At 36.3% G+C, this 54,676-nt stretch overlaps 1 protein-coding gene across 3 annotated transcripts; it reads left to right on the forward strand.

The window, feature by feature from the left end:
- The first annotated feature begins 14,153 nt into the window (after positions 1-14,153).
- On the forward strand, positions 14,154-44,554 carry LOC136232381 (nuclear pore complex protein GP210). Of its 3 annotated transcripts, none has more exons than XM_066021504.1 (36): positions 14,154-14,567; positions 17,574-17,839; positions 18,426-18,592; positions 18,687-18,903; positions 19,683-20,029; positions 20,931-21,110; positions 21,203-21,344; positions 21,442-21,590; positions 23,501-23,612; positions 23,738-24,333; positions 24,496-24,619; positions 24,720-24,997; positions 25,251-25,358; positions 25,491-25,553; positions 26,562-26,762; positions 27,654-27,713; positions 27,788-27,856; positions 28,122-28,268; positions 28,381-28,500; positions 28,807-28,926; positions 29,889-30,044; positions 30,118-30,180; positions 30,258-30,358; positions 30,635-31,043; positions 33,595-33,697; positions 33,793-33,902; positions 34,679-34,750; positions 35,418-35,493; positions 35,665-35,772; positions 35,876-36,017; positions 37,312-37,392; positions 37,489-37,705; positions 38,520-38,586; positions 43,446-43,537; positions 43,823-43,883; positions 43,987-44,554. In XM_066021504.1, the coding sequence occupies exons 1-36, from the start codon at positions 14,401-14,403 to the stop codon at positions 44,346-44,348; spliced, it is 5,853 nt and encodes a 1,950-aa protein (XP_065877576.1). In that variant the 5' UTR covers positions 14,154-14,400; the 3' UTR covers positions 44,349-44,554. The 3 variants fall into 3 exon arrangements, with proteins under 3 accessions (XP_065877576.1, XP_065877577.1, XP_065877578.1); XM_066021505.1 differs by having other exon boundaries at positions 14,155-14,567; positions 26,571-26,762; XM_066021506.1 differs by lacking the exon at positions 14,154-14,567 and adding an exon at positions 17,101-17,419.
- The last annotated feature ends 10,122 nt before the right edge of the window (positions 44,555-54,676 follow it).

Consider the following 54,676-nt stretch of genomic DNA (forward strand, 5'->3'; position numbering starts at 1 on the left):
AATCGCCTGCGAGTCCGTCATTTTTTATGGTTGTCTGTGGGACTCTAAATGTCACTTGCTCTCCATGTTCAGCGCACCAAATAATGGAAAAGTAGGTAACAGATGATTTGTGGGGCTTTTTTCATCCCTGCACCGGGAACGGTCCCTAGGGACACTCTAACGATCAAGTTAGTAATCAGATAAGGAGAGAGAAAGTAGAGTGATAAAGTAGAGAGAGAATGTAGCAGACCTTCCAATTGGGTGTTGTGGGTGCTCTTATAGATCTGTGAGATATTACTATTGGCTAATGGGCCTCAGCCCTCTAAGCCTTGGCTAGGTCCTTGGTGGGCTTGTGTATAAGGGCCATAATCCTTATGAACAACTAATATAGATAAAAAGTGATTTATTAGAACTCTAAACCCAGGTCCAATAGATTCTTGTCAATAAGAAGTTAAATGAAACTTGGAATGCAAGCAATAAGAAAAAATCATTTAATATATAAAACAAACAAAATAAAGAACTACCTACCAGAACCCAAGATCTCGTTAATGACAAAATCGGTTAAAGGCACGAACAGAAGTCACACCGTTTAAAATAAGAAAAATTTCCAATTCCATAAAAAAGAACAACCCATGGAGAACAGTAGAGTTGTCGCAATTAAAAAAGATGAAAAACCAAAAAGAAACAAATTAGAAAAAGATCGTTAACATAAAAGAGGCAGATAAGAAAAAACTCATACGAAATCAACACCGAAGAGACAAGAAAAAAGTCATAATATAGACTTTGCAATCGAAATTGAAGAAGCAACAAGATATATAGATTCGTCTAGATCTAGTGATACCATGAAGATGAAGGACCAAACATGTTTAAAATTGGAACACGAGAGCATGAGGAACACACTAAATAGGGAAAATCCCTCTTTTGCTGACGTGAAAACGTGATCGCAACCATGGAAGCTAGGATTAGGTCGAGGGAGGAAAAGAAATAGAAAAGGAAACTGGAGAAATAGAGGCTTTGCGAATAATGAGAAAAGGAAATATTGCATCTCCCTCCTCTCGCAAATACGACGACGTTTTCATTGATCGTTGAAGGAAAAGAAAATGACGATGCTGCCCTAGCAAATACGATGACGTTTTGTGAGTTACTAAGGGAAAGCAAATGACAGTGTTGCCCTCCCATTAGGAATGAAATGGAAAAAATGGAGGTCAAATGTGTAAAAGGGTGGATTGTAATTCAATTGCAAAGTGAAGAGTGAAATCCTCCATGACTTTTATATATATTAAATGATATAATAAGGGTATATTTGGAAAACATGTATTGTAAGTGTATATTTTGATAGCATTTGTTGAAATAGGTCCAAAAATGTAAATGGACCTCCCCATTGGGTTAGTTTTATAAATTTCTCTAATTATAATCATAAAAATTGGTTAGTAATAACCATATTTTCTAGTTATAAACCAGGAAATCTTGTTATATTAATCAATAATTCTAATGGCTTTACATCGATAAATTACCGATTTTAAATTTTAAGCTAATATTTTTTTGGGATGGGGTTTCCCGCTATCTGTAGAGACCCGTAAATGGTGAGGACAGGAGTAAAAAAATCTTTGAAATCTTTACATTTTTGTTTGGATGAGATGTCATTAAAGTATGATGAGGTAAAGTAAGTTGCGTGAACTATGGTAATGTTTTATGAAATACGTAGTAAGATAATGTTATATATTAATTACTATTTTTTGAAGTTATATATAAAGAAGTTACTTTATATCCTTGCAATAAAGTATTTACATTAAATATAGAGTGATGGAAATAAAATAAAAAGTTGATTGTAATATAAACAATGTAAAGTTACTAACCACGACTCCCCTCCAAAATAAGATGAAAGTAAAATCACCAAAACATTACCATCACTACACCTCTCCTTACTTACACCTTAAAACGAAAAAAGATATATCCATACACTTACTTTACTTTGAAAAAAACCTCAAAACAAACAAATGATTAATGAAGATTTTCCAAATCTGTCCCCGCAAGTGTTTAGAGCAGAATGAAGAATGCATACCCATTCCATTTCCACCACAATAATGTTCACTTGAATCCTGAATGACCAAATGAATTTGACCATTTACCGTTAGATTTATGTTTATTAATTTAGTAAGCCTAAATTTAACAGAGTTTTGTAAACACTACTGATTACGTCACCATATCTCTTACCATTGTATTCGAAATTCACAAAGTTAAAAGTTAGAAGTTTCAATATTTGAATTGTTTTGTTGTCAACTAACCAAAAGATTAAGACTGCTACTGCTTCTTATTCACATAAAATTGAAACTCAAACAGATTTTTCAAATGACATTAATCAAATTCTATATTATGAACTAAATAATTTTAAAATATTTTTGTAACCGTTTAATTTAACAAATATGTATTTTTTTAAGCAACAAATATGTATTTAATATCTGTTTTTAGTAATACGATTAAAAAATTAGTTTATTGATAAAAACACATAAATATAAACATGTTAATGAAAAATTAAATTTACACATGATCTTTTACATAATTTTCTAAAAAAAAGAAAAAAGGAGAATTATTGAATTAAATCATTAATATATTTTAATTCATTATAGAGTTGATGAGCATGTGAGCCATGTAAAGGGGTTCATTATGTTCATAAAAGTTTCAAAACTTTATTTCCCCATGATATGGATATACATATAGTTTTTTTTAGTTCTAATAATGAACATCCAAAATATTATTATTAATTTCTATAAAGAAAAAAGGACCAATTACAAATCTAGACCTAATTAGAGTGCTTATTAACATATTTGAGACACTTAGCTTTCGTCTTATCAAATTAGACACTTTCATCAATTCTGGTATTCACGCTTCTTTTTATTCTTCGTTTCATCTTCATCTCTACGTTTCAACTACATCTCTTCGGTTCATCTTCTTCCGTTTTACTATGTTTCATCTTCATTATACGTTTCATCTTCATCTCTTTACACACACACACACACATATATATATATATATATTCATCTCTTATGTTCTTCATTCTGTGGGTGCATTTTCGTCTCTGTCGTTCGTTCATCTACATTTTCACCTTCTTTCATTTCGACATGGCCGTAAAAAGAAAGGCAGCCAGAAAGGAAGGGGAAGAACGAACCGAACATAAGGTAAGTAGTCGCACCTTCATATTCTTTGTTAAATTTCGATATAGGAAGCATAATGCGCTTGAATACGACATTAATGGAAACTGTGAAATTCACAGTTGGTATTGTCGCGTTTACGTGCCAATATCCTTGTCGCATCCTAGTTTGAATGCGCTTGGATGTGACAAGGTATAATGTAAGTTTGTGAATTGTGTCACACTGGTGTTGAATGCGCTCGGATACGACAAGATTTAAGTACAAACCTTGTCGCATTTGGGGTTAAAATACGCTCGGATGTGACAAGGTTTATGTATAAATCTTGTCGCATTTGGGTTGAATGCGCTCAAACACGACAAAGTTTATGTATAAACCTTGTCGCATTTGGGGTTGAATGCGCTCGGTTGCGCAAGTTTGCTTAGTTAAATTTAATATTTGTGTATATGTGTTGATTGTGTTACCTTGCAGAATGATAATAGGGAAGCAAAAAAAGAGCAAAATGACTTCCAATTATAAATATACTGAGACGATTAATTCAGAAGCACAAATAACTGTCCTGATTTAATTTGGATTCTGAGACGGTGATAAAAAAAACACCTGAGTGATAACCAGATAGCAATGTACAGGAAAACATGTTTTGGACAGTACTTGGATATGGTGATTGCTAGTTTTTCTTCTGCTATAACTCATCATGTCCTAACGAGAGAGATTGAGCATAAAAGAAGTAAACACCACTATGCCAAAACCCCCTTCAAATGACGGTTAAAAACCATCATCCCGCACGATATAAATCTGTCACAGGGCTCGCTGCCATCTGTTGCACCTTCAGACGACGGTTAGATTCTGTCATGTGAAGATACGATGCATGACATAAACCTAGTTTCGTACTGTCATATTAATCTTGTTACGATGCAACTTTTTTTATTATTAACATCACCTTTAATGTCATCACATGACATACTAATAATTAAAAATGTCAAGTAGATATATGGGAAATTGGCATATTGGTATTCGCGATGACAATTTTTATAATAATTTATGTCGTTGTAGCTTGTTTCAGATGACATAGGTCTTGATCAATCATGTCAATGGATTTATTTTCAGATGGCAGATTCGTTTATTTTAATGTCTTTGTATTGTTGTTTAGATGATATTTTTTAACGTAAATGTCACTCTTTGCCTTCTTCTTCGAATGAATCTGGTTATTAAAACATAATCAAATGAACAAGAATTTATATATATCAATGATTTTAAATTTTCCAATCTGTTTACATTTGAACCAGACTAATGCTCATAATCTGTTTACATTTGAATTAGACAAATTTCTGAATGTATGTAAAGGTAAAAACAACAGGCAATTAATACATCTCCAAATCTGTCAATCTTTCAAAGGCGTGGTGTTGGAAGCAAAATCTAACTTGATCTGCATATATCTATAAGTCATTATTAGGCCTAGAATCCCCAAGTCTTGATATCTGCAAAACCAACTGATGCTCATTAATTACGTACCGTATACAGAGAGACCTAATAACTCTTATTTACCCTTTCCCCTTCCTAGACCTTTCACTTACCCACAGTATAAATATGAAGCTTTTACCAATTCTCAAGAGTCCACAACCCAACACTATACTTACTCTAGTTATATCGATCATGGATAGACGTATAAGGGACCTCCATACTCGTGTTGAGGCACAGATTTCCCTACTCCGGCATGAGGCACCCAGGTGGCTTCTCAATAGTTATGCAGGTCCTGACCATCAACAATGGACTTTCGTGATGAAGGGCCCTCCAAACACCCCTTATGAAGGAGGTGTATTCATAGTCCATATGGACTTCTCTGTAGATTTTCCCCTCCCGTACACCTCCATTTGTAAGAACATGAACTTACTAACACATAGTAAGCAGTTCATATATATGCATATGCACTCATGACATTACTATTATTCGCAGCTCATGTTCATGACCAAAATTTATCATCCTAATATCGGTCCTTTGGGGCATGTATCTATGCCCCAACTACTTGATCGCCCTTCCCATAGTATTGCCACGGTAAGATGATACTATAAATCTATGCATTTGCCTATGTTTGGGTTCTAATTTATCTATTCATATGTTTGGGGTCTAATTTGTAAATGCATTTTCTAGCTGTTATGGCATATTTATGGAATGCCGATAGAGCCCTTCATTGAGGATCCATTTCCTGGTCGAGAGCGAATTGCTGAGTGATACCTCAGTAACAGGGTAGGTTATGAAGCAACTGCCAGGAGATGGACTGAAGAGCATGCAGGGGATATATGATGTGCGAATAGCAAGCAAGAGGGGCATGATGATGTGACGTGCGAATAGCGTACAAGGGGGGGGGGGGGGTGATGTGTGAATAGCAATGAAATTTGGATGCTAAACAAACACTAATCTGGATGGTGTGGACTACTGGATGGGCATAGAGCCAATCTTGAAGAACATAATGATTACTGATTACAAATCTACTTGGTAATCAATCTGATCTTCAATGTTGGCTCTATGCCCCTCCAGTATTCCACGCCATCCAACTCTAGTGTTTGTTTAGCATCCAAATCTCCTTTGTTGCTATTCGCACATCACGCCCCCCTTGTACGCTGCTCGTACGTCCCATAATCATGCCCCACTTGCACGATATCCTTTTTTTTGCAATACAAAGTAGACAACTTATTCAAGTAGACATGTATATTCAAGTGACACAGAACATGCTATATAACAAGTAGACAACTTATTCGTGTATACATGTCTATTCCTAAAGTGATATAAAACTTGTGCTGATAGCATCATAAATCCATCACTATACTTCACTAACACATAACATGTTATATGTATATTCAAGTGACACAAATAGCAATAGGTTCATACACATACTTCATAGCAATACACATACACAACCATTGTTTATCACATACTCATGTTTGACTATTGTATATATAAACGAATTTAGTACATGGCAATTCCTATCACATACTCATGTTTGACTATTGTATATACAAATGAACATTATTTCACTTAATGAACATTCATATTATAAGAGTATGGCCAATCACAATATATACAAAGGACACAGAACTTGCTATATGATACTTGAAAGCTCCTTACTATGTACCCGCCACTTGGATTGTACAGCTCATGATGAAGTGAGCACGGTGATGAAGTGTATGATACTATCACCACAAGCGTAGTCATAAACTTGTGTTGTTAGAATCATACAACTTCATCACCATGTTAAAGTACTTTTCCATAAGCATACCAAGCCAAGTGACACGATACATAGTGATGGAGATTTAGTTGACCATATGACTATGCTTCACTTGGTGACTATGCTTCATACATGCAAGATTCATAGCAATACACATACACAACCATAATTTATCACATACTCATGTCTGACTAAGTTATATACAAGTAGCACTAAGCATGTTCACACACATAAACAACACCATGTTGAATGTTTTTCCATAGTTTATCACATACTCAGAGTAAGTTCTAAGCATGTTACATACAACTAGCACTAGGCATGTTCATACACATACTCAGAGTCAGTTCTATAGCTCCCTAAACAGAACATCAACCATAAGCTTCATAGCAATACACATAAACAACACCATGTTGAATGTTTTTCCATAAGCATACCAAGTTAATTGACAAGATACATAGTATGGAGATTTAGTTGACCATATGACTATGCCAAGCACAATACTCAGTTGACACAAAACATGTTGTATATACATATTCAAATGACACAGAAAGCAACAATTGACTATATCACCATACTTCACTGATTAAGTTATATACAACTAGCACTAAGCATGTCCATACACATACTCATAGTCAGTTCTAGCTTCCTAAACAGAACGTCAACCATAAGCTTCATAGCAATACACATACACAACCATAGTTTATCATATACTCAGAGTCAGTTCTAAGCATGTTACATACAACTAGCACTAAGCATATTCATAAACATACTCAGAGTCAGTTCTATAGCTCCCTAAACAGTACATCAACTATAAGCTTCATCGTAATACACATAAACAACACCATGTTGAATGCTTTTCCATAAGCATACCAAGCCAAGTGACACGATACACATTCACTATACTTAAGTCATATACAAAGTAGCACTAAGCATGTTCATAAACATACTCATAGTCAGTTCTAGTTCTCTAAACAGAACGTCAACCATAAGCTTCATAGCAATACACATACACAACCATAGTTTATCACATACTCATGTCTGACTATTGTATATACAAATGAATTCAGTACATGACAATTCCTATACACAACCCTTTATCACATACTCATGTCTGACTAAGGCATACAACCACATCATACATGCAACCAACATAATAATATATGTACTCAACAATTTAAAGAAATCGTGCCATATGTTGTAGGTATGAAACCATCTCTTCCATCAGCCGTCTCATATACTTCAGCACTCTTGCATACTATCCCTGCAAATAAAAAGAGCAATATTTACCTATGTCAGCATCACGAACTATATATTGCCCTAGGTTAAAAAAGATAAAGACCAGAGATCTAACATTTTCAACGATATAATAGATATCGTTTCCAGCTGCTGAAATCAACATACACATGAGTAAATCGGATGAGGAAAATGAATTGTAAGGACCAATGAAACTCTAATACATCCAGGAACGAATTAATTATGGCTTACCATTACCTTGTTTCGACCTAGTGAGAAAGTAATCGGCCGGAGATAGCCAATGAGAGGGGTGGGAGAGATGAAGATGAGCTGCGCGAAACCTAGTTAGGGATTTGGAATGAGAGAGGGGTTTATATATGAGCTGAAATTTCAGTCAAACAGATTGAGCGCGATAAGTTTTCGTTGGCCGCGTAAGTGAAAATTTCATTGCCGCTTTTTTTTATTTTCTGCAAACAATGACAATTATTTATAACGACTGTCATCTAATGATTAAGTAAATTTTCACTTAAACGTGCGCTTTTTATAGATGACAGATTTGTGTCATCGGAAGGCCACAACGAAATTGAGTTGATTTAAACTTACACTTTAAGATGACAGAATTTTAATATACTGTCACGAAAAATAATCAGACGACACAAAAACAAATCTCTGTCATATATATTGTGTCATGTGAAAGGGAAAATGGCATAGTGCATATAGAGATGTGGTTCAAGGTGAGAGGAGTGGAGTTGAGATTTGGAGATTGGGAGTTTGGACTTGTTAGCGGGTTAAGGTTTGGAGTAAACACAAGAGAGTTTATGGGAAAGATGAACGACCTAAATATGCCGCAAAGATTGAGAAAGAAATATTTCAAGGATTATATGACAATAATGACCGCTGATATACAACAAGTTTTCAAAAAGATAAATTGGAAGGATAAGAAAGCGAACGACTAAGATGTTGTTATGATGGCCATGATGTACTTTGTGTATGGAAATATACTAGATAACATAAGCGACAGACATGCCAAGGATTGGATAATTAACTTTGCAAATTTTTCAACATTGTTCAATGAGTTCCCATGGGGTGTGTTGGCTTGAGAGGAGACCTATAGGTCATTGGAGAGGGCTATTGTGACAAGAAATAAGCCTTTGGTTCAAAATGCAAAGGGAACTAGGAAATGAGTTCCATATCAACTTATAGGATTTGGACACGTATTCCAGGTATGATTTGATATATGTTGTTGATATTTGTGTTGATTTGATATATGTTGTTGTTTTGATATATGTTGTTGATATATATGTTGATTTTGATATATGTGTTGTTGATATATGTGTTGAGTTTGATATATGTTATTTGTAACCCCTCACTAGGATCACATGATATCTCACACAATATCAGTTATAGACATGCTTTCAATTCTCAATCATAAAAACTTCAATCTCATATAAACTTTACATATAGAAGGTTTGCTGAAGATAATGGTCGAAATGTGTAAGTTAATCAATTTAGGACATATGAATTCATTCATTCATTCATTTAAGTCCTAACTTAATTAACCAATCGTTACATCTTAACGATACACTAATCGTCTACTAATCGCCTACTAATCGCATTATGCATATGAAACTTCTACTGACAATGAGATGAATCTAAAATGTATGTATTCAATTATGAAAACATATATGAATGTGGGAAGACTCATATGTTAGGGTTTTAGGGATGTTACATTATTGTTTTGGTATATGTTGTTTTGATTTGATATATGTTGTTGATTTTATACATAAAAACTTTGTCGCATTTTCTGATGTTGTTATCTATAATATATGTTTTATAGGTGGTTGTCACACAAGATAAAGGGACGAAAGGTGGAAGAGTTGGATTTAAGTTTATTCAACAAACATAAGGTATCACATACTCAAATGGATTTAAGTTTATTCAACAAACATAAGGTATTACATACTCAAATGAATTCAAGGTTATTATGTAAACAAATGCATGATCATAAACATTCACAAATGCTTTGAGGTAGTAGTATTAGAACAACTTACAGAACTTGAGATTACACTAGAAAGCCATGTGGTATTTGGTAGCATGTTGGGACAATTCAAGCGATTATGACCGGTGTTCCTGCATCTGCTACACATTGTGTGAATTACATCTTCACCTACTGATGGCCTTCTTTTTTTTACCTTTCGGTCGACAAGCAGACCGCCCGTCCTTGTTAGGGGGTAGCACTTTAATAGCAGTCTCACATACCTTCCATTCCGACTGGTGACCAAGTGGATATATCGACTCAGCCCATGCCAACTTAAGTGCTTCATTGGTGTAGTAACGGTGTACCCACCAATATGCATTGTCCATGCGAGCTTTAGAAGCAACTTTGCATATGTGTTTACATGGAAACTATGCTAGTTGCCATTTTTTGCACGTACATGTTCCTGTATTTAAATCAACAATCCCCCCCTTAGCCCGACCGCCAATTTGGAATGTGTGATTATCGACAGGAAAATACGAACAAAGTATTGCTTTATGTACATGCCTTTTGATCTTCTCTTTGGCCCACACGGTCAAATGCCATTCACATTCTTCTGCAATAAAAAAACATATTAGTTATGAATATATAACGTACAAACCAATAGAATTTTATTATGAATAAACACAAGTTTATAACCTGCTAGGGTACGTCTATCGTAAAACCATTTTTGGAGATTGGCTCGTATGAACTTGACCAACATTGTGATTGGTGCCTAGCCTCCACCATTAACGGGTTGAATGATTCAGCTATATTTGTGATGATAGTGTTATACTGACGACCACAAAAGTATGCACGTGACCATTTCTCTTTTCCAGCTTGCTCTAAATAGTCTGCAACACCAGAATGTAGTGCACGAAGTCTCGCAAACCTTTCCTCAAAATCAGAAGGCCGATAGGATTTCTCACATCACCAAAACACCTCATCTATCTTCCGATTTTTTCGAAATTTCACTTTCACATTATTTTGCAGATGATGAGCGCAAGTCCCATGTACGACATTTGGAAATACCAAATTAACTGCATGTATAATGCTCTGATTTCAGCCTGATATAATGGCTAGATCTTCAACATCATAGATACACTCTTTCAATTTAGTCATAAGCCAAAGCCATGATTCATTACTTTCCTTTGGTGCAATTCCAAACGCAACGGGATAAATCTAATTATTACCATCAAGGCAACTGCAATGTACAATATGCTAGGATATTTACCTTTTAGGAAAGTTCCATCGACGACTAAAATAGGTCAAATATGTTGTTTAAAACCTCTCAATGAAGCACCAATAGCCATAAAGAAGAATTTAAAGTGATTATGTGTCACCGTTCTCGGGTTGGTACTCTTCAATGTTTCAGTAGTCCAGTAACAACATAAACGACTCCTCAGGTGAACCGCTCTGAGCTTCCAATGCCCAACTTCTTACTCTCCAAGCTTGCATGTAAGAGAGATTAATTAAGAAATCTCGTTTAAAATCGAAAATGATGTCCTTTGGTCGATACACTCGATTTTCCAAATCAAACCTATTTCGAAGTAGTATCCCTACAACTCGTTTTCCCGTTTGCTTATGGCGCAGACATATTTGATCTCTCCCACAAGTGTGTAGGTCCATACTATCCATTCTTGCAAACCTGAACATATCGGAATCCGGAATGACAATACCTTTAGCCCGCCAGTTACATTTCACTTCAAACAAAGACTTGTTTGATTTGTAAACCTTCCATTGGAACGAATTTTCTATTGCATTTTTCGCAAGTGAATCTTGCAATTCTACTTTGTTTGAGAATATATCATTCACCCTCAAAGTAGACTCTCCATTTGATTGCTTTGGTGCAATTAGAATCATCAGCGCGGAACATACCTTTGGAAGCCATCGAAATGGACCAGTCATCCTTTTCCTTTTAGCTTCATCATCACTCTTATATACACTACCTTAGGCCCGATGAGATTGTTTGGATGTTTCATGAACACCTTTAACGGGAGTTTGATTCCGAGGGACATCTATCTCATTTTCCATATTATCACCATTCTCGTAACAATAATTATTATCATAATGCTCATTATAATGATCGTGATTATCATAATTATGATAATCATCATTATCGTAATTATGATAATCATCATCATTTCCACCATCATTATCATAATTAACGTGCCTACAAGTCTCAATTTCGATAGTGGGATCATAACTTACTTTCGGTGGTTTGCTCGGACCGACATGCTCGTCCTCATGGCAATACTTCTGCATCTATTGTTCGCAGACTTAGAGTAACATACAGTGGAATCAAATCAGTCGGATTCATTCGGCAATACTCTATGAATCACATAACATCTTCATCGTCATCAATAGGTACTACTATTTCACGCACTTTATTTGGACCATATGTTGCTTGCATTAACAGTTGGAGATTGTATGAGGTTGAATCAACACGCATGGCAGTATAAACTTTTTCTTTTAACTTTTGCAAATCAATTTCTGTAGACGAAAACTAACAACTTCGATTTACCACCGACGTATGTCATCATATCTCTCAATGTGTTCCATTGGTCGTTCCAAGACAAAAAAAAACACGTACACTTCTTTTTTCAAAAAACACGTGTACTTCTTTTTGGTTGACATACTTCTGTATTTATCAAATGAACACATAATCAAAGCAATATTGTCGCAAGGATAAATCAAATGCGACAAGAAGTGTGACAAGTATAAATCAAATGCGACAAGAATAAAATAAATGTGACAAGAAATGCGCTCAGATGCGACATCTAAATAAACTGGTATTTGTTGCCGCAGATGTGACATAAGCAATGTTGTCGCAGATGCGACGACCCATGTCGCATTTACAACAACTAAATGTGACATATCGAGCATAATGAGGAAATCAGATAATGATGGGTTCAATGCAACAACATTCAACTAACCAACTGCGTATTCGAGTAATGTGTATGAAAAATGAAGAAATAATACTTACATAAATTTGAATGATGTATGAATATGCTTAGATTTTGGGTTGGGTTGATAAATTTTGTTGTAAGAATTTGAAATAAATGAAAAGGAAAAAGAGGTTGTTGGAAGTTAGGTTATATAGAACTAAAAATATTTTTGTTCAAAATGGATGAAAGTATCTAATTTGATAAAATGGAAGTAAAGTGTATCAAATATGCTGATGGACCCCATCAACGGGTCTAGATCTGTAATTTGGCCAAGAAAAAAGGGGTTAAATGCACCATTGGTCACTGAACTTACATGGTTGTCTCAAAATGGCAACTCAACTTCAATTTGTCTCAATAAAATCACTCAACTTTGAGTTTTGTCTCAATTAGGTCACTCCGTCGATTTTAAGTGGCTAAAATGCATCGAAAGAATGACATGGATGACACGTCAACATGAGTTAACTCAAATCTTTGACCGGAACGAAATGTGACAGCCGCATGTCGGGTATTTTTATGAAAAAAACTAAATTTTAGTTTTTTTCCATAAAAATAATCGACACGTGATAGCCATGTGACGCATATGTGGATGTCATGTGTCATTTCGGTTAGAAATATGAGTTGTCTTATATTGACGTATCACTTATGTCATCATTCCGATGATTTTTAATCATTAAAATCGTTATAGTGACTTAATTGAGACAAAACTCAAAGTTGAATGATTTTATTGAGACAAATTGAAGTTGAATGACCATTTTGAGATAACCATGTAAGTTCAGTGACCAATGGTGCATTTAACCCAGAAAAAAAACATTCACTAATTACGATTTACGAACGATATTAGGCGTTTGGTTCACAAGGGGTAAGGGAAAAGGAAATATAGAAAGGAAACTAGAGGAAAGGAAAGGCAAAAAGCATATTTAAGCCCCTGAACTTTATCTGTTTTAAGGATCAAGCCCCTGATCAATTATTTTTTCACATTGAGCCCCTGAACATTGATATTGTTATGGTTTAGGCCCTTATTTAACTTTTTTGTCGAGTTTAGGAGATGAGAAGATCGATTTGGCAATTCTAATGTTGAAAATCACAAAATAGGAGAGAAGAAAATCAAGTTTGGAAGAATATACTGAAAATTAATTTCTATAATTTCGTTTTAATTTTTAATTTTTATCTCTCCTAGTCAAAGAAATCTTTTTTTTATTTGTCCATGTCAACAAGCCGAATCGCCCTAACGATGTATGCAGTCCAAACTCGACAGAAATGTTAAATAAGGGCCAAATCCATAACAAAATCAATGATCAGGGGTTCAATGTGGAAAAATAATTGATCAGGGGCTTGATCCTTAAAACAGGTAAAGTTCAGGGACTTAAATATGCTTTTTGCCGAAAGGAAATGAATAAACATTAATTCCCGTATGTGTTTGGATATGTTTAGGAAAGGGAATGAGGTACAGGGAATCCAATTACCTGCAAGATCTGGGTAATGAGCTTAACCTAAAGTGGGAATGAGTTTTATTTTTAAATAAACAAGAATAACTCTCCAATTCCCATTCTTAAAGACCCCGAACCAAACCGAATGTGTAAACTTAATTTAGTATCAATCTTTTTGACGGCTCTCAGCATAAGTGAAAGATATAATCGGATGCAGGAAACAATTTCTTTCCCTCCATGATCGCACTCTCGAAAAATTGCTTAAACCCTGATTTTAGGGTTTTCTATAATCAGTTCAAACTTCACAGCTCGAATCTTTTCCCTCCATTTTCTTTTCGTTCAGTTTAGTAATTGCTGTGCTGATATCAATGCAACCATTTTAGTGTTCATCCATTGAGCGACATCTAAGGCTGGATTAACGTTCCTGAATATGCTGGGTGGTGTACTTTTGAGCGTTTTCCTTTTGCTGATGGCGGAGGAAACGGCGTCTTATTCGGCTTCTGGGCCGCACATTGCCGATGTTAACATATTATTGCCTCCTAAAATGACGCATCCTGTGGAACACAGGCTTCAAGGAAGTGATGGTTGCTTCAAATGGTAGGTTCAGCATACTATATGTGTAGAAGCATGGTTTTATCTTATCAATTAGGGTTAACAATATCCGGAACTTGTTAAAGTAAAATTTAAAATATAACAGGAGATTGGGATAGTTCATCAGTCTCAACATTTTGATTTTTAGTTCCTAGAAGTTAATTTATGCATGTTAATTTTAGTAGCAAACTAATGCAAAATGGTCAAATATTAGATTCACAAGTGTGTGATCTTCACTTGACGTGAATAAGAATAGGGTTACCAATTTATAATGAAGAATTAGATCCATTAGATTTGAGTATTGTGCCTTTTGTTTGGTGAAATTTGATATCAGGATGATAAAGAAGAGGATTAGATATATGAAAAGAGAAAATTAAGGTGGTTCAGCTATACGAGCCTATGTCTTCCATCCACAAAATTTCAGCTGGTTATATCTCATTGATTTTTCCTGGATTGATTGCAAAGATTAGGCGACATTGATATTTTCTGATATCTGTTTAGTATGGAAAGTGGATATTAGCTGCCCCCAATCTCCCTCAAGCTGTGCTTGGAATTATGGCAACTTGCAAGGATTGTATATTACACGCATAAATTGATTTAAGTTGCTAAGATCACTAGATAGCACTGCTTTGGATTAAATAAAATATCGTCTATGATCTTGGGTGAAAAATAGAATATGATATAAAATATAATAAATTGAGATGAAGTTGGTGCAACTTCTGAAGTAATTTTGTGGACGATATTGTGAGAAGGAAATAATTTTCGGAAGATAATTGATCAAATCCATTATGATACCACGTTGAAACTTAATATATGATGAAGGAAGAGGAAGAGATATAAATGTCGGAAACCTATCTCCACAGCACACAAAACCTAAAAGGATTACATCTTTCTTATTGCTCTGGTTAAAGAATTACAAACAAGTCCATACCTATGATGGCTTCTCGCATTAAATAGGAAATAATCTAACATACAAGCTCATTGATTTGAGCAAATTATGTGTCCTTCAGAAAGTCGTGTGCCCTTTCTTTTACTGTCCTATGTATATGAAGTAGAGAAGAACATATAATAGGGGGATCTGGATGAATATGTACAGTATGGAAGATTAGTTGAGAAAAGGGTCTCTTTTATGCTTTGGATTTATTGAATCTAATATAAAGAATGGACAAATCATTGAACATAATTTTTTCCATATCTTAAAGTTTGTTTTATCATTTTCATTCTGTGCAAAACAGGACTAAAAAAAAAAAAAAAAGGGCAGCCCGGTCGCATTACACGTCCCCGCTGAGCGAGGGTCCGGGGAGGGGTCCCACCACAAGGGTGTACTGGGGGCAAGCCTTCCCCTGCCAATTTATTTGGCAAGAGGCCGCTCCTAAGACTCGAACCCGTGACCTCTTGGTCACACGACAACAACGTTTACCGTTGTGCAAAACAGGACTAAGTGGAGAAAATAGGCAAGGGAAAACTAGACCGTTTATATTTTTCCAGAGAATGCTATTTTGTAATTGTCACTATGGAACTTCGAATCACTGTTGGATTTGGATCTCCAGTGTCCTCTTGAGTTTTGTGCTATAAATCTATACATACTGATCATGATTCCTGTCTTGATCATTATCATTCTCCACTGAATAGGACAAATTGAAAAATATTGCTAGGAAAGCTAGACCATTAGCATTTTCTAGTTCAAGAGAATGGCAGAGTGCTATTCTGCTACTGTAGGTTTGAACTTGGCATCACTATCAGATGAGGGCCCTGTTTGGTGGAGAGGTTTTGGTGTAAAATTAGAGGTTTGAACCACTTTTAGAGGTTTGACTAGTCAAAACCGCTTAATTAGTAGGTATTCAAAACATTTTGAAGACAATATAATTTATAAAGTATTTATTATATCTATTTCTTAATAAATTTAAATTTCTGGTCAATTTGATTCTCATCACGTATTTAGTGATATGAGTTTATTGGGGATTAAGGAAAATATGACAGTGGATAGGACGGAGTGGAGGGAGAGAATTTATGTCGCTGACACGACTTGATTTCACGGTTTCGTATGACGGTTCATGTTAGCCGACCCCGAATCATTTGGGACTAAGGCTTTGTTGTTGTTGTTGTACTAGAATTTTATTTTGCAAAATTTGTTTGTAATCCTAATGATAAACATAAATATTTATCCATTTGTATAAAGTTATATTTGTCAATTAGCAACTCACCATTTAAATATGAATTATTAAGGAAGAAAATAATAGCATAAAAGACAAATGTCCTTATTTCTCATTTTAAACAATCAAGTAGTTATCAACTATCAACAATAACTAAGTTTTACCAAACAAGTTTACCCCAAACAGCTAGACAAATCACCTAGTCAAATTTGCTAAACAAAAAGGTAATCACCTAACAACTAATGTAACCAGCTAACTAAAACTCAAAACTCTATTTGCCAAACAGGCCCTAGATCTTTGTGGGTTTGATATGAAAATTCTATGCATGTTGGTTTTTATTGGTATCTTGATCATTATCACTTCACAAAAGAGGACTAAATGAAAAATAGGCTAGAAAAAACTAGACCATTAGTATTTTCCCGTCAGAGAACTGTATTTTGCTGCTATAGGTTTGAACCTGGGGATCACTATAGATCTACATCCCTGTGTGGTTGTTACAAAAATCTATGCATATTTGTGTGATTGCTACCTTGAAGTTGACTAGGATTGCACAAACAGACATGTATGCATGTGGGTTCAAGATTTATTTTCCACCTTATGCCATTATACCAAGGATTCTGCATATGCATTATGCCTTTTCAAAACTATGGTTGCTGTCCTAAATGTTTGTGTAAGATTAAGTTTTCACTCCTCTTATGGACCCAGGTAAGGTTTCTTGTAACAATTTAAGGGCTAGTAAGCTTAATATGACATAGGCTAGGGTGGGTATTCACATGTTGTTTTATTGTTTTTTTTTTAACGCTGACACTGTAATTTCTTTTCATTTTCTTTGTTTGTCTTTTCAAATAAATTCTTGCAGGTCATGGGATCATCATGATGTTTTATCTGTTATACCTGAATATAATTTAAGTAGCCACTGCTCCACAAGTGCACGGTTGAGATCAATTGCTCCTTTTAGTGGACGAAAAGAGACTGCGGTTTATGCTACTGATGTACACTCAGGGATTGTTATTCGCTGCAAAGTGTTTATTGACAATATTTCCAGAATCCAGATATTCCATAATTCTATAAAATTGGATTTGGATGGACTTGCTACCCTTCGAGTTCGTGCCTTCGACAATGAAGGTGTCTGATTTGCTAATACTTGCACATGAACTGTTGGATTTTTGTTAAAATGATGGTACATATGTTTAGTGCTAAGTTTAACATCTGATTAAACCATGGTTGTATGTAGATAGTACATTTTTATCAAGTAATTATGAACTTTGTGATATGGGTTTGTCTTCTGTCTCTCACAATTGCTTGTTGTTGTTACTGATGATTGCATATATTCAAAGGAAATCTAAATTTCAATTTCTTTGAAGTTTTATGAAGATCAGTTTCAGTTCAAATGTAATAATTGACATTACGTGGTTTTCTTCCTTCTAATTTTTTTTTTATTTTTTTTTTGAGATTTACATCATACTTAACATAAGATCTTAATGATGATTGTTGAATTTTTTTTTTATATATTCAAAATTGTATGTTTCAAATTTGTGTATGAATTGCTTACTACTAGCTGTAAAGGAATGCTTTCCAATTTGTCGGATGACTACCTATTCTTCTATTTTGGTTAGCAACTTTTTGAGTTGACAGTTTACTCTAAGATTCTTTGGTTCCTTATTGATTTTCATCTTCAATTTTTTTTATTCATTTGTGAATATGTATGCAGATAATGTGTTCTCATCGTTAGTAGGCCTGCAATTCATGTGGGAGCTGCTACCAGAAACTGGTCGATTGCCTCATCACCTCATTCATGTTCCTCTGAAGGATTCTCCTCTGAGTGACTGTGGTGGATTATGTGGTGACCTAAACATCCAAATAAAACTTGAAGATAGTGTAAGATAGCAACTAGTGGATATAACGTCATAAGTTCCAATGAGTTAGTCTATTCTGATATTGGTATGTCACAAATTTTGATTGATTGGTGCAGGGTGTATTCTCAGATTTGTTTCTGGTGAAAGGGGTTGGAATCGGATATGAAAATGTTTCTGTGCATTTACTTGAGCCAAAATTTAAGCACATGGCTGATAAGATTGTGCTTATGGTAGCAGAAGCAATGTCACTTGAGCCCCCGTCTCCTGTTTTTGTCCTCATTGGTGCCAGTCTTTGTTATAATCTTAAAGTTATCCGCGGAAATATCCCTCAAGGTTTAAACTCTTTGATCTTTTTCTTTACAATGTTTGATGAATCTGCTCCAATAATTTTTGCTATCTAATATGAAAATTTCACTCTGCTCCTGGTATAGTTACATTTGAATTCTATTAATCATATTATATCTAGAAAATATTGGATTAACAGTGGGGTTTAGATGAGATCAGGTGATATGCTTAGTGGGTCAAATCACTTCACTACTTCAGGAAGTACTGCTTTTCAATCCTTCAATTAAGGTTTTTGTCAATGCTTAAATTGTAAACTATTAAAGAACTGCATCTTTCATTATGTTTGAAGTGATGATCAAGTTAGTTTGACACTTTGAATATGAATCCCCTATATAAATTTTTCATATATAAACTTCAATTTAGGTGTTGTTTAATCCTACCATTTTTTTTCCAGTGATCTTCAGCTGTAAACTAGCTAAAGGTCTTGTAGTTTCTATTTCCTTTTAATACCAATCTTCATGTCACAGTTTAAAATTCAATTCTGCAAATTTTGTGAGAGTGTTTTGGATATATTATCTTAGGGTTTGCATGCAGTTAAATATTTGTTAGGTGTACTGTGGCTTTTATTTGCTTGGACTGTCAATATGTAGATTTCATTCTGTCAGCATCATCTGCTGAAAAAAGCAACCAACAATTTATGTTTCCTTTACCCTCCTTCAAATCTTAGTTTTCTTTTGTTTGGGTCGTTCTAGAGTTGCATGAGCAAATTTCATCATATTTTAACATTAGTATTATTCTATTCACCTTATTACTCTTGACATCTGCAGTGGTAACTCTACCATCTCCACATCATAGATGGTCTATTTTGAACTCTTCTGTTGCTGAGGTGGACTCTGTGATGGGTTTTGCTCATGCACTGAACTTAGGAGTAACAACTGTCATTCTTGAAGATATTAGAGTGGCTGGCCACAAACAAATGTCTTCACTTTATGTGGTTATACCAGATAGTTTACGCCTCTACCTGATACCATTATCCATTTCTGGTGAACCTGTGGAAGGAATGACAGCCATTTCATCTATGGAACCTTGGTATGTTGTCTCTGGCCATCAATATCTTGTCCAAATGAAGGTTTTCTCACAGGGACCTGATGCACATGAAGTTTACATTACAGAGGTAATTCAATACAGGCTTTCTTCTAGTTCCATATCAGTTCTTATATGTGTCTGTTGCATTTGTGATTTGGTTGAACGAGTCTTTCTACATGCAAGGGGTTATTTCTCTCCTAGTATCCCCTTCTCGCCCTTTCTATTACTTGTCTCTTTTCTCTCACCTGTTGACAGAAAACTGTTGTAGTCAAGTAAATTGTTGCCCTTCTGCATGAAAGTAAAATTCAATTATCAAGACACCATTGACCTTCCTCAAGCTTCACGATTTTGTTTATATTTTTGAATTTAAGAGTTAGATTTAATTGTCAACATAAGATTGGGCTTGAATGCTTCCTTTTTGTCCTCGAGTATGCATGATCCCTCTGCATTTCGTTTTGTTTGTTTCCTCCTTTTATCTGGTTATCAGATTGTCTTGAGAAATAGGTTAAGCAATATTCTCTGCTCATGCAAACTTTTTCATGACACTTTTTTTTTGTGCTGTGGATACTATACAACAACCATAAGGTCGTCTAAATATTACTTACAGTACTTTCTTCTTTTCTGATAATTTTTTTGCTAGTTCAGATGTTAAAATTCTTGCTCTTAATATTTTGTTTTTATTGCACATGTCAACTCCAGTTTTATGTTTTGCTCTTTTTTTTTCATTGTAAAATTCTGCAGTTATTTTTCTGAGAGGTTGGAAACAATTTGGTTGGATACCATTCAAGATTTATTCTCCATGTTGTCTTTAATGTTTTTACTCAATGCTCACCATACACTTTCAGTTCCTGTTTTCCTAGTATTATAGAATTTTCAGTTTGTTACTCGCTAGGTGCAATGTAGGCTGGATGCGCTATGGAGATTGTAGAGTATTCTGGTATTGCCCTCATTATTGTTGACTTTGTTTGCTCTTGCTTTCTGTATTGCAGAATGATGATCTTAAGTTGCATGACAAGCCATATGAACATGGAAGAACTTTCATGCTGTCAGATGACATTGAGGTCAATTATGGCTGGCTCAATGCTAGACTCCTGAGAGCAACCTCACAGGGACTGGGAGAGCTGATGGCTTCTGTAACTTATTTTATTGGGCAACAGGAAATAAAGGAGGTGGTATTCTAATCTTTTTTTTTTTTTGCAGAACCTTTTGCATTTGTTACTTCACCATGCAGTGATGGAAAGTTGACTTTTTGCTTATCTAGGTTATTGAGGTTGTGCAAGAGATAATTACATGTAATCAAGTGAAGTTTAGTTTGGATGATGAAATGATAGGCACATCTCAAAAAATTCTCCTTCCTTGGGCCCCTGGTGTTCACCAGGAGGTGGTGCTAAAGGCTTCTGGAGGTTGGTAGTTGATGTTCATAAAAATATCATATGAAAAATCTTTATCCTGCTTCTGTAATTGTTGATAATAGTCATCCCAAGCTTTTGTTCCATGTAGGTTGTGCAAAAGCATCCAGTGATTACAAATGGTTTTCTTCAGATGCGGCTATTGTATCAATATCTGAATTGGGGGTTGTTCAGGCAAAGAAGCCTGGTAAAGCAACTGTTAGAGTAGTGTCCATTTTTGATTCATTCAATTACGATGAGGTAACAATATTATGGTATTCTGTAATTTGCTAACTATTTGCACTTTTAACTTTTTTTTCTTTCTTGGTTCTTTTCTTTGGCTAGTGGTCTGAGTTTTGAACCTCAGATCATAAGGGGCTACCAGGGAATTTCTACTAAACCAAAACCTAACAACCAAATCAGTTAGTTGTTCTCACAGAAACAAGTCATATAACTGGCACAAGAGATGCTTTATAACAGCATGTGGTTTAATGTGCATAATCTTGTAGTGAGCTATATTTGGTGTAGGAATTGCATCGAACTATCATCTTTCATGTTCAACCACAATTTATGTTGGTTTCAGCTTGGCTGAGCTGGTAAATGAGTTGTATCACTTCTACTCGTAACAAATTGTAAACTCTTTATGCCAAGAGAGATCACATAGTGTTTGATCAAGACATCTGTGAAGAGATTTTATCTCAGTTTTTTTATTCTCTTTTTGTTTTTTCAAAATATTTAGATCTAGAATTTCCTGTCATTAGATTTTTGCAGTACAGTTGAGGATGAGAGTTGTGCTAGAGTGATGGACTCAGATGAAGTCTCTATTTTTGATATCATGTTTTTGTGTAATTTTATATATCTGGTTTGTCTAGCTTTCTTCCATATTTGATCTTCTTTGCTTATTTCTCGCCCCCCTTTTATCTAGAGAAAATTAGTGTTCGATTTTTCTTCCTTTTGATCCTTTAGATATAACATGCACATGCAGATTTGAGCTAGTTTCGTCTTATTGCTTATATTTTCATCACTGGATGGCACTTTTGACTGTTAGATTCATAATATAGTTTTTTTTTTTTTTTCTTTTTCTTTTTGTTATTGTTTATATGGTAAATGAATTTACTTAGCAGCGTTGTCAATGTAGCAGGATCTATATTATTGTAGGCTTCATAAGTTTCCATTTCTTGACATGCTTATTGGAATTTTTGGTGTGGTTCATAATTGTATTTATCAATGTTATCAGAACCGGACTGTACATCAAACCGGATTTATAGAGGGGTCACTGGTCACTGGTCACTTGGTCGGACCGGATGACTCGGATTGGTTGGACCGGATGATGTAATAAACAAATAATATTTATATATATTAAATATATATATATATATATATATATATATAATTTAAAATTATTTTTATAATTATATATATAATGGATAAATGGAGTTAGTTTTTGTCAACTTGATGCTTAAATATATAATGGATAAATGGAGTTTATAATAACTTGAAATACGTCAACCTATTCTATGTTTTAAACAATTATTTTTTTTTGTATGGCAAATGACCAAAAAACAAGGGTTGCACCGGTTTCCGGTCCGACCTCCGGTTCAACCCTTGGCCAGACCGGTTTGTTGAAGATTCAACAAACCGGACCAGCTCGGACCGGACTCCTGGCTGGTTCCCAGTCGAACCGGCTGGTCCGGTCTGAGTTTTATAACATTGGTTTTTATGAGTTCCATCTGATTTTAAGGACATCTTATTGTATATATTTTATGAACTTAATCTGTTTCTCCAAAACCTCATATGTAATGGAGTATCAGAAATATTCTACTGTTATTGATACTGAATTAAGACCATAATAGTAGTGGTAGGTAGTCGGCATAGTTTCTTGTAAATATCCTTCCAAAAACTGTCATGCCTGCTGAAGGTTATTTGTTATCTATATATAGATATATATACTTGTTATTGTATTAGAGTTGAGGCCGGGGGATTGATAGAGTTAGTGACAGAAGTTGCTATAGATCCTTGGGGCTGGATAAAGAAATTAATTAGTCTAACTGCATAGTTAAGTTAAGTATGGATTAAGTACTCTCTCTTTCATTAAATGATATGCATTACATGCCATCAAGGTCATTTTCTTCTCACTGTGAATTAATTGATTTTATTTTCTTTTTCTGTAGGTGATTGTTGAAGTCTCTATTCCATCATCCATGATTATGCTGCAGAACTTCCCAGTAGAGACTGTTGTAGGATCTCATCTTCATGTTGCTGTGACAATGAAAGCAGATAATGGTAATGGCATTTCCTCCAGCCAATTTGACCATGCTATATTTTTCAAAGAAAAGAAGCTGGAACTTATGTTGTAGCAGGTTGTTTCATTTCTTTGCTAAAGTTGACTCGCGGTTTTGCATTTTCAGGTGGCTTTTTCTATAGTTGCAATGCTTTTTACTCGTCCATAAGATGGAAAGCTGGAAGTGAGTCTTTTCTTGTTGTTAATGCAACAGAAGAGCCTCCGGTTTTAGAAAAGCAAGGAAATGCTGGTCTCCATGTTTCAGTTAATGGTCCACCTTGCTCATGGGCTTATGTATATACTTCTGGTTCTGGTCAAACCATGCTGCAAGCAACGCTATCAAAAGAATATCACCACTATGATCATTCTTTTCATGAACCAGTCGTTTTGAAAGCTTCAACACGAATTGCAGCATACCCACCTCTCATTTTGCATCAAGTAAGTGATGGAAACCAGTTTGGTGGGTACTGGTTTGATTTTGCTGAGGTTGAAGCAAGTAATCAACTGGAAAATTTGAAGAGGTTAAATCTTGTCCCTGGAACAAGTTTGGACATTATGATTCTAGGAGGACCTGAACGCTGGGACAAAGGTGTTGACTTTATCGAAAATGTTAAAATATTGGATGACAAGCGCACACACATGAAAGATGGGGTTCTTGTACATCCAGTGTCTACTAGACAGCAGAGAGTATACCGAGTTCAGTGCCAAAATCTGGGAATATTTGTGAGTTTCAAATCTTTTACAAATGGCTGTTGCTTCGTCATTTTTTTTGCTGTACATCTGGTTATTATTGTTTTATTATATTGTTATACTTCTTCCACCTCTTCAGATATATATACAATGGAAATCACGGTTTATTTTCTTACTCTATTTCAAAATGCTCAGCAATTAGATTTTGAACGCGGGAATATGGTTGGAGATGACCACCCTGTGCCAGCAATAGCAGCAGTTAAATTATCTCTTACATGTAGCATTCCTTCTTCAATTGCAATATTACCTGATGAACGTGGTAATGATCATTGTTTTTCTTTCACAAATTTCCGACCACATTTAAAAATTTACTAGTGTTGGCTTCACATTTTTTTGCTGAACCTGTGGCATTGCTTCAGTTAACAGTTTTGAAGCTATAAGGACTGCAGCTCTTGCTGATAGCAGTGCAACAAAAAACCGTGTTAACCCCATTTCAGTGGCCAATGGGAAAACTATCCGGGTAGCTGCTGTTGCAATTGACACTTTCGGAAAAGCTTTTGCAAACTCATCTTCTCTTTCTTTGAAATGGGAATTGAACAGCTGTGAAGGGCTAGCATATTGGGATCATACAAATGAAGCCAAGTGGTCCAAATCAAGTTGGGAGAGGTTTTTGGTATTGCAAAATGAGTCAGGAGAGGTACTGCTGGACTTTTAGTATCTTCATTGTCATAATGTGGCATCACCTTTTCTGGTGAAGTTTTTTATTTGCTACATAAGAGTTAGTACTGCAATGTGCACACAAACGAAGGCATAGAAGGGTATGCTGTAGTATAAAATTGTTTGTTTCCACAATTTGGATTTGCATGGCATTAGCATACTTGAAACATCTATAAATTTTGAAAATGATGTTGTACATATGTTATCTGATATCTTAAATCCTTCCTTTTCAGTGCACAATTCGTGCTGCAGTTGTTGGCTTTTCTGATCCAATAGGAAGCCAAAAAGCTTCCCAATTGCCAATTTCAGAGATGGTTCTTACAAATGCTATACGTTTACAAGTATGCTCTTTTCATTATATAATTTTGCATGGGGACTCTGATATATGTCTTCTTTATTAGTTTAAAATCAATATCGGGATAATATTTCTATTATTATTCATTTGGTTACAATCTTTGCTTTTGTGAATGCAGCTTGTCTCTACACTGACAGTCAATCCAGAGTTCAACTTATTATTTTTTGATCCTGATGCAAAGGTAGATTGTAATGGTGTAATTTCAAATCCTTGCCTATGTAGTCTTCACAACACATCTAACAACTCGTGCATGCCTTACTCTGCTTTCATGTTTCCTGCCTGCTTTGCAGCTTTCACCTAAAAAAAGAGAATGCACAAAAATAAAATAAAATAATCGAGCAACTTATTAGACCACCTTTAATTTGTTCTTTAACTTATTTTTGTGATTCAGAATTATACAAATTTCTTTTCCCTTGTGTTCTTGTTCTATTTTCTTTGTTCGGCATTGCTAACATATTTCCCCTTGTCTGCACTTTCTCAGATATAGCCGTATACTTGGTTTTAGTTCAACTCTATAGCGATAGTATCTAGATTTTTTTTTTTTTTTTTTTTGTGTACTCTTGGATATGGAAAATTAAACACTGCAGTGCAAATGATGGTATATTGTGGTCTAAACACTCATCAGGAGAGGAAAAACAGTACTTGCCCAATAGCATTCAATGCATCCCCAAGTATGAGTTGATTTATTCAGCATTAATCTTAATTTTGAGGTGCCAAACTGGTTCCAATATTATACATAGCATATCATCTAGAATGAAAAGCTTTCATGGATAACTTAATTTAAATAGGTTAACTTGATCTTTAGTCAAGTGTAATGGTTTCGCTGGGGAAATGTGGTTATGGTGATGGTGGTATTTGAATGCTTTCTTATGCGCATTTTCTCATGTTATTGACATGGATTTAGAGGGCGAGCCTTGGCGCAACGGTAAACGTTGTTGTCGTGTTACCAAGAGGTCACGGGTTCGAGTCTTAGGAGCGGCCTCTTGCCAAATAAATTGGCAGGGGAAGGCTTGCCCCCAGTACACCCTTGTGGTGGGACCCCTCCCCGGACCCTCGCTCAGCGGGGACGCGTAATGCGACCGGGCCGCCCTTTTTTTTTTTTTTATTGACATGGATTTAGCAATTGCAATTATATGATAGCATGGAAATATCTCCTATTTTAGCATGTTAAATCTTATGCTGTTGCTAGTTCTTCCAGGTAAATCTGTCAATCATTGGCGGAAGCTGTTTCATGGAAGCTAGAGTGAACGATTCTAGTGTAGTAGAAGTTGTTCAATCCCCACCGGGCATGGAGTGCTTACAGTTAACCCTCTCTCCTAAAGGGCTGGGAACTGCACTTGTGACTGTTAATGATGTTGGGCTTGTGCCTAGCATTGCAGCTTCTGCAGTGGTATTGAATTTCTCCATTTCACTTTTAAATTTTTTATTATATATATATATATATATATATATATATATATTGTGTAAAGGGAAAAATTTGAGCTGGGCTGTATTGCCGCCTACGGATTTTTGAAGTCTTCAACTTTTGCTGATATTCGTAAGATGATTTATCTTATATGTCCATCCAAATTTTAATCTAAATGAGTGTAGCTTTAAAAATTCAGTTTGTATTAGAAGATATGTTGGGGAATTATCTTTTAAGCAAGCTACCAAAAATTTAGAAGATCAACATTGCAGAAATGAGGAGACTGAGATGGATATGCTAAAATGTGGGATGAATGAGATAGAAATGAACTCATCTGAAATGTTCGCAACACCTATTGAGGGTAACTTTTGAGAAAGGGGATATTGAATTGGTTTCCAAATATGTGCTAGACTGGTAATCTGCACATATTCAAATGTTGAGCATAATGAAGTTGTAAGAAAGGGAAAGAAAGAGAAAGTAACTTGATTATGTGGGGAATAGTGAAAAAATGATCCTACATCCTTGTCAGTATCTAGTCCAAAATTGGGTTGAATGGAGGGAATGCATCCATATACCGATTGTCAACCTTTTTGGATTTAAAGTTTATTCAAGTAAAATGGACATAGGCTTAGCTTATCCTTATAACGGACAACTGTTGATGTCCCTTAATTATGAGTCATGCAATATCATATGTCGTATGCTTTATCAAGTTTCCCTTATGCATATATGAGAACCTTTAAGATCTTGTCTACAGTAGTGTACTTTTTCTGACATTTTGAACTCTGAGCTCCTACCTTTTCTGTTTCAGCTTATGATATTCCACATGTAATCATTCTTGCAAGTGTGGCAAATTCTCATGAGGGTATATGTTTTCAGGTTAAAGTAGCAGAAGTAGACTGGATCAGGATTGTGTCAGGAGAAGAAATAAGCCTTATGGTGCGTTCTAAGGAAGTTAAGTATTTGTTATTTTGTTCCAAACTAACATTTATCATCATGCTTAAATAATCCAGGAAGGAAATTCTGCAACCCTTGATATAATGGCTGGGATTAGTGGTGGAACTACTTTTGACTCTAATCAGGTACCAATGAATTGAATTAACATGAATTAGTAATTTTTACGTTTTGGCTAGCAATATATTCCAAGTTATATCATGTTGCACACTTTTCATTTTTTTAATGTTTGTTTGGCCATGCCTGTGGTTCATAGAGTTGGTCTCTCAGTTTACACATTCACCATTCTCATATTATTTGTCTGCTTGCATCTATTTGTTTTGCTTTCTGTCGGTTTTCTTGCTTGTCTTCAGATCTTATAAGTTTCATGTTTGTAAAAATCTTTTGTTCCAGTATGCTTACATGGGGATTCATGTATGGATTGAGGATGATATTGTTGAACTAGTTGATGACAATGATGTCCCATTCCCTGGTGATGGCTGTGTTAAGGGATCAAAGTTAAAAATTATGGCCAAGGATCTAGGGGTAACAACTCTTTATGTAAGTTCCATTTTTGAACTTGTTTCACTGTATAATAGTTAGTTGGCATTGTCATATTTCTATACAGGGTTACTCTGGATTATGCCAATTTATTGTTTGATATCGAAATCAGGTCAGTTCCAAACAGCAATCTGGACATGAAGTAGTGAGCCAATCAATAAAGATAGAGGTCTATGCACCATTAAGAATTCTTCCAGATGATATTTTCTTGGCACCAGGTTCATCCTATGTGGTATGATCTGGAATCCTGTCAAGTTCTCTCTTTTCAGATATAAACTTACCATTGGCTACTGAAGAAACTCAAACTAGAAATTCTAGTAGTTTCCTTATTCATATGAAGTTACAAATATACTTAATTCTATTTCTTTCTTGTTCAATTTAGCTCTTACGGTTATCTTATCTTTCATTAGATTATTGCAGTTATAACTCATATTTCTTTTTGTTCAATTCAATTCAATTTGTTTTCTTTTCTATTATTTTTTAAATTTTTTGATTTATTCTCTTGATGTTCTTCATTGATCTGATTGCTCTTTCTTAGCTTACTGTGAAAGGAGGCCCAACTGTTGGTGCCTATGCGGAGTATGCTTCTTTGAATGATGGAATAGTGACTATTGACAGATCTTCTGGAAAACTATCAGCAATTTCACCTGGAAACACAGTAAGATATGATGCCCATGGAACTCATTTTTTATGAACTTTGACATAGCAGTTCTATCGTGTTGATTCTTGCGATGGTGTGAAGTGGATGAAGACATGGTTCTGTTTCTGGACTTTCTATTCCTAAAATGGACACTTGTTAATCTTCTCTTCAGAGTTGTAAATTTGTATCAGATGTTTATATGCACATTTTAAAAGACAATATCAGGGTTTCTTCCTCTGTTTCTTCTCCTTTTCTCTACCCAACAATTTCACCTGGCTCTCTTTTCTCCTGGCGATTAACAAGGTGTTAGAGAATAAGTCAATATAATAAATGTATAGCATTTGTTGACTATAGGCTGCTACAAGACAACTAGAGGTGGCTAGTAGGGCTACTGTGTTTCCTTGATTTAAGGACTGATTTTAGGAATGTCTTGTATATATATGTGTGTATTGCTCTTAAGTAAAATATATCAATATAGTCTCTTAATCTACATGGTATCCCCTGTGTTCCTAGTGTATTACGTGGTCTGTTACACAAGGCAATCACTCATATATAACTATGATTGGAAACAGTACTCCTGAGCCTTGACAGAGGGACATGGAATTTGTTCTTTTCAGAACTTTTTGCCTATTAAATATGACAAGGTCGAATTAGACCCAGCAAACTGTCAGAAATAAATTATTGTTTCCTTGTTTTGTTTTATTGCAAATATTGCTGGGTACTCTATGGTTTCTGCTATTTTTATGAATTTTTTATGGTTAAGATCTTGTTTTGTAAGTTGGGCTCCAGAAAGGGATCTCCATGTCAACATCTTGATCTACAAATCAAAATATATCAATCAACCAAGTCTTATCCATTGTCCTTTCTCTAAAAGTTTTGTCAAGCATACCCTGTTTCTCTAAGTTGTTTCTTGCTAAGTTAGTTTGCATTTATGTAAAATATTGCATGTTTGCCTTACATTATATATTGTTTCATGGTAGACCATCCGCTCCACAGTTTATGGGAATGGAGATGTTGTGATTTGTCAAGCATATGGTCACATTAGAGTGGGAATCCCGACGTCAGCAATATTAAGTGCACAAAGCGAACAGCTTGATGTTGGACGTAATATGCCAATACATCCTTCATTTCATGAGGCAAGAAATATAACCAAATGATGTTTCTTGGTCAATCCATTTTTTTTTCCTGACTGATTTACTTTGTTGTTAGGGTGATCTATTTTCCTTTTATGAGCTCTGCACAAGTTACAAGTGGACTGTAGATGATGAAAAGGTAGAAGTGTTGCTGTGTCCCATTATTATTGATTCAGATTTCTTTTCTCTTCTTATATTTCTGTTAAATGGATTCAGGTATTGGGATTCTACAAGGAAAAAAGATTAGACAGTGAAAAGAATTTGTTCGCATTGGATGATGAAAAATTACTTGGTTTTATCAAAGTCTTGTATGGAAGGTATGCTGCACACCTAATCTGTTCGAACCTAGAGATGGAAATGATAAAGCATTCTTTTTGTGCTATTGTCAATAAGTTGCACAATTTCAAATTTATAATTTTAGGGACCAGGTTATTTTTTCTTTTGCCATTTAGAATATGAAGCTCGTTTTCTGCAACCCCTGTTAAATTGTTTGTTTTCATGAACTTTGCTTCTTATTTTGGTTTCGCAACACTAAATCTTATTGTTGCCTACCATTTTAGCTCGTCTCATAAGCGATCATGACCTCTTTTCAGATCAGCAGGGAGGACAAGTGTGGCACTTACATTCTCATGTGATTTTGTTTCTACTTCTTATTCAGAGACAAGGCTTTATGATGCATCCATGTCATTATTAGTTGTTTCCGATTTCCCTCTTGCTCTTGGAGTTCCAATAACATGGGTTCTACCTTCTCATTACATTACATCTAGCATTTTACCATCATCTCTAGAATCTCATGGCCAGTGGGATGGTCAAAGTCGCAAAGGAACAATTACCTATTCAATTTTAAGAAGTTGTGAAAAGAATGAAGTTCGTCAAAAGGATGCAATTTCCATTGATGGGGATAAAATAAAAACAATGGAAAGCAACAATCTTGCTTGCATACAAGCAAAAGATCGAACTACTGGAAGGATTGAGATTGCTTCATGTGTCAGAGTCGCTGAGGTATTGACATCATTTGCCTTAAATATACATATTATTACTACATTTTCCTTCTTGTGGTTTATATTTTCCAGCGATAATATATAGAAGTTATTCTTAGGTCTTACCTATTAGCTTAAGCTTTTAGGTCAATTGGTTCCTTTACATGGTATGAGAGGCTCTTAGGACAAGTAGTGGAGGGTTCAAATTCTTACAGTACTATTTATTGTTGAATTTCAACACATAGTAGAGTTAACCTGTGTTATACATGTTTCAAGCCCAATGAGCATTTGTGTACAGCGGGTGTCAGAGTTAACAATAAAAGCTATTTTTTGGGTCTTATCAGCTTAAAGGTGTGGATCACTTGGTTTCTTGACATGACATCAGAGCCTCTTAGATCAAGAGATTGAGAGTTTAAATCCTAGTGACACCATTTATTGTTGAGTATCAACACTTGGTAGAGTCTTAGTTGTACATGCTTCAAGCCCAAGGGGCATTTGCCTTCAGCGATATGTCAGAGATAATATATGAAGGCTGTCTTGGGTGTTACCTATCAGCTTAAGTTTTTTGGTCAATCCGTGTGTGTTAATTGAGATTAAACACTACTTTGGTATATTGTATTTGTGGTAATTTAAGTTGAATACTGTCAATGTTTAGGTTTCTAGCATCATAATGTGCGTTATTCTCTTAAAAACATGTTTAGAGTAACAAATTGTATGGCACTGATTGTAGTTTATTCGAAGCATAGGTAGCTGTCACCAGCTTCTATTGTTGGAAGCTTTTAAGGTGACTTGTTTCTAACAAAATACTGGTTTGTTCAGATGTGATCATGTTAGGTTTTTCATTACATACTATTACTCATACAATCAGAATGGTAGTAGTACTGAAGTGCCTTAAAATCTTTGCTTAGATGTTCTGTGAGAAGTAATGAAGTTTGACAGTCATATTACTTGCTCATTACTTCATTGTCGCACAACTGTAAATATGTTTAATATAATGTTCCATTGTATTAAGTAATCATAATTATTTTCACTAATTTATCAAACTGGCAGTATGATTAATTTGCTTGTTTTTATTTCCATCATCTCCATCACACCCACCTGTCCTGCTGCCTGTGCCAGTGCAGCCCACCATATAGTCCCCATTGCAGGTTGCTCCGACCAGCACCACCAAAGAAACCATACGTAGGACTTAAAGTAGTGAATACATTACTTTATTTTTCATTTTTGCGACCAAATTTAGCAATATAATGGCTTTTGCATTCCATTTTTTCACATGTTTAATATCTTGATTCCTTTACGTTCCATACCACTGTAATTGTCCTAGTGTCGACACTTTAGAGGCTGGTGTGTGTCACAGATATGTGACCTTAGGAACTAGGTTCTGGAATTGCTTTATCAAATTAAGCCTTGACTCCAGATGTCAGTAATAGAAAAATGGTTGGGGAATACCATGGAGGTTGACAAATCAGTGCTTTTTGGAAAGTCTAACCTCAACATTCTCTTCCATCAGGACTCCAAATAGGCAATGGATGTCCTTTAAACTTTGTTTCAAATGGCCGAATGCTCACAAATTGACTTCCACAACAGTGCACATTGCCAATCTTATTGGTACTCTTGGTTTGTTGATTTTTAGCTCTTGCTGTCAATTACAGAAAAGTCTCTCTGATGACCACAGAAAGCACCATACCATGTGCTTTGCTTTTATAGAAGAATGAAGAAGAATATCTATATAGGCGTTCCACATTTTCTTTTGATATTTATGTCATTTGAGGGCATCAAAGGTGCAAACCAAATGAGGGCATCAAACAAATTGTAGGTCCATTGCTGGCATTACAAAAAAACTAATTCAGTATTGCGAAGAAGGGCAAACTTAGAAGGGGCTTTATTTATTTTTAAATATCAAGACCCTCCTATTTCCAACATGAGCATAGTGAGAGCTAGTCTATGACAATCATTAATGTATATAAATTCACATATCAAAATATGTTCAAAATTTAGGATTTAATTGAAAACAAATTATAGGGATTAGCATGTTTTCACTTCAGGAAATTTTGCGCATCTATTTGAATACAAAAGGTTTTATATTCTCATTTTATGACTTTTAGCTGATGTTAAAATAACATATGCATGGTTCCTGTGTGGCTTAAAATTCTATTGACTAAAATAATTGTTGACAATTTTTTTTGTTAAAAAGTTATTTAGTTTTATTGAATAAAAAGTCCTAGAGTTATTTGAACAAATGGAGATCGTCACTAATATACCTCTTGGTACAATGAGTACTCTGCACCGTAGGGGTATTTGATCTGCATAATTTTACTGCTGTGTAGCAAGATGGTATTACCAATTTAAGAAATAAAAGAGAAACTACAGGTGCTAGTGAGCAAATGAAAACCATTAGATTACAAGTTCTGCTAATGAAAACTCAAACCTGTTTACTTTGTAGCCTTAGCTTTTGTCTTTACTCAATCACTATACTTCTTTTGACTTCATCTGCTCTTTATGTTAGATCCATCTTCTTGATGTCTTGAATAACATTCAAATAAAAATATTTTGATGACGTTTGTTTGGGTCAGGTGGCTCAACTAAGGATAACAAGCAAGGGGTTTCCATCCCATGTAATTCATGTTGCTATTGGCTCTGAACTTGATCTTCCCATTAGCTATTTTGATCTTTTAGGTATTGATGTTTTATTTTATCTAATGAATTTATGATTCCTATCTCCAAATTTGAGTTTTAATCATTCTGCTATTTGTTTTGTTTTATTTTACCAGGGAATCCCTTCTATGAAGCACATAATATTGTTCCTTATCATGCTGGAACTAATTATCCTGACATTGTCTCTGTCGATGCACAGAATGGCAGTGGGTATATCCATTTGAAGGTTTGTTGATGAACTTAACAAAAAATGCACGTGGTTTGCCCTATTTGCAAACATACACCTATGTTTTTAAAGTTTGAAAATAGAGGCCAGTTGTATGTTTTCTTAACAAAAAACAGTATTTTAAATTACACTGTTAAGTTATTGTTTTGATGACAATCAAGGACATTTTTATCTTTAAAAAAAATGAAACTTGTATATTGACAAAACGAGGCTCCCGAATCGAATTGCAGCTATTTAAAGTGAACCTAAGGATTGATTTAGTTCATAAAACGTCAAATTAGTAAAAAAAGTAAAACAGTGACATGTCCACCATATAGTTTCAATTTGGAGGGCTATGTTTTGGCCCTTTGGGGGACTCTGTTCTATCGATATGTAAATATAATATTTTTTATACAACAACAACAACAACAACAAAGCCTTAGTCCCGAAATGATTCGGGGAAATATAATATTTTTTATAAAAAGGTAAAAATGCTCTTGGTTGTAATCAGAACTTGACAATGTAATTTAAAATATGATTTTTTTTTGTAAACAAAACATACGACGAACCTCTATTTGCAAACTTTTAAACTACATTCCTGTGTTTGCAAATAGGTTAAACTACAGGCATTTTCTTTTTTGTACTTGTCCCCCTTTTTTAATCATGCAAGATTCAATAATATGGAACCTTCCTTTTCCTTTTCTTGAAAACTTTAGAATTTTTATTTTCAGATATATCTGTCAAAATTTTGGAGGTCCTCTTTTTAACTGCAATCTCCATTTTTATTCTGGTTGAAGGCAATACGTCATGGAAGAGCCCTTTTACGAGTATCATTTAACTACAATCCACAGAAGTCTGACTATATGCTGGTAACTATCTGCATTTTTTGAATACTGAAAGAGGATTCGTTTCAGAAGTATTCTGTGGCTAACCTTACTTTGCTTTCGCTGACTCATTGAAGTCTGAGATTCATTATTGTTGTCTAGGAAGGAGTAGGATTTTGGTTAAAGGTTTAATATGAGTTCACTATTCATATTACCATGCGTATGTTCTTAGAATTAGATTATTTATGTATCATTTTACTGCTCTTCGCTACATTCTATTATCTATTTTTTATTTATTTTTACTTTTCCGACTCAGGTGTCTTTTTTTTAAAATATGAATAGTGAACTCATATTAGCTTAGTTCAAAACTGGTTATGGTCAACTAATTATATTAATAAGTTCATAAAAGCTTCTAATTGTTATATATATATATATTCAGTAGCCAATTGCATTACGTTAAATGGTAACAGGTTAGACCATATCTTGAACACCACTAGGTCAATTCATCACTATATGCTATAACATAATTTATATGTTGCTCCTTTCCTGCATTCATCTGCTTCAGCTGTCTAGACCTGTGCCTGGAAACATGGTTCACCATCACTAATTTTTTTCATATATATCATTATTTAAATTGTAAACCTTGTATCTAGTTTTTGGAATTTCAAGTCTTCTCTTTGCATGATCCTATGATTCAAACTTCATTTTTCAGATCTCTGTTGGTGCCCACTTATTTCCTCAAAACCCTGTCCTTCGTGTAGGAAGTTCACTTGATCTCAGTGTTCAAGGTGCGCTTGTAGTGATTACTTGCAACTTTTTTTTTCTTTCATCTAAAATATTTTCAAGTTTTGTGTTTTTCCTTCAATTGCAGGAAAGAAAGTTTTACTGTATCTTTCTATCTCCCCTCAAACATGATCATTGGTCGATTACTTGTTTTTTTTTTTTTTTTATGTTACAAGGTGTTAAGAATCAACTCTCTGGCCATTGGCTTAGTGCCAACGAAAGTGTTGTTTCTATAGATATGCCATCGGGAAAAGTTAAAGCTGTTGGAGTAGGTTCAACCCAAGGTACTGAATGGAAAAAATACTTTCTTTATGTTGTTTATGATACTTGACATAAAATTTATATCTGCGAGTAATTTTTGATGCTTGAACTGTCATCTTTCAACAGTGTTTTTTGAATCTGCGGATATGAAATTGCGCACATCTATTACGGTGTTCTCGGGAAATATAATTTCTGTTGATGGTCCAAACGAAATGCTAACAAATGTTCCTTACCCAACAGAAGGATATACATTTCCTGTGAAGTTCAGGTTTGTGAAAGAATCCATCTTATCGCAATTGTGATTAAGTACTGGCTCATTTTAAATGAGTGGTTGAGGAACTGGACTGCAACCTCTACTTTTAACTGGAAGTTTCACAATTTCTTGCTTACGATTACATTTTAAACACTAAAACGAAAACCTTCTTTCTAAATTTTAATTGTAAGTTGAGTCTGGTTTTCTAAAATGCCATGTCAACAGATTAGTAGATTCTTCTTCACTGGAACATAATCATCATATCATGTCATTTAAGAAGCAACGTACAGTTCCTAATCATGAAATGTAGAGGTGACTTATTTTCCCCCCAGTGAAAGGAAGACGGTGATTTTCTCATGGCATTGATATAGACAATTTACATATCAACATAAGCTGTTCTATTACCAGTTTTATATGAAAAAAGTTCCATGCTTAGCTAAGTCAACAGGAAAATACGAAATTACCCTGATAATGGATATGTTTTCTGGCCTTATTGTTGATCTTCACCAATTCTAGAAATAAATTTAGATTCTGAAGCTACATGTTCAATAGGGAGACTACAACTCGATTGTTGATGATCAAAATGCCCTTAGCAAACTTCTACTGTTTGGGTATTTCAAGTTCTTAATAGTTTTTCTTAAAACAATTTGAGAAAAGGTTCTTTGTTGGCAAAATGCGAATTATGCAACTTTCCTGAGTGGCTGCAACTTGCATCGATTGTGGGAATGGAAGTAACTCATCCATAGCATAATATTAATTCTGGATTGATAGATTTTCCATGTTGTGGAGGGTGGGATATTATGATGATCTGGGAGAAACTATATCTTCCGTTTGGCTATTATAAGTGTTGGGCTTTTTTTGGAGACTAATAAGATAGGCCCAACTGAAGCGATGGGCCCATACGGTTAGGGTTTCTTGAGGAGTATAAATGTAACCTCTTTCTCTGTAATCCGTATCTCTTTTATCATAGTGAAATATCCTGGCTTGGTAGTGCCCCCAGACGTAGTCATTCATATTGAGTGGCGAACTGGGTTAACAATTCTTGTGTGTTTGCTTATTTTTTTTTTTCGTTTATCGTAATTGCATTTATTCCTAACAATAAGGGCATCCTTTGTGCTCAAGCCTACAGCCTGAACTTTATTATTCATTGTAACTTTTGTCTACTTTAGGATACATCCTGCCACCTAGTCTTTTTATAGCACATTTATTGTGAATAATTATTTATAATTTTCATTGTTACACTATGCCAACTACCAAACACACCTAGGAAGTTACTTAATTTATATTTTCTTCTGTTTGATTAAAACAGTGATGGCTACAGTAAATTTGATTTTGTTGGAAACCGCAAAGAACTGTCATTTGACTGTAAGGTGGATCCACCTTTTGTTGGGTATGTTTCTGACTCTTTCATGTAGTGGTACTAATAAAAAGATGGCACTTTCTAAGTTCTTGACTCCTTGATATTGTTTCTTTCTCCGGATTGAAGGTATGCAAAGCCATGGTTGGACCTTGAAACCAGTATCTCCCACTGCCTCTTCTTTCCATACTCACCAGAGCATTTGGTACACTCAGTACCCAGATTGAAGGACACTAGACCATATATTTCTGTTTCTGTCAATGCTTCACTCATTGACGCCAGCAACATCTCTGGATCTGCATCTGCACTCTTTATTGGAGGATTTTCCATATTGGAGATGGATAAGGTAATAACCTGTAACATGGGACAAAATAAATATGTGCAGCTCACATAAACCTGCAATCTGCTTCTTTGTCTTATTGGTGAAAGTGCATTGCTTCCTGTCTTATTGGTGAAAGTGCCAGTATCGTTTTCCCTTTGTGTTAGATCACCTGCAACATTTATAGAACTTTAGCAGCTATATATCCAATTAGTCCTGCATATTTACATATCACATCCCAGCTAGATCTTATAATGCTGGCGGTAGTTGAAGATACAAGTTACGAAATGTTTTTCTTTGGGATAAGGGACAATTTTTTTCCCTTAAGGTTACTGGGAAAGATTAATTTTATCCTTATTGTACAAAACGGTTTAATTGCCTCGCTTTACCTTTTTCCAAGGAATTCTGTAAAACAATCTGTCTGTCATTACCGACAGATTTTGGTTCGATGTATTTATTTTTCCAAGGCTATAACTGAGCCTGGGTTTCTACCATGGGGGAACATTGGCCGTTTTGTACAATAAAAAAAAAAGGGCGGCCCGGTCGCATTACGCGTCCCCGCTGAGCGAGGGTCCGGGGAGGGGTCCCACCACAAGGGTGTATTGGCCGTTTTGTACAATAAAAGATAAAATTGATCTTCTACAAATACTCTAGGGGAAAATGTGATCTTTACCCTTTTTTAAGGATGTATGGTGGGAAACACCCCAATTTGTTAAGTTGAACTTATCTGAATTAGTTGTGCAAACAAGGGAACCCATTTTGGAAGAAGTTGGTTTCTAAAGTTTCATTTATTTCAATGAAATTAAAAACAATAACAATATTGTGCGATGTTTTCATGCAGAATTCATTACAGTTGAATCTGGCACGGGACTCCAACAAAACTATAGTAACCATCTTGGGTAACACAGGTAACTATCAACCACATACTGGACCTCGCAGCCAATCTTTCTCCTCAAAATGCCTTCTCTATGGGGAGTTTATTGTTCTCTTTCTTTGTCTGTCGAGGTGACGTTGGCTGTTGGTGTCATGTAGCCTGAACCTGGCTTGCTAGTGTAAAGCCCCTGTAGAGCACGTGACTGTCTTCTCATTGTTACATGATAAATCAATGTAATAAATGTGAGCATGCTTAAGTCAGCTAAAACATGCTTAGGCTGCTGTGGGCCTACAAGGTACTCCTTAATTGAAGGAGAACCTTGTATATATATGTGTGTATTGCTCTTAAGTAAATATATTCATGAGGCCCTTAATCTACATGGTATCTGATAGAAACATAAACAGAAACAGAGAACAAATAAAGAACTAGAGAATTGTATTGATACTTAGCTGAAATTGACAGAGAAGGAAAGATAAAATGAGCTGAGAATAACCTCAAGTTCCCCCAGGAAGATGAACTTCCCTTTCTACTCAAAGAACAGAGCCAAACACACAAATGGTGCTTCCTAACATAATTCTTTCATAATCCCTCCTCCCTCTACACATCTATATATATTAACTAGAACACTCTCTCTCCTATAACTAACTCTAACTGTGCCTCAATTCACGCTTCCGTTCATTCCAATATTACCCATTTTAGCATGTTCTCTATCATTATCCACCCCTTCAAAACAGTCTTGTCCTCAAGATTGTAGCTATAAAACTTCTCTCCGATTGTAGCCATATACTTGTCTCTTGATCACAAGCAGAAATGAGATGGGATAGAGTGTACTGAAATACTCCATTGAAGCTTGAACTTGTTCTTCTATCATCAAGACGAATGTACCAATTTGCTTCTTGATTGCACTCTTGACCAGATAAGAAAGGAATTGTGCTTCCAGGCCAAATAGTTGCTTTTATAGGATTGGGTCATCCACGCAACATGAACAACTATCCTACCAAGCAAAGGTGAACCATACTGATAACATTGCAATTTCGATAATTAAACCTCTGTGCTTTAGTACATCAAACATGGTTTCTAAAGCATAACTTATGACTTTAATCTTTGTAGCAGATGTCAAACCTCCCATTAGTGAAGTGAGCCAAAAGTGCTGGATCACCACATAAGTTTTCTCTACCTCACCGTGAATATCCTTGAATGCATCAATATAGGGTAAATCCTCTGCCAATTGATCCTCCCTTAAACTAAGTGAAACCACAGGCTCCAAACTAATATTGGAAGACCAATTATTGTTGGCAAGCTGTAGAATACAAATATTTCAGCCCTTCTGATCAACATCTTCAATGGAACATAGAATAATTGATTCCGAATTATACAACTGCCAGAACCTAAATTTGAACCAACTCACCTCCTTGTCATCCCAAACTTTCTGAATTGATTGGATAAATCTACAATTTCTATTGATTCTCCGTCTTTGGGTATTAGGAGAAGGAAAATCCAGAAAATAAGAGAAATGCCCTTGAATGGTTATCTCCAACACAATTAACTCTCTAATTTCACCATCCAGAATTTTTCCTTTGGTTTCACCAACCACCACATCGTTGAACACAATTTCATCTTCCTCCCCATGGCATTTTCATTCTTGGAGACCATAGATACCCAATTTGAGACCATAAACAATTCAGTCTTGTACTTCCTAAAATGGTAAAATCCAATTGAATTCTGGGTTTGATGGGTCTGACCATTGTCAACAAATAGCGATGCATTAGCTATTACAGGCAAATCAATGGCAGTTCCATGAAGATGCAGCGAAAAATTCCTCTACTGTACCAAATGACCTCTACCTTTTGCCGGAATGTCAGGAGCCACTGCTGAACGACGCTTAATGACCCCATTTTTGTTGTTTGTGGACCCAAAATTCTCAAGGACGATGGCGGGCAGAAGATCGGTGAAACTTGGGTCGAAGGAGAACTGGGCATGGTGTGAAGTGGTGGTAGAGGGAAAATAGGAAATAAAAGGAAAGTAGGTGATGGTATATGATAAAAAATGAGACTGATTGACCTCATGACTGAGTTGATTCCTTTGACCTGTATCCATATAAAATGGGCTTCATGTGTCCTTATAAGCAAATGGCACATTATCAGTGGTCCCCTTGTTATGCAAAACACCATTTCCTTGTATGAACGACAGTAACACTAAATCGCACAGAACCATCTCGTCGAACGCTTTGCTTTCAACAAAACTTCTGATATCGCCTGAAAGATGTCGAAGTTGGCTGGAACTTGATCGACTCCACTGCCCGGAAGCTGCCAAGAAAGAAAAACAACTTTGACCTTAACTTCCGCCTCCTGAGGTTCCTTTTTTTTTTATCTCGCCTACCTGCTGAAGTGAAGGATCTATTATTCTGCAATCAGAGATTCTCTGTAACCTCCATAATTTCCTTCTCCTGAGATTTTTTCTCCATGTGACTGACTACTAGGACATTAGATTTAACTTCAGTGGGAGCTTTCTCCAAACGCCTCTGAATATTACCATCCAAACGCTCGTCCATAGCTTCAAGCTTCAGCATCTTACCATCTAACTTCTGAATCTTCTTCCGAATTTCTTTTTGATCGCTCATCAATTCTTCATGCCTCTGCTCATTGGTTTGTCTTCCCAGCTTAAAGTCAGATCCACTAATTCTCATCTTTTGTGTGATTTCAATATCATCAGTATTCGGAAGAGATAAATCAATTGAGGAATCAGACTCACCATCCATAGATAGATTGCTTGTCAAAGTGTCTCTCAAACTTGGCCTCCAAACTCTCCATCTTAGCAGCAATTTGTTCCATATACTTTTGCAGATCTGTTGCTGTCTGCAGGATATCTCCAAGGGATTGTCGCAGAACTTTCAGTTGTTCGCATTCTTGTCAAGCTTAGATTGAATAGCAAGATCCAACTCCATCTCCATTTCCATTTCGGTTTTCATCCCGATTTCAAATAAAGAAATAGAGAACTGTACTGATACTTTGCTGAAATTGACAGAAAAGGAAAGATAAAATGAGCTGAATAACCTCAAGTTCCCCAGGAAGATGAACTTCCCTCTCTGCTAAAAAAATAGAGCCAAACACACAAATGGTGCTTACTAACATAATTCTTTCATAATCCCTCCTCCCTCTACACATCTATATATATTAACTAGAACACTCTCTCTCCTATAACTAACTCTAACTGTGCCTCAAATCACATTTCCCTTCATTCCCATATTACCTCTTTTAGCATATTCTCTATCAGTATGCCATGGATTTCTCTCTATATTTCCATGGTCAGTAACACTCATATTGTTGGCCTTTCTGAGTTTTGTATTTGTTAAAGGGCACCACTGTTGCTACCAGTCTCATCAAATATATGAATACTAATAGTTATGCAAATGTTTACTGTCACCTAGACTTGTGAAGTTTCTTTTCTGTTATTCAAGCAACTCGAGGAAATCAGTTCAAGACTCTTAAGCTCATTTGTTTATTTCTTTTGTGCTGAGCTGTCACCTCCTAGGTTCCCATAACCTCCCTGTCCCAAAGTTACTGCTGTTTCTTGGCAAGTTTGGTCTTTAGTTCAAGACTCTTAAGCTCATTTGATTATTACTCAACCAGACATCTTTTTATATAATTGGCGAGGAATTTGTGTTAGGTGTAGACACAAAGGAGCCCTTAGAAGCCAATTTATGGCGACTTTATTCGATCATTTTTCTCTTGGGTAGCATCTGCTTGCTTTTTTGAACCACCGCCACTAAAAATGGCATAAGAATCTTAGATGACATCGGATAATGTTAGTGATATAATGTTATTCTTGGAAGCTCATCTACAAGCTTAAACTTGTAGTGTGAGCAGTTCTTTAACATGGCATCAAAGCTCTCAGATAAAAGTCAGTTCAGATTTCAAACCTTGGCCTCCCTCTTTTATTAGTTAAAAATATCAGCACAAGGTAAAGCATGTTTGTTCTTGTTCACGCTTCAAGTCCGATGTGCAATTGTGTCTGGAGTTGTGTAGAAATAAGGAAATTTGATGCCCTCACTCACAAACTTAAGGTGTAAGCTTTTAAGCCAAGTAGTTTTTTGATGTTTATGAGTGAACTATGTCGATCCTCTCTCAACTGATGAATTTTGGATACCAGCCACCATCACCCTCCAACCGATGCTTTTATTTCTCATCCTGTCCATCCTTGTATAATTTATACCTTAGCATTTTGAAGACATTTGTAAATATAGGCCTAACTCACCCCTAAAGCCTAAAAGTACCTCAAAAAAATGGAGTTTTCCCTTATATTTATTAATTAAACACCCGCCTTTCCACAACCAATGTAGGAAAATCCAACAGTTCCCCCCTCGGACTTTGGGCAGGGGTTGGGGCAGCAGCGACCTCAGTATTATTATTGCTCTAATATTGGGTGCTATTGGGCCTTCTCCTCCAAAAGCTAGCTCAAAAATGAAGTTTTCCTTTACATATTTTATCCAAACATAACTAACCCAAAATGTATCAAAATGGGTGGATTGGTTGACATATACAAGGAGGCATGTTGCTCACTAATTAAACCATGTGGGGTACTTAACATACTCATCTCATGCCTAGAGTCATTTGGAGCTTGAAATAAATATCCACGGATGACCCAACATTGAAATGCAAGGTTCTAATACCATGTAAATATACCTAACTAGTAACTCACTCCATAAAGTACCTCAAAAGAGGAGGATCGCCTCACATATGTAAGGAGCTACATAGCTCACTAATTAAGCAATATGAGATACTTAGATTTTGATTCTTTGAATGATCATAAGATATCTGAATTGCTGATGCTGTAATAAAATTTGTTGTAAATGTTGATGTCATTCGGCACCTTTTTGGCATCTTTCTGTTCTAGATGTTGATGTCCAATGGCACAACCGGGATTCGATAATGATCAGCCTCATCCATAAAGAAGATTTAGGAGTTGGTGGGCGTGCACAGTATGAGGTAAGTTGTGTGATTTATCTCTATTATTTTTTGAAAGTGCTGGTGGTTAGTGATTCGAGAAATGAAACATCTGTTACTGCAATATCTTTTAGTAGTGAAGGTATTGTTGCAATGAACTATAGAATCTCAGAAACTAAGCACTCTGCTTAAAAATGTGTTAGAAAAGTCCACAATGTTGTTCACCAGAAACTCATGTCATCATCCCAAAAGATGGTGAAAAGAAACTGAGAAAGAAAATGAAAACTAATAAGATTGGACTCGTCTTATCCTGTTTGTGTTTTCCAGGTCAAAATGCTAAAAGGCAAGAGATTAAAGGACAAAATCATCATCAGACTTCCGGCCACCGGTGAGCTAGCCTGCACTATATCTCTTGTCTTTTCCCTCCCTTTAACCATAGAAAGGATTTCATCCTTATTTATATTCGTTTATTTATTTTGATTTATTGGCAGGTCAAAAAGTGGAAATAGATGTTAATTATGAAGGTGATGCAAGAGTTATATCAAAGACCATCTACAAATCATCCATTTTTCCAATAATAGCTGGATGTTTGGTCGCAGTATTTGGAACAATATTTATTTTCAGAAATATCTTTAGGGTGTCTAATAGAACTCAGGCAACTGGGACGTACACATCTCCTGCTACTCAAAGTAATTCAGAGCCTGTGACACCGGAACGCAGCAGTCCAGTTTCAACGGAAAGTTCTCCTCGAATGCCACAGCCGTATGTGGATTATGTGAGGAGGACAATAGATGAAACTCCTTACTACAAGCGAGAAGCTAGGCGGAGGGTTAATCCGCAGAATACATACTAGAAAAAACTTTTCACCCGTTGCCAGCTGCAATATGTTGTTGTATTTATCGTAATTGTTGGTTGAGTTGAATCTTACTTTCAGTAGACCAAAATTTAGGTGTAACATTACATATTCATGTATATAATGTACCCACTACACATTTTGTATTGTATTTTATTTTTATTTTATTCAGAAAAAAGAAAGAAAAACTGACACGATTCGATTGACATGCTATGTTTGATATATATATATATATATATATAATTGCATGATACATATAGATTACACAGATGATGTAACATTCTAAACTGACACCCCTAATTAACATGGCAGGGATACGATGTATTTGTTCTATATGGTCTTAAACAAACTTTTTTCATCACTTAAAAAACATTTGGATTTATATGTATGTAATACAAAACTATGTTTAATTAAAAGTAAGTCAAAATTGTAAAAGTATAAGAAAGGTGATATTTTAAATCTGTAACTAAATTTCTTTATTGCCTTCAAATTATTTAATGTCAGAATTTGATTAAAATATTTGATCTGATTCATAATTATTCGTATTATCAGAACTCATAAAGTCGATAGTGTCACTATTAAAAGCAAAATAAAAAAGTCAAAGATTTCAGTTAAAGTGTACCTATATCTTATTTTGATAGCGTATTGATTAAAGGTATAAAATCTAAATTTGTTCCTAGCGATTTTGGAAATGTATAGATGTATTTGATGTTGTGGTATTTGAATGATCTTTTGAACCTTCTTCCTTGATGTGAAAGGAGAATAATAGAGTGGTCAACGTTTGACGAATCTGATCTGATGTTTAAATTAGCGAAGGTTGAAGGAAGATTGAAGATAATCGAAGTGTTTACAATTGTTGTGTATATTTTCTGTCACACCCGACCTTAAACGGCATCAGGTATGAAGGGAAGACAAGATGACGAACGTCTATCTGTATAAAAGGCAAATCTATTTTCTACGAAAGCGACCGATCACTTTTTAAACGTAATGGTTTATTAACTTATCACACTTAATTCCATCGAATTATCTTTTAACTTATTATATCTTCAACTAGGAAAAATGCTTATTCAGACTATTTAACATTTATTTATTATTTGGTTTGGACTCGATAATTCTATCGAGCTTCCTACGTATCCCGAATCATCTTTAAATCAAGAATCAAAGCCACGTAGTTCTACCTATGTTAGTATATTTGTATTTCTCTTAATCCATTGGGACTCTGATTGACACGTTGATGATTTAATTGTATATTTCACTTTTGTATTATATAATTTTATTTTATCACTAATACTATTTAATATTATTGATCATGTCATAAACCAATGTTTAGTATTCCGAATTTATTTAATAATTCGTATAAGATAATCTTCTTAAACTATAAATATATTTTTATAAAATATATACTTTTAAGTTTACAAATCACGTTATCAAATCAACTTGTATCACAAACAAATATCGATATTTTGGTAATCAAATAAAATTAACATTCCAACCAGCTCGCATACCTTTGGCATGCCTCACATTTCCTTACATACTCATCTGCGTCTCTTGCCATTAAGGGCCAATAAAATCCCTGTAGTTGGGCTTTTTAGCCGGTGCTTCCCCCCCCCCCCCCCCCCTCCCCCTCATGGGCTTCACAGTCGCCCTAATATATATATTTCCATAAGGATATACTCGGCTTACTTGAAGCCCACACACTTCTGCCATGGGTGATTAAATCATATGCGATACAGATCTGCTCCAATTGCTGAATAGCGTCTGGCCTTCCTCAACACCTTAATTCGTTCATTTTTATTATTAGGAAGATCCCTTGTGGCTGCATATTTATAGATTGGGTAGAACCATTCCGCCAAGGTGTCGACAATCATTATTTCTACCTTTTAAATGCTAGGCTTTGCCTTCTACTCTACCAAACAGGGACACATGCGGGGTCCTTCAGGGGTTGAGGCCAACTTTGCTAGCCCGTCTGCTTTCTCATTTTGCTCTCTTAGGATTCTTTGGATCTCTACATGTCTGCCCTCTAATTTGGTCTTTGCTAATAGATCACTAACCATCTGAATGTATATCTTTATTGAATCCTCCTTAACTACATACTGACTAGTGGACTGGTTGATCACTCATTTTGAGTCACTTTTGATAACTTCCTTGTCTGGCTTGATTACCTTCAAGATATGGAGGGTTTTAACCATTACTTTGTACTCTACCACATGGTTGGTTGCTGAGAAATTTAATGTTGCGGCATACTTTAGTGTGATTCCCTCTAGGCCTTTGATGTACACACATATCCCTACTCATTCCCTTCACGAGCTTCCGTCAACAAATAGCCCCCAAAAGTCTTCTGAAAGTTCTAGATCACTTGTGACCTTCAGAATTTCTACTAGGAAGTCTACTAGAGTTTGAGCTATGAAGGCTCTATGGGGTTCGAATGAAAGCTCAAACTTAGCAAGTTTTAAGGCCCATTCATCTAACCTTGCTGATGTCTCGAGCCTTTGAAGGATCTTTCTTAATGGCATGTCAGTCCGATAATAGGGTGGCCTTGGGAGTAATTTGTTTAGTTATCACCACGATGTATGCCAACTTTTCCAACCTCGGATATCGGGTCTCTTCATCTCACAACACTCTACTTACATATCTGGGAATTACTCCTATCTGCTTCTCGGATAAAAAAGTGGCTATGGACTCATCAACCACATTGATGTACAAGTAGAGCATTTACCCTGCTTCTGGCCTGCTCAGTAATAGGGGAGATGCTAAGAATTTCTTCAGCTCTTCAAATGAAGCTTGACATTTAGGGGTCTAATAGAAGTCCTTCACCCCCTTTAAGCTCTTATAAAACAGTAGGCACCGCTTTGTAAAGCAGGAAATTAAACGTCCCAGTGCATTCAACTTTTGGACATAATTGAGCTTCTTGGGAGGTGCCATTTTCAAGATTGTATGAATCTTGGCTGAGTTAGCTTTTATCCCTCTCTAGGAGATCATGAACCCTAAAAACTTTCATGAATCCACTCTAAATGTGCATTTTTCTGGATTAAGCTTAAGGTTGTAGGACTTTAAGGTCTTAAAGACCCTTATAGACACCGAGTCGGAGGACCTGTGACGAAAACCTGAAAACAAGACGGTGGAAGCGATTGATTCCGGAAGTTTCGAAAAAATAATAATAAAATAAATAAGTTACGGTGGGTCGCTGTTGTTGATTGGATGGCTCGCGAATGCTTAGCGGCATGTTGCGAGTACTTAGCGGCGGCCGGCGCACGTTCGACGACAGTCGGACACCCGCTCGACGCCCGTCGGACGCACGCATCCAACCAGGAATAGCACGCGCTCGACGTCCGAGCAATGAACGAGCTTGGCAGCGCGAGACGCGCGCTCGTTGGCCACGGGGCGTGTGCGCCCGGCAGCGCGGAACACACGTTCGACGGTCACGACGCGTGGACGCCCGACGACGCGGAACGTGAGCTCGACGGCCGCAGGGGGCGTGCACGCCCGGCGGCGCGAGACGCGCCCCGGCGGCCGTTGGGCGAGCGCCCAACCGCGTCGGGCGGACGCCCAACGGCAGTTGGGCGCGCACGCCCAACCTCGCGTTGGGCGCTCGCCCAACGCTGTTGGGCGACCGCCCAACAATGTTGGGCGGTAGCCCAACCCCCTTGGGCGACGCCCGATTTTACTCGGGCGTCGCCCATTTGTCCGGGGACCCGTTTGCCTATAAAAGGCACGGATCCCCATGCATTTGGAAAGGGGAGAGAGAGAGATTCTTTGGAGCTTTCTCACTCTAAACATTTTTAGAGAGAGAAAGTCAATTTTTTGGAGAAAATATTTTTTTTCCCAAAAAAATCCAAATTTTCCCAAAGTTAAATTTTTACTAAAAAACACAAAAAACCGGAAAATCACGACTCGTGGAATCAATCGGCTTCGACTGTCAGATACCGAATTTAAGGTATTATCCGAGGACTAGACTCTTTTATTTTATTTAATTTATTTCCTTCTTCTATTTATTTTTATGTTATAGTTTTTATTTATTTAGTTATTCATTTATTTTATCACGTTTTATTTAATTTACCGTATTTATTTAATTCTTGTCTCGTGTTGAATAAAATTTGGTTTTGTTTTAAAATAAAAAACCTCGTTTTGATATCCCAATACGAACCGTGATCCGATAAAAAGGTAGTTCGGGTATTAAAGACGTTGTAATTATAAGTTGTAATTTAAAAGAATTTTCAAATAACGTTTTAAAATAAAAACGTCGTTTTAGGAACGTCCGTTATTGACTATGATCCATTTTTGGTAGTTCGGAAATCCAAAACGATTGAATTAGATTTAATTTAAAGCTTTTGAATAAATCTGGAAATAATTGGAGTGCTGCTGTAATTTGCCATTTCTGTCACTAATTGCTGTTTACCGACGGATTTTCCGTCGGTAAATCTGCTGGAATGTAAAAAATGCTGTTTTAGTCCCTCTTTCTCAACTTTTAAGTTTTTGATCCTTGGTATACATATATATAGTTATGTAATATATACTTTTAAACTATTTTTTAGATATTTGGTACCTATAGTTATTTAGAATGTCTATATATTATTTTTCATTAATTTGATCTATTATAAGTATATGTATATATATATTTCCTTTTTCATTCATTTGAGTTATATTGGATTTTATTTTAAATGTTATTTACTTGAGCATTTTGGAGATAATTAGTAAATATTAGTGGATAAATATATATTATTTTTGACATTTAAAATTACATTAGTTATGTATATATATAGTTTTTGGATATTTGGGCTATATTAGTTATTATTAAATAAAACTATTTTGGTGACAAATGTTATTTTCTTATCTAGGAGTTTTATTTACTATTTTCACATGTTTAAAGTATAAATGTATTATATTTAGTATTTTCATATATGTATTATATAGTCTCTTTTCATTAACTTTTATTTCATATTTCATTTTTGGATTAAAATGTATATATATATGTTTATATTATTTTCTATATTCTTTTGGGCCATTTAGGGGTCCATGTTTCAAATGGGTTTTATTTGGGAGTGAATTTTGGTTTAAATATGTTTATTATTGTAATTATAACAAGTAGAGAATCCACTAAGGAAAAAGGGGAAAATAAATCACAAAAAGAGTTTTCAATTTAATTATTTAAACTAATGAGTTTTTAGAAGTTCCTAATGTAAATAAATAGTGTTTTCTTGACATTTCAAAATCATTTCCCAAAACATCACGCTTTAAAACCTTAGTCCGTTCCAACGACGGATTAAGCGAACCTTGTAATTAAAATCGTTTTCATTGTGAATAATAGAGTTTTTGAATCGTTTTCTTAAATGATTTGTACAAAATAAATTGACTTGTATGCTTAACCACGTTTTCTTATTAAAGGTTTTTATCTTGATGTTTTCAAACGCTTGAGTCGTTCCAACGGCGATTCGGGTGAACTTCATCAAACGGGGTTTTGAAACGTACCTAAATCGTTCCAACGGCGATTAAGGTGCGAACCATGTAAATGAACTCGTTTTGGGGAAGTGAATTAGTATAGAATTAGTATGTAACACGGAACATAAATCACGTTGTAAATAAATCAATTCTTCCTTCTCCCCCTCTCTTTCCTATGTATTTTTGAACTGATGTAAATGGGTGATTCTTTACCAAAGTGGCTTTTCAATAATATATGCTCAAAACGGTTTTCAAAACGAGAAAGAAAAGGTTTCAAATGAATTTTAAACTTAAAGGAATATACGATTAGTCCGTTATCGCCTAACATGCTGAGTAGGAGGCCGGTGGTTCATAACCGGGCGATGTCGGGGTGCCTAGTAGCCTTTCTCCGGAAAGGAGCTAGCCTTCTCGGCTCGTACCTAAGTTTCCCGAACCCACACCGGTCTCCCGCAAGGGATCGGTGTTCATTTTCCCATTCGTAGGTGGCGACTCTTCCATATCTCCGAGCTCCGGTCCTGCCGAGCAGCTTGATTCCACGATTGGTTGCTTTCGGCGCCAATCACCGCTTACGTCGCCATGAGGTGTCCACCCCCCGGTCCGCCCGGGAGATTAGGCCGCGGCACCTCGTCTAACAAGTGGCGACTCTGCTGGGGAAGCGAGAAATTTGATTCCGGAAGGCGTGTATTAAGCCCTTAACGGGGACAGATCGTATTATTTCTTTTCGTATGCATTCATGTGCATATTGCAAACCTTTTGGGTAATTTCCGTGAAACCTCTAGCGAGAGTCCATTCGTCGCTCGAAAGAGGCTAGTGTAAGTTCCCCCTTACAGTAAGGCGTCAAAGGGTCCCCATCCATTCGTTAGGGGCGAATTTGTGCGGTCCTGTGAGGTCCCGCGCTCAGCCGTGTCAGCATATAGTAGCCTTAGAAGTTGCCATAGGATTACCCGTTACTATTTTTGGCGTGATAAATGAATCAGTTCGTGTTTTCAAATCGCTATGATACGTGTCTAAATCCTAAAGTATGTAAAGAAAATGAAATGATGCGTTAATATATACTCTTGAGTCGACATACTAATTACCCTAAAACATCGAAATGATTTAAACTAAAGACGACTTAGTCATCTCGTATGAATGAACATGTGCGGCCCGCCTTGTCCCTTTCTGTGTCCCGACGAAGGCACATGTTCAGGAAATGCGTTACGACGTAAGCACGTATTAGTATGCGTCGGTTTGGTGTTAAGGATAGTTACATTTCGATACAAAAGACTATATTAACAGTAGCCGTTATTCACATTCTTTAAATAAATTGGGATAAAACGAGATCATAACGAAACGAAAACGAAGAACATTTCTGTTTCGAACGACCCTGTCATAACGTGAAAAGTTTCGCGCACGTAGCCCGTCCTTTCCAAATAAAAGATGAGCTTTTACGTTATGCCCCGTGTCGTTCTTAAGAGAAATGGACGTGTCCGCAGAAGTGACTAAGAAAAGAAAAACGAAAAATGAACTAAACGACCAAAATCATTCTGAATTTACGATATATGTCAATCCCGAGCGTAGTTAAAGAAAATAAACCAATGCCGTTGAATACGTGCCTCGAACGAGTGTATACCCCGTTTAAAATCTCGAAGCCGAATTAAGCCAAACCATATAATTGCGCCATATGGACGAGACTGCGGGTTTTGACTAATGACTCGATCATTTCGACCGTTACCAAAACTGTAAGAAATATGGCCCGATGTACGTGTTTGCTTAAGTCATGCCTAAAGGAAAGAGAACGGTGGTATCCTCGCTTTGAATAAGCATGTGATTCAACGAAACGTTGATTTTCTATAACCACACTAAGATGATATATCCCGTGGATTGGGAAGAACAACGAACTGTTGCTAGCTGAAAGGTTACCGTGCGCTCAAAATAAGACTCGCCGTCTTTTCACGTAGCTAAAATGAGCAAACGGATCCTCGACGTTAAGAACAAATGCGTTACGCGATGAGTCCGTTCCCTAAAATAAAATCCAAAAGTGATTCCATCACTAAATAAACACGTGGTTACGTCTCTCGATAGATCCAAAAGATCCCGTTGTAATCCAAAAATCAAGACACGAACCCGCGCGAACAAAAAGGAACGAGTCATTGACAATAACGAACGATTGGACTAGAAGAATAACTCGTACCACATCTAAAAACTGAGATGCGCTCAAAGGGAGTCAAAACCCGAATTAATGCGTCTCGCAAAAGGACAAAAGACGAGTTATTCCGAAAGGACAATCCAACTTGGTCGATTTCTTAGTCACTGAACGTTGATACGTCAAAACGAACTGTATTGGCTGATGACTGATCTACTTTTCCGCAATAATCGACGGCATCACGCGTCCCCTAGACCGCAATGTGAGCCCCAAACCAAAATCCTAGGAAAGAGACTTGGACCATCGAGTGTGTGGAGGAATAAGGGTGGAAGAGAGATGTTGTGATACGTGTAATTAGACTAACGTTTGTTCTTCTTATCTTATATATCCGTAAATAAATAAACGCACACACCACGAATCATGCATATAAAATCATGCATACATACTAATGGATACCGTTCGCGTAGACGTCATCATTAAGCGATTGTGGTACCGAGATAGCAGTCGGCTAGTTAGGCAGTTTGACCAGTTACAGATTGACAGTTCTGAATCGGCAGTTGTGGCTTCGGAATCATCTTCGTCCGAGTATACTCAGTCTTCAGCCAGTATGTCTGCGACCGACGAAAAAGTGGCCGGATTGGAAAACTCTGTGAACAACATTAATGAGCAGTTAGCGGTGATAGCGGCCCAGTTAGCTAAGCTGGCCATGAGAGATGATAAAAATGGCAGTAAACACGCTGAGAATGAGGTGAATGATGGACCTCGCTTTGGGAATGAGGATGACTATCAAGATTATATCCGGAAGCAGCTTGAGAAAGAGAAAGCTAAGGAAGAGGAGTGGAAGCAACACATCACTCAGGAGGTGCAGGATCTACGTGGGGGAAGTTTCGGGAGTCAGGACTTTTATAACTTGAAGAATTGTTTATCGGCAACGGCTTTGCCTTTGAAATTCCGGCTCCCTGACATGAAAAAGTTCGATGGAACTGGGGATCCCACTGCCCACATGAATCAGTATGTCGCTGTAATGAAGCACACGATCCTTACTGAGGATCAAGTCCTAGGGCTGTTTAACACTTATCTTGAGGGGGCTGCCCTCACATGGTTTCATGCATTACCAATGGTGACGAAGAGGGATTGGAAGGAATTAGCGAAGTCATTCATCGCTCAGTATAGCTTCAACACCATGCTTGAGGTCACTTTGAAGGAACTTGAGAGCACTAAGCAACAGGCTGGGGAATCTTTTTCCGATTTTGTGAAAAGATGGAGGGCTAAGGCCGCGGTCATAAAACAGAAGCCGCTTGAGCAAGATCAGATTCGAATGGTGGTTGGCAACACATTGCCGTATATCAAGAATGAGTTGCGGTATATGCCGTTTACCGATTTCAATCAGATGTATAGTTGTGCCTTGACAGTCGAGGGGGATGGAGAGCCGAAGAAAGCATACACTAAATGGACGAAGTCTGAGTATAGTGCCGGAGGGCCGAGTGCGAGTGCAGAATCTGCAGCAGTGAAAGTGCTTGATCTTAATGCTATCGAAAAGAGGCGGTTCGCCAAATTTGATCAGACTTACGCAAAGGTTTTCGAACGTTTGCAGAAGAAAGGACTATTGAAAGCCCTTACCCCTTATAACAAAGCTCCACCTACTCTGCAGATACAGGCTAGAGGGTATTGTGAGTTCCACAGCAGTCATGGGCATACAATTGAGAATTGTGAGAGGCTGAAACACGAAATCCAGGATTTAATCGAGGAGAAAAAGATAGCTGATCCTTCGTCAGCAAACCCTTCCACTAGGCGTAATCCATTGCCTAATCATAGGGTGAGCATGATCGGAGTTGGTTTGACAGAATGCGTAGTGATGGAATCCTTCGAGGAGAACATAGAGGAGTTGCTGGATTCCGACGAAAGGAACAATATAGGAAATGGTCTATATGTGTCCTTCCTTGGCGAGGAACAAGAGGATGAACCGATAAAAGAGGGATTGGATGGTGGAGCACCGTATGTTGAAGATAGTGCCGAAGAGACCGGAGAAGGGTCGTCTCGAACTATTGTGCCTAATTTGGGTCTGTTTAGTGGAGGGGGGAATCCCGAGGTGCACTTGCGTGAATATATGCGCGATATGTTTGTTGAATCCTTCGGGGTGGATGAGATTGCTCAGTGGTTCCACCATTCGCTGATAGGCGAGCCTTTGGGGTGGTTTCACTCATTACCCGACTCTTGCAAGTATGATTGGGATCAATTGTCAGATCTATTTCTAGAAAAGTATCGAAGAGCTGAGGACAGGACTGCAGAGCGCTTTGCGATGCAGATCGGACCTATCAAGCGTCCGCTACCGAGGGTCAGTAAGTATAATGGCAACAAAGATCCGATGGAACACCTTCATTTCTACTTGTGGCCATGGCGCCCTTGGGTTTTAAGGAAGAAGAGATCACCAGCTTGTTCTATAATTCATTGATGGGTGAGCCGTTGATGTGGTATATGTCACTTCTGATGTATGTTAAGACCGATTGGGCGGCAATGACGAAGAGGTTTATCAAAGAGTATACGGTATGGATGTTGGCGGATCAAACCCCGGACTCCCCCTCTTATGAAACGCCCGAGGCAGTGTTGGCAATGCCTAGGTATGGTGGATACCAGGATCCTATTGAGCATGCGAGGTTATTCCGCAACCATATGTACGACGCCGGATTCCCGCAATGTGAATTACATGAACATTTCCCGGAAACTTTAATGGGAGAAGCCTTGTTGTGGCACCAAGGCTTATCAGAGG

This window comes from Euphorbia lathyris, chromosome 6 (assembly GCF_963576675.1).
Source record: "Euphorbia lathyris chromosome 6, ddEupLath1.1, whole genome shotgun sequence".
In the NCBI taxonomy this organism is placed as follows: Eukaryota; Viridiplantae; Streptophyta; class Magnoliopsida; order Malpighiales; family Euphorbiaceae; genus Euphorbia; species Euphorbia lathyris.

Bases quoted from the DNA above. Each gene is read 5' to 3' on its own strand.
- LOC136232381 (XM_066021504.1), top strand. From the start codon at position 14,401: ATGCTGGGTGGTGTACTTTTGAGCGTTTTCCTTTTGCTGATGGCGGAG. The intron at 38,587-43,445 runs GTAACTATCAAC...TTTCTGTTCTAG, and splicing joins AACCATCTTGGGTAACACAG to ATGTTGATGTCCAATGGCAC. The intron at 43,884-43,986 runs GTGAGCTAGCCT...ATTTATTGGCAG, and splicing joins CATCAGACTTCCGGCCACCG to GTCAAAAAGTGGAAATAGAT.